Raw genomic sequence first — 72,089 nt, forward strand, 5'->3', positions numbered from 1 at the left:
AGCCTGCAAAGCCTGCAAAATAGCTGTATGTTCCGGCAGCCAGCAAGATTTGGTAAAAGTAGGTTGTATCAAAGCATACAAAGGCTTGATACGCTGGGCATATTCAGGAATGTATGTACGCCCGAAATTAAAAAATCCCAGCAAGGACTGTAACTTTTTCAGAGTTGTAAGAGCGCGCAGTTAAGCGCATTTCTCCAAAAAGTAAGGAGCCAATCCTCGTCCTTCATTGTTGAGTTCGTAGCCCAGAAACAACACTGTGTACTCTGCAATGTGAGACTTTGCAAAGTTGAATTTGTAACCAAAGTCCGCAAAGTTACAAATTATGCGGTCAACGCGACACAGATGCGCCCAAAGCTCATCGTCTGTGAGATATATGACATCCACATATGAACATGCATCCGTGTCCACTCTTTCCAAGAGAGAGACTATACGGGCAGCAAACACGCCCGGACTATTCTTATAGCCCATCGCTAGGCGTTTAAATTGGCTCTGTTTGCCGCCACAGGTAAAACTGGTCCATTGGGAACTAAGACCATCCAAATTGTGGGCAAAAAAAACGTTGGAAATGTCAAGCGTGGTTTTAAACCGTTTTTGCACAAGACCATCCACTAAAGCAGAGCCGTGGGTATTCTGTACTGCACAGGTACGACAATGCGAGTTCAAATGCCGGGAATCCAATACCAAACAGTACAAGCCGTCTGGCTTAGTCACAGTAAAAAGAGGATTATTCATCGGTGACACACAGGTTTCAATTACACCTTGATATTCCAATTGTTCACGGATTTCCGCAACGGGAGCCTTAGCTTCGCGTCAGATGGGATATTGAGATTAAGACTGTGGCATAGACCGTAAGGGAATCTCGTAGTGTGGGGAAAATGTATCCCAACCACAGTGTGTACGGTATAGAACCGGCGCAAGGGCTTTAGCCCACTCTTCTGCCAAATTCAGCGCATGCTCCTTTGAGACAGTGTGCGCGAAACTAGGGAGGATCACCTCCTCCCCTCTTGGAGCTGCGAGGACAAAAGGTGGGGGCCAGTCAGCCTCCGCTGACAAAATGTCACAGGTAGTCGTAAGATTTTCCCAAAATACCCCTTTTATGGTACGTTGTATGTCACCTTCAATTAAAAGGATAATGTTATAAAGTCTATCAGGGGGAGCTAATCTGGTATCAGCTGTCTCCACAACAACATACTGGTCAGTCGCTGTCACCTTCAGTAGTGGACGCAGGGCCTCTCGCACTATGGTAATATACGCCATGCTGTCCAACAACGTCAGCGCCCATGTCAGATTCCGAAGCTGCGTTCTCACTATCTGTGGCATATCTTGCTGTTAAAGCGTCAACCTTTTTCTTCTGAAACTGGGGTCTTTTCGGTGTCAAATCGTCCTGCTTGCCTTTACTGTCTTTTGGGCGCGGCTGGTTGCTTCCCTGCTGGCCACCCCGACCTCTGCCGCCTCCTCCCCCACCGGTCGATGAGGCCGATGAGTCCTGAAAAGAACAAGGAGAGCGTTGTTCAGAAACCTGAAAACGATCAGGAGGTTTTATCGTTGCACAATCGTGCAAGTCATAAACACGTTCTGTAGGTACAGGCACTGGTGATGCAGGAAGTGACCCCTGTTTCTGTTGCTGTTGTTTACCCTGTTTTTGTTTTTTTGGCCAATTTTGCTTCTTAGCCTTGGGCTGGTCGTCTGTTTCCGACTTCTGCCCTTGAGGTTGTTTTTTCTCTTTTGTAGAGAAAGGCTTGACACCCAAACTATTACGGCCCACGGTTTTATAAGCCGCCTTAATAATTCTTGGTAACTGGCGGGGTTTATCGGCATCGGATCAGCCTGCAAAGCATTAGACACCTGAAAGCTTCCCGCATCTCCCTTGACATTCGCAAGTACAAGATCGGAAACTTCGTCAAAACTGCTGCATAGGCGCATACCCAATTCAACCGCCGCCTCAGGACCGTGCTCATCTTGAACACGTTTAATGACCGAGGGTAGGACGGTCATTGACGGAGTGCCAAAGCACCTTGTATACACCGCCGCAAAAATCTTACCCCAAGATTCACAGTCACCTGCCTCTGGTATCAAGTCTTTAGGCAAACTAATTGTCAGAATCCTGTGTTTTTCAACAGGAGTCGTGTTAGGAAATACTGCTTTCAGCTGGTCAAATTTCTCGGCAAGCCAAAAAGGCATATCATCCTTATCCTGGGGGCGCTTGCCCATCACTGCATTTACCATAACAGGACTAAGCTTCATACCGCTCGGTCCGGCTGGAATCGCCGCAACACCTGGGGCCCCGCCCGGGAGATTGGGGGTAATGTATTGCCCTAACGACCTAATTACACTAATTGCGACTGTATGTAGCAGCCGTAAATCCACAACAGGAACCGCTCCATGTCGAGGATGCGGTGTAAATCCAGCCAAAAACAGGCCAGGTAGCGCCTGGAATGGACAAAGGACCTAACCTTGTGACTAACAAAGTGTTGGGTAGGGCGCAATTAAACCAAACTCGGTGCTGCCAAGCATTAATCGGAACTTCCTGTGTCCTATACAGAACATATTCCTGCGGCACGGCAGTAGGAGCATAAGTGTTGAACACACCAGTATTTGCGTTCACAGCAGGGAAGGTCACCCACGAATAGAACATTTTGAAAGGGTAAGCTACTTCCGCACTCACTACTATAATAACTGCCATGCCCTCTCACCCGACATTATAAGCCTGCAAATGATTGCGAACCGCAATTCGACTATGCTGTGGTATGTCAACGTCAGCCATAACGACACAGTAAGAAAGAGGTACAATAAAAACCTATGTAGCACAACTGGGTAGCAATTCAAAAGAAAACCATTTGAAAAGATTCAAGCTTGAAAAGACCTATGTAACTATAGGCAGGTTTGTCCGACACCACTGTCTTCCGGAAACAATAGTGAAGGGGGTTAAGGACTGATATAAGCACTACTCAAGCGTCATGTAATAAGACCACCAACGGTTGGTCGCCATGTCGCAGGGATTCTGCTCAAACACAGAACTGTGCATAGAGACTTGGAACCCCAGTGAATTAGGGTGTACCAAATCTCACCTTAGTATCCAAAATCCCCTACCAGATTAGCAATCAGTGTCTTATTGGTTCTTCCATACCCCCAATAATTAGACAACCCAGAACATGGACTTAGAACACCTCAGGTAATGTGGAGCACATGAACACTCTTTCGTTATACTATCATACCAGTCCAGAACGAGGAGTAATTGAAGACACATGCAAGTTTAAAATATTTATTTCTAATGCCGTGTTCTCAAGCGCAGTATCTTAGCTAATACAAGCAAACATATTATAAGCAACAAGGTTATCAGCATAATTACTATTCCATAAAATACAAAGGGAGAAAGCATGTGAAAATGCTAAAGGGAAGATGGCTAAATGGCACCTCAGTCTTACCCTCCCGTGCTAGTATATTATATTATATCTACAGAAGGTCTCTTTGGGTTTTAGAATACCTCTGGTCTTAGTAGAAAGGGATCACATCATCTTCTACACCAGCTCTCTGCATGCGAATATTCATCAAGTGTGTGTGCATGCTCTGTGCAGTGCATTATTAAACACGCCAAAACCAGAGTTGGCCACATCTGCATATATGTCTAGGACGTGCGCTGATCAGACTGAACAACAACCACTGTGTTGAAATAACCTTAAAGGCCTCGGCACTCATTGTTCAGACATAGCTTACCAAGCAAAGCTGATACAATAGGAAAACATATTATTCTCGTGTGAAGCAAAATATTCTAGTAGGCTCAAAGCATTAATAACAATATGTGCCGTGTGCAGAAGCAGCAGAAAGGAAAAATGGTGTTTAAACTTCTAATAAGCTCATGCTAACTTAACACAGTGTGAAAGCAAAGCCTATCTCCATGACACACTGTCAATGTAAATTTAACATTTCAATAACCAGTCTTCGAAAAACCTCAGGACACTTATCATAAACTCTCAAGCATACATACACATTGTCCACCAGCTACACAACAACAAGCAATGGTGGTTAGTCACCTCCTCTCATTTCATAAATACAGTCATGTGAAACATTTGTGGATAAGCTGTTGTCTCAAATCCACTCCATCATAATCATCACCACTGTCATGATTGCCCAGACCTGGATCCTCCATCAGTGGCACTTGCTGGTCTCCTTCACCCACTATCAGTGGTATGCCGTTAAGTATTGCTATGTTGTGTAGCATGCAGCCGGCCACGATTATCTGGCAAACAGGAGGGCTCATCCTGTATTAACCAGATAGCAGAATCTTGACTTGAGGAGCCCAAAATTCCACTCACTATCTACCTGGTCCAGTCATGGGCCTTATTAACACGCTCTTCTGCTGGGGTGACTGTGTTGCGTAGTGGTGTCAGTAACCATGGCTGGTTGGGGGATTCAGAATCTCCTACATTGGAGAGAGAAAAAAGTTCAGTTGTCCAACAACATATCACTAGCTGACATACAACCAACACACACTACAACATTCGTATACAACATCAGGTACCAACAAACCAGGTCCGGTCCGGTTTCAGTTGACTCATGAAATGGGGGATGATGATGTTACGCACATTCTATGCATCATGTGCATACGCAGGGAAATGGGCACAGATGTGTGAAATGCACATGTCAGGCAAACACACGACCTGGACATTGATGGGGTGGAAATGTTTCCTGTTGCGATACACTTGTTCATTGGCCAGTGGTGGTATCAACACAACATGAGTACCATCAATAGATCCAGTTGCATGGGGAATCCACCCTAATGCACAGAAATCACCCTTGATGTCAGACAGTTCTCCAGGTTTAGGAAACTTAATGTAGTTCTCCATGTAACAGGTCAATGCCTGCAACACATCCCAAAAAACATAACTGAACATGGGCTGGGACATTCCACCTGATGTTGCCACTGTGTACTGGAGTGTTCCCATAGCAAAGCAATGCAATGCTGACATCACCTTCACATTTGGGGTTAGTGCTGTTGAATAAGTGCGCTGCGGTCGCAAATGAGGTGAAAACTGTTGACCCAACTCATCAATTGTTACCCTTGTGAGACAATATTTCTTGATGATGCCTCGCTCTTCCAATGTTTGTAGGTCTGGAAAGGGCCTGTACACTGAAGGCTATCTGCAGCCTCCCCGGCGATACCTATGTGTAGAGCGTATACACAGTTGGTGTTAGTTCACAATGTACCAAGTAACATGCACTTAGAACAACAGTAAAGACAAATTAACCACACATAAAACTCCATGTCACTGAAGTGATACAGTTGAATGAAATGAAATGAGCATTTGTAAAGCGCATGGCTACCAGAAGGCCTCCCAGCGCTAGGCAGACTCATGATCAGGTGGAACAGCAAAATTCAGGGGAACAGGAAGGTTTTCAGTTGTTTCCGGAAGGCAAGATGACCAGTCTCTTTCCGGATGTGAAGGGGCAGAGCATTCCAAAGCCTGCCAGCATTAAGGGAGAAGAGTCTGCCACCACTTCTGGCTTGTTTAATTCTGGGGATGTTGACTAGGAGGAGTTCATCCGAGCGAAGTTCTTTCCTTGCTTTTTAAGGCTGAATTACATTACAAAAATAATATACACTTTTAACACATATACTAACATGCAAAACACAAAAATTTGATATTATTAAAAATTCGATATATTTTAATGCCTATATTATGTACTTCGATATTTTGCCAGTCGATATTACTTACCTGCATTTCGATATTATTAACCACTATATTATGTCCATTTGATATTATGTCCATTCTATATTTTGGATTCGATATTCTGTCTATTCTATATTTTTTTTAAATATTTGTCTAGTTACCCTCAAATCAATTGTGTGACTCATATTCCCATTAGGAGGTCTAAACTCCCTTGCATCAGATGAGACATGTCTGTTATGATATAAGGCCATCAGTAGTGAAAGACAATACATCAGCTAGTACATAGTGATGTTGAAGACATTGTGGATGCGGAACTTGAATTTGCTGCACACAATGTCGATGACATCATCATGTGTGAGGGTTTATAGGTATGCTTGCGTACTAACATGTGATATTTACGGAACAGTATCAAATATTGTACCCAAAAGTCCAATCAATGTAGTTGGGTAATCATGGAAGAGTTGTGATGAAACCTATATGTCAGGTACATATGGACGACCGATGTGATTCATTTTAATTCTTGTTCACAGCACCAGAACCGGCCAACGGATGAGACAACACCACAGATGTTGGGGAAGCAGCTAGCCATGGTGGTTTCTGTCCTGACACCAAGCAAAGGGAACCAGAGGCACGGAGGGTGTGGGGAGCTTCACTGAGGGCACGAGTAAAGTTACATCTGTCCGCTTGACGACAAGCTCAAGCTTCAGTGAGGACTGATATGTGGTGGCGGATGATCCAGGAACTGGATCCACTCCATCAGAGTGCCCCACCACCTCTACCATCTCCACCCTTCCAGTTGAACCCCAGCCCACTGTCCATGGCCGCTTCCCTAGAAGGGGAGGCGTCTCCTTCGCTAGGCACTTCACCTTCTGCCTTTGTCTCCCCTGCTGCCCTGTGTGTGGAGGCCATTGACAGCCTAAGGCAGATTTCTGTGGGGCAGACAGCAGCGCTGAATGTCCTCCAGGTGCATACTAATCACCTTACCCAGATGGTATCTTTCCTGAAGGGCATTCACTTGGGCGTGTCTGCCCTACAGAGATCCAATCAGGCTCTAGCCTCCACACTGATGTCAGCATTGTCTTAAATTCAGCTGTCCCACCCCCCTCCTGCCTCTTCCCCAGCCACAGTCCTGACTACCCTCCCCGTCCCAATCACATCCAAACTTAAACATGCATCCACCTCAACATCCACATACAGCACACATACACACAGACATAAGGGAAACACACACTCACACTGACAAGACAGACATCACACTCACTTCCACAGACATGCCAACAGACACTACACCAGCATCCACAGACATGCCACAGACCTCACAACCCTCTGCCTCCACGACCCCTACCCTTGCCTCTCCTCATACCCATGCTGCCCAGAAACTCCACCTCATTGCCCTTGACCTCTTCCCTCCCCAAATGACCAACCCCTCCCAAAAAGAAGAAAATGACCCTGCCGCCCCTGCCATTCACTTCAGACCCATCCCAGCCCGCCTCCAAAAAAGAACCTGCAAAGCTTTCACCAAAAGAAATCCCCCGATCCAAAAAGTCCTAACCCCCTACTGAAACCCTGACTTCAACATCCCACCCCAGTACCACCACACCCCAAACATCTAGCCCCAAGAAATCACCTGCCCTCCCTAATCCCTTGCAGACCCTTAAATATTATTGTATCCCTAAACTTGTGAAGCCCAGCCCATCCCCCATCTAGCCCTCCCACTACAGTTGTCCCACCCTTTTCCATCTGACCCTACCACTGCAATTGTCCCCCCTCCATCTTACCCTAGCACTGAAGTTGTCACCCCACTTCAGATTCCATCCTTCCCAAAACTCAACCCAGTCCTCCCTAGTCTTCCTCCCTTAGTGCCTGGCTGCTCTCTAGATGCCCCTCCTATGGGAAGTTACCCTTTGCAGCACCAGTGCAGGCAAGAGAAGATGGCATGATGTTTGTGGCCCATGAAAGCAAGGAACTACATTGTACTGGCCATTGGCCTTTTTCTTATTTTAATGTTCCACTTATTTTGCTAAATAAAGCATGTTCTAATTTTGTTTTCAGATTTGTGTCTCCCCAAAATGGATTTGTTGTTAATTATCATTCATGTGTAAATTGTTATGCAAGTATACAATGATGTTAGTATGGCATGGATAGCATATGGTCCATGGAGTATTAGAATGTAGTCTAGCTTTTTGTGCTTACATTGGCTGAGTGGCAATGTCAACATTAGTTTTTTCCATGAGTGTGACATGAAGTCACAATGCTTTGTTTTGGAAATCACACTTCCTCATAGTTCATGCTGACAGATGTCAACATAGTGAAAGCATGGCAAAGTACAATAGTTTAGGAGAAGCATGCTGCATATGTTTATAATGGGCTGAAAGACAACTGTCGCATCAATACACCTGGATAGATAAGGACTTTGACTACATGGTAGTGACTTTGGTCACACAAATGTACACAAAGTAATGGTACAATTGTTGTATGTGACTTGATAGTGGTGGACACATATCTGTGCCTTCTATCGAGCTGGTTGACTAGTTGCAATGACAACCTTGCCACAGGTGGCATGCCACTGTAGCCCAATAACCTTTCAAGGCTGTTGACCCATATAATACATTTCCTGTGCCTATGGTGACTGTAAGGTGGGTTTGTTTCTGACAGTGTCCCGACCCTGTTGCCTTCCAGGACTCCCCTTTCTACAGATATTCCTATTGGGCAAGGTGTCTGTGGTCTGTATTATCCAGTGCCTTTAACATTAGATGTCAGTCATTGCATCCTGATTTTGTTTGGGTACATCATGTGGCTGGTGTGTGTGTCCGGGACATGTCTCAGTATGTTACAGTGTATACTGTCCTTACAGGGACACAATTGTTGTATGTGTTAGTTACATGTGTACACAGCATATGGTACACAAATGGTTGTCACACAATTAGAATGCTAGTGATAACATGCTGTGATTGTAGAGTTGTACAGTACCTAGTGTTATAATGTACATATCAATCTGGCCTTATGCCACAGTTAGAGTGTGAGAGTCTAGGCATTTCCCAAATCGGTGAACTGGACATAGGCCACATCATTCTTTTGTGATATTACGTTGGATTCTGTATTAGGGCACAAATGGCCATGTGTTTACTCATACACCCAGAGTCATGATGCACCAGACCAAAGTATGGTAAGAAGCAGGATAGGGGATATATAGCCTATCCCAGGCTAATGTTAGTTTCAATATGTTGTCCAAGCTTTTCAATGAGTATTTGTGAGATAAGCGAAGTTGAGTGTGTCTACATGGCCATAGAGGATGTGTGTCATGCTAACTGTGACCAAGACCCAATGCCTAGTACTTCTGGCTTGTGGTTTTGTGGTTTATTCTACTTGTTTTTTGCATTGTGACAAGCTTTATGTTGTTCCTACGATGAAACCTATTGTATATTCTAGTTTGACAAGGGTTTGTTTGTGTATAGTCATAGGGATGTGTATCATGAGGATATGTCTACCTTTTCCACACAAATGAGCAACTTGCTAGTGCATTTCACATATGGGCACGAGTTCTAAATGTTGACATTTCAGGCTTGTGATGATTCTGAGATAGGATATGACACAGCTAACATTGTACCTAAGATGGCAGACAGTTTGCATTTGCCAAAAGCTGTAATAGTCATATCAGTTAGGCAGGCCTGGTTCCAGGAATTTTTATCTGGGTGAGCCAAGGGTGTGTTTGGGTGGGCCAATGCGGGCCCAATTTATTAAAATTACGAAGGTAGACCACAAGCCCTAGAGTTACACATGGACATCGATTCCCCAAAATGCCAGGGGTAGTGGAAATAAAATCACACATCCTTGACCTTAATGAATTCACAAGAGGTGACATCATTAGACCTTTGACCCTCAATCTTCCTAGATGTCACATGACCTTAACCCTTATAACATCACAATAATTGACATCGCTGAAGTTATATTAAAAGCCATAATAAAACATGACTAATACAATAACAGAGCATTGAAAAATGTCTGTTTTAGATACCACTTGTATTAGGGTGCTGACCTCTTATGAAAGGAGATCATAAATCGTTTTTCTTAGTTTTGCATGAAAAATTATGTGTTCATCTGAAGAGGATAATTCCACATTTATTCTTAGATAATGGTCGGACATTTATGATTCCCTTGTGGCAGCTTATGCAATGAGGCATGCACTGCCACTATGGGAATAATATAATGTATATAACACACAACAGAGCTGACCAGGTCTGGAAACAGTGTGTAGCTGTACTTGCGAAAGTGCAAAGAATGGATGCATGCATGGACAGATGATGTTGAGAGTCACTGACTAGATAAATCCCATCAGACCACCCATTGTGGCGGAATTTGCGTCATGTGGGATATCTACTGATCATTCCAAAACACAACCGACCCAGTAGTGTCGATGTGGAAACGGATGTCAGAAAACTAGCCGTGATATTCAACATGAAGTGATGTTTACTAAAGTGCAGTGCTCAAATAATAATAGTGAGATAAAATTGACTACAGGGGCGTTGTAAAATATTCAAAACTCAATCCTTGTGTCAAGAGTAAAAAACACGCCGAGTAATGAAATTAACCTCTGGCGTTGTGTGAATCGGTCGACATGTTTCAGCCTCAGGGGCATTGCCCCGGCTTTCTTCAGGACCATGACTAGAAATGCTACTGCAAACATGATTGACAATATTATATCAACAAGAGACAATGTACTTAACATGGGTACATATCTACCAGGAACCATCACATTTGAATGACCACTGGAAGGAAAAGGAAAACATCTTCTTCCTAAAGAAACAAAAAATTTGTTTTACAAAAACACCCGCTATCAATGATACAAACATCTAAATACACATAAGCCGCACAGGCAGAACACACTTGCATGAATGATTCGCATTCAGCATAATATGAAAAGCTTAATAGCTCAAACAACATGAGGCATTTCCTCATGGTGCTACTCACCCAGCTTTGTGTGGATGAAGACCTCACCTCACCCGGCAACCGCTCGGGAATATGAGGCCCCGCTCTATAGTGTAGAAAAAGGAAACCATGAGTACACAGCTCTATGGTATCCAAGCCAAATGCTCTACACCCAAACCCAACAAACGTGTGCTAGTTCGCCCACTATACAACCTTGCAGAACCTACATTCATGTCCATGTGACAAAAGTAAGTGCCCAGATCTATAATACCTTTAATATCCTAGGGCACGGATAAATACTCATGACCACCTATAAGTGTGTCACTAATAGGTCAAAGAAACTTATCTATTACACACTTGTCTATAAAACACAGTATATATTTCTATGTGCCCCTAAACTTAAGAATGGGGACTGTGCATACTGAAGGGCTAATTAGATAATTAGATACCCAGTGACAAGAGACCACCCAGCCTCCAGTGAGACCCCAAGTGTAATGGGTATTAGGGTCATAAGCACGAAGTGTCTAAACCGGTCTGCTTGTTAAAGGTTAACTGCAGCATACAACCTAACCCCACTGGAAACCAGCAAGAGACTAACCTGTCCGTCGGTGCCTCTGTTGAGAAAAACGAGCGGAAGTGGAGGTGTTCGGTAGAGCAACTGTTTAGTTGCGGGTCTTTTTGAGAGGTGCAACGCACTTTTGGTTGCACCCATGAAGCTCACCTAACATAATTGTGCATGTTTCCCTTCTTACAACCTGTTATAAGACCTACCATCTGTTTTAATACATGAGACCATCATTAATCTCTCATAATTCATGAGCATAAAGATCTTGTACAAGGGCTACGTTGTGCTTTCCCCTATTGAGACTCAGCACGATGTCTCAACTGTTTACTGACTGAAGTCAAAGCCTTCTGGTTGAGAGATCGTATGGGATGGATGTTTTATTTCACCCAAGAGTGACTCTGGATAGAGCTATGATTTTTATTTGTTCTGCTTCGGGGTGCAGTCTTTGTACACCACAAGTACTGCACACGAGATTTCTCAGTTAAATTTGACTCGTGTAAATCTACATTGAGTGCAGGACATGCATACCTCAGTTTGATTTGACCCTTGTAGATCTACATTGGGCGCAGGTCACACACACCCGGTCATATATATGATTCTAGGGTGGCTCTGTGACCCCATGAATCACTATACTCAGTGTATGGTGGTTAATTCAACCAATAATCTAAAATTCGGGTGTCCATGGATCTAACTTCACCCGCGAGATTGAAGCTTTAAGTGTCTGCTTCTTTCTTCTTTTTTCCTTTCTATCTCCCCTCTCCTTTAGTTGCTGGTTCGTCAATATACAAAACGAACCACTCGGCATCTCACCGCGCATGTGCGCGGGAGCAGTGTCTCTCCGTTCACGCAGACGCTTACAACCTGCCTAAAGCCATCGCGCATGCGCGCGCGAGGAGTGTCTCTCTTTACACGCCGACCTCCGGAGATTGGGATCTTCTCTGGACGTGATTGCCACTTAAATTCATTAATGGTGGCTATAAAAGTAGGGGGGTTGGTCCCTACCGAACACCTCCACTTCCGCTCGTTTTTCTCAACAGAGGCACCGACGGACAGGTTAGTCTATTGCTGGTTTCCAGTGGGGTTAGGTTGTATGCTGCAGTTAACCTTTAACAAGCAGACCGGTTTAGACACTTCGTGCTTATGACCCTAATACCCATTACACTTGGGGTCTCACTGGAGGCTGGGTGGTCTCTTGTCACTGGGTATCTAATTAGCCCTTCAGTATGCACAGTCCCCATTCTTAAGTTTAGGGGCACATAGAAATATATACTGTGTTTTATAGACAAGTGTGTAATAGATAAGTTTCTTTGACCTATTAGTGACACACTTATAGGTGGTCATGAGTATTTATCCGTGCCCTAGGATATTAAAGGTATTATAGATCTGGGCACTTACTTTTGTCACATGGACATGAATGTAGGTTCTGCAAGGTTGTATAGTGGGCGAACTAGCACACGTTTGTTGGGTTTGGGTGTAGAGCATTTGGCTTGGATACCATAGAGCTGTGTACTCATGGTTTCCTTTTTCTACACTATAGAGCGGGGCCTCATATTCCCGAGCGGTTGCCGGGTGAGGTGAGGTCTTCATCCACACAAAGCTGGGTGAGTAGCACCATGAGGAAATGCCTCATGTTGTTTGAGCTATTAAGCTTTTCATATTATGCTGAATGCGAATCATTCATGCAAGTGTGTTCTGCCTGTGCGGCTTATGTGTATTTAGATGTTTGTATCATTGATAGCGGGTGTTTTTGTAAAACAAATTTTTTGTTTCTTTAGGAAGAAGATGTTTTCCTTTTCCTTCCAGTGGTCATTCAAATGTGATGGTTCCTGGTAGATATGTACCCATGTTAAGTACATTGTCTCTTGTTGATATAATATTGTCAATCATGTTTGCAGTAGCATTTCTAGTCATGGTCCTGAAGAAAGCCGGGGCAATGCCCCTGAGGCTGAAACATGTCGACCGATTCACACAACGCCAGAGGGTAATTTCATTACTCGGCGTGTTTTTTACTCTTGACACAAGGATTGAGTTTTGAATATTTTACAACGCCCCTGTAGTCAATTTTATCTCACTATTATTATTTGAGCACTGCACTTTAGTAAACATCACTTCATGTTGAATATCACGGCTAGTTTTCTGACATCCGTTTCCACATCGACACTACTGGGTCGGTTGTGTTTTGGAATGATCAGTAGATATCCCACATGACGCAAATTCCGCCACAATGGGTGGTCTGATGGGATTTATCTAGTCAGTGACTCTCAACATCATCTGTCCATGCATGCATCCATTCTTTGCACTTTCGCAAGTACAGCTACACACTGTTTCCAGACCTGGTCAGCTCTGTTGTGTGTTATATATCGTCAATTGGGGGACGAGCAGACAGGTCATTAAATATTCCCCGTGACCCTCCACATACGTGTATTGTTTTTTAGTATTTAGAGCAACTGTTTAGTTGCGGGTCTTTTTGAGAGGTGCAACGCACTTTTGGTTGCACCCATGAAGCTCACCTAACATAATTGTGCATGTTTCCCTTCTTACAACCTGTTATAAGACCTACCATCTGTTTTAATACATGAGACCATCATTAATCTCTCATAATTCATGAGCATAAAGATCTTGTACAAGGGCTACGTTGTGCTTTCCCCTATTGAGACTCAGCACGATGTCTCAACTGTTTACTGACTGAAGTCAAAGCCTTCTGGTTGAGAGATCGTATGGGATGGATGTTTTATTTCACCCAAGAGTGACTCTGGATAGAGCTATGATTTTTATTTGTTCTGCTTCGGGGTGCAGTCTTTGTACACCACAAGTACTGCACACGAGATTTCTCAGTTAAATTTGACTCGTGTAAATCTACATTGAGTGCAGGACATGCATACCTCAGTTTGATTTGACCCTTGTAGATCTACATTGGGCGCAGGTCACACACACCCGGTCATATATATGATTCTAGGGTGGCTCTGTGACCCCATGAATCACTATACTCAGTGTATGGTGGTTAATTCAACCAATAATCTAAAATTCGGGTGTCCATGGATCTAACTTCACCCGCGAGATTGAAGCTTTAAGTGTCTGCTTCTTTCTTCTTTTTTCCTTTCTATCTCCCCTCTCCTTTAGTTGCTGGTTCGTCAATATACAAAACGAACCACTCGGCATCTCACCGCGCATGTGCGCGGGAGCAGTGTCTCTCCGTTCACGCAGACGCTTACAACCTGCCTAAAGCCATCGCGCATGCGCGCGCGAGGAGTGTCTCTCTTTACACGCCGACCTCCGGAGATTGGGATCTTCTCTGGACGTGATTGCCACTTAAATTCATTAATGGTGGCTATAAAAGTAGGGGGGTTGGTCCCTACCGAACACCTCCACTTCCGCTCGTTTTTCTCAACAGAGGCACCGACGGACAGGTTAGTCTATTGCTGGTTTCCAGTGGGGTTAGGTTGTATGCTGCAGTTAACCTTTAACAAGCAGACCGGTTTAGACACTTCGTGCTTATGACCCTAATACCCATTACACTTGGGGTCTCACTGGAGGCTGGGTGGTCTCTTGTCACTGGGTATCTAATTAGCCCTTCAGTATGCACAGTCCCCATTCTTAAGTTTAGGGGCACATAGAAATATATACTGTGTTTTATAGACAAGTGTGTAATAGATAAGTTTCTTTGACCTATTAGTGACACACTTATAGGTGGTCATGAGTATTTATCCGTGCCCTAGGATATTAAAGGTATTATAGATCTGGGCACTTACTTTTGTCACATGGACATGAATGTAGGTTCTGCAAGGTTGTATAGTGGGCGAACTAGCACACGTTTGTTGGGTTTGGGTGTAGAGCATTTGGCTTGGATACCATAGAGCTGTGTACTCATGGTTTCCTTTTTCTACACTATAGAGCGGGGCCTCATATTCCCGAGCGGTTGCCGGGTGAGGTGAGGTCTTCATCCACACAAAGCTGGGTGAGTAGCACCATGAGGAAATGCCTCATGTTGTTTGAGCTATTAAGCTTTTCATATTATGCTGAATGCGAATCATTCATGCAAGTGTGTTCTGCCTGTGCGGCTTATGTGTATTTAGATGTTTGTATCATTGATAGCGGGTGTTTTTGTAAAACAAATTTTTTGTTTCTTTAGGAAGAAGATGTTTTCCTTTTCCTTCCAGTGGTCATTCAAATGTGATGGTTCCTGGTAGATATGTACCCATGTTAAGTACATTGTCTCTTGTTGATATAATATTGTCAATCATGTTTGCAGTAGCATTTCTAGTCATGGTCCTGAAGAAAGCCGGGGCAATGCCCCTGAGGCTGAAACATGTCGACCGATTCACACAACGCCAGAGGGTAATTTCATTACTCGGCGTGTTTTTTACTCTTGACACAAGGATTGAGTTTTGAATATTTTACAACGCCCCTGTAGTCAATTTTATCTCACTATTATTATTTGAGCACTGCACTTTAGTAAACATCACTTCATGTTGAATATCACGGCTAGTTTTCTGACATCCGTTTCCACATCGACACTACTGGGTCGGTTGTGTTTTGGAATGATCAGTAGATATCCCACATGACGCAAATTCCGCCACAATGGGTGGTCTGATGGGATTTATCTAGTCAGTGACTCTCAACATCATCTGTCCATGCATGCATCCATTCTTTGCACTTTCGCAAGTACAGCTACACACTGTTTCCAGACCTGGTCAGCTCTGTTGTGTGTTATATATCGTCAATTGGGGGACGAGCAGACAGGTCATTAAATATTCCCCGTGACCCTCCACATACGTGTATTGTTTTTTAGTATTTAGAGCAACTGTTTAGTTGCGGGTCTTTTTGAGAGGTGCAACGCACTTTTGGTTGCACCCATGAAGCTCACCTAACATAATTGTGCATGTTTCCCTTCTTACAACCTGTTATAAGACCTACCATCTGTTTTAATACATGAGACCATCATTAATCTCTCATAATTCATGAGCATAAAGATCTTGTACAAGGGCTACGTTGTGCTTTCCCCTATTGAGACTCAGCACGATGTCTCAACTGTTTACTGACTGAAGTCAAAGCCTTCTGGTTGAGAGATCGTATGGGATGGATGTTTTATTTCACCCAAGAGTGACTCTGGATAGAGCTATGATTTTTATTTGTTCTGCTTCGGGGTGCAGTCTTTGTACACCACAAGTACTGCACACGAGATTTCTCAGTTAAATTTGACTCGTGTAAATCTACATTGAGTGCAGGACATGCATACCTCAGTTTGATTTGACCCTTGTAGATCTACATTGGGCGCAGGTCACACACACCCGGTCATATATATGATTCTAGGGTGGCTCTGTGACCCCATGAATCACTATACTCAGTGTATGGTGGTTAATTCAACCAATAATCTAAAATTCGGGTGTCCATGGATCTAACTTCACCCGCGAGATTGAAGCTTTAAGTGTCTGCTTCTTTCTTCTTTTTTCCTTTCTATCTCCCCTCTCCTTTAGTTGCTGGTTCGTCAATATACAAAACGAACCACTCGGCATCTCACCGCGCATGTGCGCGGGAGCAGTGTCTCTCCGTTCACGCAGACGCTTACAACCTGCCTAAAGCCATCGCGCATGCGCGCGCGAGGAGTGTCTCTCTTTACACGCCGACCTCCGGAGATTGGGATCTTCTCTGGACGTGATTGCCACTTAAATTCATTAATGGTGGCTATAAAAGTAGGGGGGTTGGTCCCTACCGAACACCTCCACTTCCGCTCGTTTTTCTCAACAGAGGCACCGACGGACAGGTTAGTCTCTTGCTGGTTTCCAGTGGGGTTAGGTTGTATGCTGCAGTTAACCTTTAACAAGCAGACCGGTTTAGACACTTCGTGCTTATGACCCTAATACCCATTACACTTGGGGTCTCACTGGAGGCTGGGTGGTCTCTTGTCACTGGGTATCTAATTAGCCCTTCAGTATGCACAGTCCCCATTCTTAAGTTTAGGGGCACATAGAAATATATACTGTGTTTTATAGACAAGTGTGTAATAGATAAGTTTCTTTGACCTATTAGTGACACACTTATAGGTGGTCATGAGTATTTATCCGTGCCCTAGGATATTAAAGGTATTATAGATCTGGGCACTTACTTTTGTCACATGGACATGAATGTAGGTTCTGCAAGGTTGTATAGTGGGCGAACTAGCACACGTTTGTTGGGTTTGGGTGTAGAGCATTTGGCTTGGATACCATAGAGCTGTGTACTCATGGTTTCCTTTTTCTACACTATAGAGCGGGGCCTCATATTCCCGAGCGGTTGCCGGGTGAGGTGAGGTCTTCATCCACACAAAGCTGGGTGAGTAGCACCATGAGGAAATGCCTCATGTTGTTTGAGCTATTAAGCTTTTCATATTATGCTGAATGCGAATCATTCATGCAAGTGTGTTCTGCCTGTGCGGCTTATGTGTATTTAGATGTTTGTATCATTGATAGCGGGTGTTTTTGTAAAACAAATTTTTTGTTTCTTTAGGAAGAAGATGTTTTCCTTTTCCTTCCAGTGGTCATTCAAATGTGATGGTTCCTGGTAGATATGTACCCATGTTAAGTACATTGTCTCTTGTTGATATAATATTGTCAATCATGTTTGCAGTAGCATTTCTAGTCATGGTCCTGAAGAAAGCCGGGGCAATGCCCCTGAGGCTGAAACATGTCGACCGATTCACACAACGCCAGAGGGTAATTTCATTACTCGGCGTGTTTTTTACTCTTGACACAAGGATTGAGTTTTGAATATTTTACAACGCCCCTGTAGTCAATTTTATCTCACTATTATTATTTGAGCACTGCACTTTAGTAAACATCACTTCATGTTGAATATCACGGCTAGTTTTCTGACATCCGTTTCCACATCGACACTACTGGGTCGGTTGTGTTTTGGAATGATCAGTAGATATCCCACATGACGCAAATTCCGCCACAATGGGTGGTCTGATGGGATTTATCTAGTCAGTGACTCTCAACATCATCTGTCCATGCATGCATCCATTCTTTGCACTTTCGCAAGTACAGCTACACACTGTTTCCAGACCTGGTCAGCTCTGTTGTGTGTTATATATCGTCAATTGGGGGACGAGCAGACAGGTCATTAAATATTCCCCGTGACCCTCCACATACGTGTATTGTTTTTTAATAATATAATGTATGCCACAACCTACAGTATATTACTGTCTGCATCATACACAGACTAAAATACATTATTTATTTATTTGTAAAGTTTTATGAAGCGCGAACAAGACCCAGATGGGTATCAGAGCGCTGTAAAAAGAAGAAAATGAATGATGACGTGAAGATACATAAAAGTACAATACAAAAGGCAGCATAGGAGAAACCTGAGTTATAAAGGAACATGTGGGTGCTCAGGGAAGATGAGGTAGCAGGTGATCAAATAGGAAAGTTCACAAAAAATCTGTAAATGTCAGATTAAAAAAACATAACCAAGGGAATGGGGATTCTGATAATTGCACGAAAAAACAAGACCCCTGTTCAAAGAAAATACAATTCTTTTCTTGAGTCCCCTCACTCACCCAGGGTTGCCCCTAGGTGACATGCTTCATCATTGGGGCCATCCCAAACAAGCCTGCTTGGGGCACGCTGCGACTTGCGGAACTACGTAGGAGCACTTGATTGTGAAGAAATGTGTAGTGAAGTGTATGTGGAGTGGTGAAAGTGATGTTAAAAATACCGAGCTAGTACGCGAATATTATATTCTCGCTCCTAGTTGGTAAGAATAAAAAGGGGTTAAATAGTAGGGAAAAGACATAACTGTTATGTGTATACAGACCCTAATATTCGGTCGACATGTTTCGAGGTATCCCCTAAACCTCTTCTTCAGGACCACACAGGGACCAGCCCCATGCATGCCACTCCTTGTGAAAACCTATAATAAAGTGAGGATGCAAACCTAATGTGTAAGCACCGAATTCAAAATATATACGGTTTAGTCTTTGACTCGTAATATCTGTACAGGGAATAAAACAGAATGAAAAGTTAGCATTATGTGCATCAATGTGCTCCTCTATAGTTGGTGCCCTTAGAGATAATAATTAATTAGTGCTTTAATCTAATGTGACATAATAAAACACATCAGACGTCTCCTTTGTGAGAAATCATAGTTAGCTTCAGGGATATAACTTTAAAAACACTTGTGAATAAACTGGACTCCACATGACATACAAGTCAAGTCAAGTCAAAATTAGGTTTATTTGATTGCGATTACATACAATCATAAAGCACATAAAAGACCACAAACAATTGCGAAGTTCAGAATACATTTTTTAAATGATAATGATCCAGTGCTACTTTAAAATTCACTAATTAGATCACAATAGATTTCCTTTGCCAAAGAACCTTCTTTAAATACATTGAGATCCTCCATACATTATGTACATTGTCCAGAAACTGCAGATTGATGAACGCTGGATGGCACTACCGAATCCCCATGGATTTTAAATTTGGAATTATCCAAATTTTCCTTAGTTCCATGTAAAATGTACAGAATAAAACTATGTGTATCGTAGATTGTTCAGAGAGGTTATCGCAGGAGCATACTTGTAATTCCCTGGCCCAATCATTCATTTTAGGGACGCTAACAAGTCTATGAAAAATCCCCAGCCTGAATCTAGTCAATAAAAACCTATTGTATCCCCCTGGTACACATTTTTCATACGGTTGGACACTGAAGGAAGTTAAGATTGGCTGGTTATGCTGGACAGACTGCTTGACAATCTCGGCCGACAATCATTGTGTGTCCAGACAACATAAGAGCCTCTTTTTTCAACTGTTTTCTCGAGATCGACTGGATGGTGCTGGGGTCAATAAGATACTTTAAGTGGCCCAAATCATTCATAACATTTCTGACATATTTAATACACAAAATCTTTAGGGCCCCCTCCAGGTTCATACTGTCCAATAGAATGTCCCTGTTTAACTTTGTCTCATCTTTGGACCATATTCTATGCCACAAGAGAATAGGCTCTGTTTTAATAAGATCGGTAATAACCGGTAACCCCAACTCCGCATGACAAACATATAAGGAGGTGCCCAAGGCACACTTAAAATATATCTTAAGAAGGAATTTTCCACCACCTGCAATGGAAGTGTGTTCGTAAAACCCCACAACCCTGCCCCATACATGGCAGTGGTGATACATTTTGCTTTGTAGATCTGCATGAGCTCTACTGGTGGTCTCCTATCCAGCTTTTTGGCAAAGCTAGCAATGGCGGAAGTTGTTCTTAAAAAAGCAAATGTTTTTGTTTTTAGTTAAAATAGTTTGGGCCCATAGTCCATTGTGAATAAAAAGTATACCAAGATAAGAAAAACTCCTGGCGACCCCCAGCTTCTGGCCATCCACAAACATGTCCCTGCACCTCTGATTACCACGCCTACACCTCATAATATAGGTCTTTGAGATATTAACTCTAAGACCTAGATTACTCATGAACATGGAAAAGCTGCAATCTGCAATCCTAATTGTGTATGTGACTTCAATACTGTGTCATCTGCGTTCAGGAGGGCTGGTATAGGGTGACCTGCTACCTGGGGGGAATTTGGTTGCCTTTAAGCAGCGCCTCACCCAGGCCATTATTATAAAGGTTAAAAAGAAAGGGGGCCAGGATACAACCTTGACTAACCCCCTTCCTTATTGGAAGGGGGTTGGGCAATCACCGGCCAGGTCAAAACGTACACACAGCCTTGCATTCCTATACCGGTGCCTGAGAAAATAAATGATGTTGAAATCAACCATTACCAGCCCTGTCAAAGATGGACTGTACCAGACCTAGAGACCCAAATGATAAAACTACACAGTCACCCGCAAGAGACTTAGTTGACTTACCTACCCAAACTATTCTTCGCACCATTTTGAACTCTGAGAAAAGCGCTTGGTTAATGCCAGTCCTTGTGCTGAACAGATGTAATGACTTGTTTTTAATGTGGACCAGTGTTTAAAGAGATTGGGTGGTAAAGATGGAACATTTGCCAGCACAACCGTGTAAGACTAAAGAGTTGCCTCTGGCGGGAAGTATAAGGTTGTGTTGGAGTTAGTAAAATCTCCCTGGTTAGGTCTTCGTTGGGTCAGCGCTTTTTTCTGTCTCTCCTCTTTGCCTTCTAGAGAGATTCCCCTGTTGGCGGAAGTCCTGTATGAGGGTATTGCATGTTGCGTACAAGCAGCAATAGGACCCTCTGAACCACCCAAAAGACCTTCTTGAGCATGTGGGGATGATAAAGCCCTTAAGTGCGAATGGCAAGACTGGACTGGATTTGTTAATGTGGTACTATGGATGCCAGAGTGCGGGGGTCATCCCGGCTGACCGGACCTACAGTTGAGTGACCAACTGCAGGTTCCTTCCCTCTCGTAGTCAGTGTCTCGGTGCTTCTGCATCGACATGTGTCGCGTTGACCTGAGAAAAGGCTGCTGACTGGTCCCTTTAAGTTAAGTAATCTGCTTTCCGAAGTGGACAGTTTTTGGAGCAGAGGACCCAGCAAGGCTGTTACCACTGTTTTTAGTCTTTCCCAGAAATACTCCACAAGGTGGCAAGGGAGTGCTCTGTCTGGAGCCGTGGGTACCTTGGGCGATGAAATTATGGTGGGCCCTCTCTACACAGTCTCTCCCCGCTTTAGTTTTGCGACTTGATGGATTTTGGATCTGCTTCTGTGGGCCCCGGCCCTTCCTCTTTTTTGGTGGGGGTTCATGACTATTGCCATGGCATTTTCTAGCCTTTTGGCCCCTAGTGATTACATTAGGCCTGCTTATATACCTATTGGTTCAGCGAAAGTGGAGGGCTCTGGATCTAGCTCTGTGGGTATGAACTTGTTACTTTGGTGGGATACGCCCCCCGAGTCAGTTAGCAGAAGAGCGTCTAAAGGTGGAACCCGACTTTGAAAGAGCTGGGGTTCCAGCGATCGACTCCGCTCTGTGAGTGCAATTTCGAGAATAAGCGCTGATTCAGCGCGCAACAGAAAGGCATCCAGTGTCCCCACAACTCCCTGTCCACTGATAGTCCTTTGCTTGCTCATTTTGCTTCCCAAGAGCTAATGTGAGCATGAAATTAGTAACACTGTAACTTTCATGTTTGGGCAGGGGCGGAGGCACCCGAGGTGCAAAGTGTCAATAATATGGCCCGGCCCAGCCTCTTACATGCTCTGACGGGCGTAGACGGGCCTACCCTTCGCTCTGGCATCGCCCGGGCACGCCCACGTGCCCCCCCGCACGGGAGCCCTGGGTTCCTTTTGTGCACCTCCTGGCGCATCTGATGACGTGGGCGGCGTGCACGCCGCTAAGGCTGCTGGGAATTGCTGGGCATTGTGGTGCCTCCCCCTCGTGGTACCGTAATCACTAAAGAGGCGATCTGCGGCAAGGCTGTGGCCCCTCCAAGCGTCGAACACCCGTACTCAGCAGTGGCAAGCAACGGGTGTCAGCAGGTAAGAATGAGCTCCCGCGCAGCGGGAGCCCTGACCTCTTTTTTTGCACCTCCTGGCACACCTGATGACGTGGGCGGCATGCATGGGCTAAGGCTGCTGGGAATTGTAGTGCCTACCCCTCGTGGCACCGTAATCACCAAAGAGGCGATCTGCGGCAAGGCTTTGGCCCCTCCAAGCGTCGAAGGCCTGTACTCAGCAGCGGCAAGCAACAGGTGTCAGCAGGTAAGAATGAGCTTCCATGACATACAACATATAAACACGTAATGTTCTCAAAACTTCTGGAACATACTTATGCTTAGGCAGTACTATGCCTCATGGTCTGCCGGGGTAGAGGGGCTTGTAGTCATACCCTAAAGAGATACAAAGCATTGTAGTTAACTGTGAGCATAGTGGAGAAAATAAGAGAACTACCAGCAAAACATATTGCTGTGTCTGCCCATAACGTGGATGGCAGATGCTCAAAGAAACAGAAAAATAGAAAAAATAGTGATTTGAAATGTCAGGAGGAACCTGTGCGAGGGTCATCCCAGCTGACCGGACCTACAGTTGAGTGACCAACTGCAGGTTCCTTCCCTCTTGTAGTCAGTGTCTCGGTGCCTCTGCATCGACATGTGTCGTGTTGACCCGAGAAAAGGCTGCTGACTTGTCCCTTTAAGTTAAGTAATCTGCTTTCCGAAGTGGACAGTTTTTGGAGCAGAGGGCCCAGCAAGGCTGTTACCACTGTTTTTAGTCTTTTCCAGAAATACTCCTCAAGGTGGCAAGGGAGTGCTCTGTCTGGAGCCGTGGGTACCTTGGGCGATGAAATTATGGTGGGCCCTCTCTACACAGTCTCTCCCCGGCTTTAGTTTTGCGACTTGACGGAGTTTGGATCTGCTTCTGTGGGCCCCGGCCCTTCCTCTTTTTTGGTGGGGGTTCATGACTATTGCCATGGCATTTTCTAGCCTTTTGGCCCTTAGTGATTACATTAGGCCTGCTTGATATACCTATTGGTTCAGCGAAAGTGGAGGGCTCTGGATCTAGCTCTGTGGGTATGAACTTGTCACTTTGGTGGGATACGCCCTCCGAGCCAATTAGCAGAAGAGGGTCTAAAGGTGGAACCCAACTTTGAAAGAGCTGGGGTTCCAGCGATAGACTCCGCTCTGTGAGTGCAATTTCGAGAATAAGCGCTGATTCTGCCCGCAACAGAAAGGCATCCAGTGTCCCCACAACTCCCTGTCCACTGATAGTCCTTTGCTTGCTCATTTTGCTTCCCAAGAGCTAATGTGAGCATGAAATTAGTAACACTGTAGCTTTCATGTTTGGGCAGGGGCGGAGGCACCCCAGGTGCAAAGTGTCAATAATATGGCCCGGCCCGGCCTCTTACATGCTCTGACGCGCGTGGACGGGCCTACCCTACGCTCTGGCTTCGCCCGGGCACGCCCACGTGCCCCCCCCCGCACGGGAGCCCTGGGTTCCTTTTGTGCACCTCCTGGCGCATCTGATGACGTGGGCGGCGTGCACGCCGCTAAGGCTGCTGGGAATTGCTGGGAATTGTGGTGCCTCCCCCTCGTGGTACCGTAATCACTAAAGAGGCGATCTGCGGCAAGGCTGTGGCCCCTCCAAGCGTCGAACACCTGTACTCCGCAGTGGCAAGCAACGGGTGTCAGCAGGTAAGAATGAGCTCCCGCGCAGCGGGAGCCCTGACCTCTTTTTTTGCACCTCCTGACACACCTGATGACGTGGGCGGCATGCACGGGCTAAGGCTGCTGGGAATTGTAGTGCCTACCCCTTGTGGCACCGTAATCACCAAAGAGGCGATCTGCGGCAAGGCTTTGGCCCCTCCAAGCATCAAAGGCCTGTACTCAGCAGCGGCAAGCAACAGGTGTCAGCAGGTAAGAATGAGCTCCTATGACATACAACATATAAACACGTACTGTTCTCAAAACTTCTGGAACATACTTATACTTTGGCAGTACTATGCCTCATGGTCTGCCGGGGTAGAGGGGCTTGTAATCATACCCTAAAGAGATACAAAGCATTGTAGTTAACTGTGAGCATAGTGGAGAAAATAAGAGAACTACCAGCAAAACATATTGCTGTGTCTGCCTATAACGTGGATGGCAAATGCTCAAAGAAACAGAAAAATAGAAAAAATAGTGATTTAAAATGTCAGGAGGAACCTGTTAAGGAAAACAAAACTTACTTCGTCAAAGCAAACCATTTCCTTGGTTAGTTTTTTTTAAATCTGACATTTACAGATTTTTTGTGAACTACATGTACATTGGAGGGTGAACCCAACTAGTACCTTCATCTTGCCCCTCTTTTTTGATTGGATCAAATAGGAAAGCCCGACTAGACGAGCCAAGCAGTTTTAGCAGCGCACTATGTCCAATGAACGCGAAAATACATTTCAAATCCATTGTAAAAAAGAAAATGATTGTCAGGTACATATTTCAAAACATAAAGATTGTCAAGCATGTACATTTCAATACACAAAGTAAAGCTGATTGTCCAGCACTAGGGGGAAGTGACATTCCCAGGACATAGAAGCTATTGGTCCTGAAGTTCTTCCAAATGTAGCCATTTAACCTGTTTCTTGAATTAAGCAGTTGAGGGGTTGGCTCTGATCTCCTTCGGTAGGGCATTTCAGATTCTTGGACCAGCCCTGAGAAGGTGCGATTGTAGGTTCTTTTTTTGTTGAATTTAGGTGGTTTCAGGAGTAAGGTATTGGAGCTTCTTAAGTTTCGACTGGAACGAGAGAGCTCAAGTTTCTTTGCCAGGTAAGCGCGACTATTAAAGTGTATAGCTTTATGTGTCAGACAGGCTATCTTGAAGCGGATCCTTGCTTCAATGGAAAGTCAGTTAAGTTGAATTAGGTCAGGTGTAATATGATCATGCTTTCTGGAGCCTGTGATTACTCTGGCAGAGGCATTCAGAGTGGCTCCTAGCAGAGCTAACGTAGACTTAGGAAGCCCAGTTAGGTTCACCAAGCCATATTCTACTTGCAAGATAACAAGGGATTGGACTGCTGACTTGATGTCCCCGGGCAGTTAGAAAGGTTTGATGTTCCTAAGAGTGTTGAGCTGGTGAGTGGCACTCTTAATGGTGGCACTGATGTGACCTTGCATGTTTAGAAATTTGTCCAGAGTGACACCTAGAGAACAAGCGGAGTCCACCATATGCAGGGTGTAGTTGAGTGCAGAGATATTTTTGATCCAGTTTTGCATTGGGGACGCTTGATTGCGGGAGGTAATCAGGAGAAATTCTGTTTTGATGGAATTTAGTAACAGGTGGTTATGAGTTAGCCATTGTTGAGTTTTTTGAAGCACTCCATTAATAGTTTTAATGTCATCTGGAGAGGAGATCTTCAAATACAGTTGAGTATCGTCCGCGTACACATGGTACTGAATGTTTGACCAGTTCAGAATAGCAGTTAGTGGTTCCATGAAAAGATTGAAGAGAGTGGGCGAGAGAGCATATCATTGAGGTACCCTAATAGTGACCGTAGTGCTGGCAGCCAAAGATTGGTTGACTTTGATTCTTTGTGTTCGGTTATGTAAGAAGGAGGAGAACCAATTTAAGACAGAGCCAGATAACCCCATCCTATATTGCAGAAGGTTAATCAAGTTATCATGTTTGATAGTGTCAAAAGCAGAGGACAAGTCCAGAAGAATTAGAAGACAAGGCGTATCTTGGTCAAGAGCTCTCAAGGCAATGTGAGTAAGCGCTGTTTCTGTACTATGCCCTGATCTAAAGCCTGACTGATGTCGGTCTAGGAGCTGAAATTTCTCGATGTGGTCGCAGAGCTGTATATGAACGCATTTCTCAGGCAACTTCACTAGAGACATGAGGTTGGTGATCGGACGGTAGTTATTGGGGTCTGTTAGGTCTGCATTGGGCTTCTTGTGGATGGGTGTGACTTGCCCCAGTTTAAGGCAGTCGGGATCCTCCCATGTAAGAGAGATTGTTGGATGATCTTGGCCCAGAGAGGCAGAATGGCCAGGTTGAGGTCTTTGAACAACTTAGCGGGGAGTGGATCACTGAAATGGTTGGATGGTTTAAGAGCTGCCAAGGAATGTGACAACTCCTCAAAGTACGGGAGTAGGAAGGTATTCTAGCAGGCATTGTTTTTGGGTGTGCACTCTGTGGTGTAAAGTGGCTCACACACTGCTGCTGGAACTGTTGAATCCTAGGAGCTCATCGACAACAGGTTAGCAGCGGCACATTGCAGCTCCCAATCAATACTCCTAGAATTTTCAGAAAAGTGCGCTGAGAAGACCTCCTCACTCGGACCAGCTGTTTTGATTGCTGGAGTAGGATAACCTGTTGTTTGATAATATCAAACTGTTTTTTGGGGTGGTTTTTAGCGCTGTTGAGCTGATCTCTGAAATGATCTGATTTAGCAATGCAAATGTGTTTGTAATAAGAGCTTCTCATCTTCCTTAACTGTTTGAGACTAGAGGTGAAGGGGGCATTTCTCCAATGTCGCTCTGAGAGCCTTAGATTCCATTGTTCATCATTAAGGGCCCCATTGAACAAAGGTTTGGATTGTTTTCAAGGAATACTTTTGAGTTGCTTTGGGCTGCAGTGTCGAGAATGTTTGACATGGCATTGAAGTAATGATCTGTCAACTCTTCCAGATTATTCATGTTAGTGGGAGGTTCTATAAGATTCTTGCTCAAGTTGGAGAGGTTAGAGATGTTGATGTCTCTCAGATTACAAGGCAGGTGCTTGTTTTTGAACGGGTGACCTTGTCTGAGCACAACCTTTTCCTGAATGTGAAAGGAGATTTGGTGGTGATCCGACCAGTTACATGGAACAATGTCACCCAGTTGAATGATATGATCTCTAGCTATGATAAGGTCAAGGATAGCACCCTTGGAGTGGGTGGGTCCATTGCAGGCCTATATATAGTTGATGTCAGAGAGGAACGTCTTCAAAGAGCAAACTAGTGGATCATTAGTGTCATTCCAGCGAAGGTGAACACCTTCAGAATCCACACACAGAAACAGCCGGGTCTGGTGGATTAATGCGTCCACTGTAGAGGCCTGTGTTTGACCTTATGGTCACAGGTTCAAATCCTGGTGGGTCCACTCAGCCTTTCATCCTTCTGAAGTATATAAAATGAGTACCATTGAGTTGGGTGACAATAAACATCAGTTATTCAGTGCCATGATACCCTTGGGTGAACATGAATTTAAAAAAATACACATGTTATGTTTGATAACTTGAGGTGCAGAAGGACTCTCACAGCTTTGGGCTCCGGTGCCACTGTACCTGCTGCATCATTGGCACGTAACACCCTAACCCCACTTCCCCATACACACCACCTAACTGTAGCTTGCCTCCTACATGAGGTACAGTTGCCACATTGCCGTTTTCTTCCGACATGAATATTTGAATGTGTCAACCAGAGTAAACATAGAGAATATCACCCAAAGTCAGCATTGTTTCCCTTTACAGTGCATACTTAGAACAGTATTTATAAAAACAATGCACTTTAATATGTGTTTTAGAGGTTCCTTAATTACACCTGACTAGGGTTGCCACCTGGCCGATTTTTTACTGGCACCACCGGTATTTTATTGTCCCAGCTGATGCAAAAATAAGCAAATCCACCTAAAGCAAGAATGTTTAGCCTGTATCTGTACCTAATTCAAACAGCAAATATTAATGGAAACCACTATTAAATTGATTCTAGAGCTGCAAAGATTCCTGACTATTAAATATAGTAAGAACAGTTACAAATGTATACATACAATTTTATTCATAGTACTATTTGTATTATGTACATGCCTGTGCACACCCTTAAAACTACAACAAATAGCCCGTAGTGTCTTTTGGAAATGTGACAACGCTATCCCAGATTGGTAATTAATGTAAACAAAGTGAAAAAGCACCACAATGTTTGTCTTTCCTCATGGCCTCTTCTGCCGACCGGGAGGGCCAAAGGTCATGTTTGGGTGGGGCTGGCCCAGCTGGCCCACTCGCTAGAACCAGGCCTGCAGTTAGGTGACACACATGCGACCTAGCTCCATAAGGATTAGGAGCTGTCACGGTACTGTCAAGAGTGGATTGTGGTTGTTGTGTTCAAGATATGTAATCTTGTTCAGGGACACTGCTGGGTGCTGCATGGTCTACGTGTGTCATCTAAGTATCATACATTTATTCAAAGTCTATTCATTTCAAAGAGTATTTGTTTTTGCACACCAAATTGCCCTGTGGGGAATGCTAGGCTGGGTCAAATCCTGTTAGTACATTATGAGTGAACAACATTTCTCTGTGTTTGGTCATCCAATGCCCCTTCTAGCCCCCTCATGTAACACAACTGAAGGTATACCTTTGCTGCAAGACAATGCACCACAACAATCTCCTTCTTTGCTCAGTTCATGCAAGCAGACTGAACTCAGTCATTAGTAACAGGAGTGGTGTAGAGTGAATTTAGTTCAGGGTGGATGCTGTGTGCCAGTCTGGGCTGACCTTGCTCGTGGACAGCTGCCGATGGCCTCACAAATGTCAATGACTAACAAAGCCCATCAACGGAGCACTGACTTTAGTGGTCTGTCACTGTTACGAGCTACAGGTGGATAGACCCCTCCCTTGGGTTTTCAGCCATGGTGCAGCAGGGTGATGCACAATCAACGCACCTCACCTGGGTCCCTTAGGAATGCACTGAGATGTCAATCTGTTTGGCACAAGCAGCCTTTCAGTTTACAGACTGAAATGAGAATGTTTAATCTGAGTTTCTTTTCATGCCACACTATCTTGCTCTCACCCCTCATTCGGTGTACACAATGATTCGTCATCATTACAGCATATAGCCACATCACTTGAGGGTGCTATCGATATGACCGCAACCTAACCCTGCCTGAATGAACATCAGGGAAACCTATGGTACGCTCACATACTTAAAGTCTGACAGCCATAATGGCATCGTAGCACAATGGGCACTGCTCAACAGGGATGAGGCAGAGGGAGAAGAGTGGAGAATGGATGTGATTTTGGATTTTTGCTCACTTTTCAACTGACAAATATTTTCTTTGTACAGGCTAGGACTATACGAATGTACCCACACATCCTTTGTAGTTGAGCATATGATATGTGTATATGTATTTATTTGAGCATTTAAAACAATGGAGTACTTTTGAGATATGCTTGATGCTGGCCAAGATCACACAGAGAAGAACTTGCAGGGTTGCTAAGGCTAGTGGATTGCCCATGCCACATTTGGTAAGCCAAGTGGACTGTGAGTGCACAGAAGTGTTGTGGGCACGTCTGCTGTGCAGGTGCTACAGGAGCCTGTGTTACACACATGCACTAAATTAACAGACGCGGGAGGAGGTGGGTGTTGGAATGTCAGGCCAAGCTGCAAATGTTGTTGGAGAGGTTACTGTTGTAGGGGCTACACTAGCTAAACAGGGGTAGAGTGAGAGTGACTTCTGTTTCCATTTTTTATATGGATTGGAGACTCAGACATAACAGAGGCAGAACAAGTAACAATTTTAATCAGAGTGGAAAGGAGAAGTTAAGGTCAAAACAGTTCTTGGATAAGATACGTGAAATATCCTTATTATTACAATGTGAATTTGTGGAAATACTGGGGGTGTGGATATAAGAGTGTGGGGCCTTTAAAAACAGGTTAAAGCCTGTGTTAGGTATGCTAGGAATAGGTAGATGTTACTGAGGTAGAACCAGCTAGACAAGGTTAGAGGCCGGCAGGAGATGAGAGCTGTAGTCTGTGGCACTACGGTGAGTGATGGCTGTGATAGAGCAGGTTCATTAAGAAAGGTAGTTGTTAATGTGGAGAAGTTAATAGAGGTATAGAGCATGAAACTGAGATGTGGATGTAACAGAGACACAGTGAGACAAGGTTAAAGTTTTTAGGTGAAAGTGGATAGGTGTATGTCAAGTGCATACACCAGTTGTGTAAGTTAGGGTACTGGATGGGAAGATGCTACGTGTTGGCCAGTAGATGGATGTTGCGTTTGAATCTGTGGATGCACTAGTTTGTCAAATGACTATTAGTAGGCCTTAAGCAGAGTAGGGTGAGTGAATGGTGATATGCGAATGAATGAGGACATATTCTTTGAGAAATGTAAGTGTGTCGATGAGAGATGTGGTGAGGTGTTAAGTGTGAATATCAGAGTTGGATATGATGGTGCACCTTGTGAAAAAAGTGCGGTCAAAGTCATTGGAAAGGGACAAAATGGGGATGAGAGGTGTACATTTAACATGATATGGTATCGGCTGCTGAGGAGGTGAGGATTACAGTACATTGTGTGTATAGCATAAATGGGAGAGGTGTTGTGTACATAGTGGTAAAGAGTGGTGCTGGGATTGTTGGTGTGAATGTAAGAGGTGCAGCACCAGAATGAGAATGCGAGAGTCTGGGTGGAAGAGTAAGAGTAGAAGGTTAGAGCTTGGTGGGCAGAAATGGTTTTAAGGATGGCAGCACCAGAGGGTAATTGTAAAGAGCTTGTGAATGAAGGACAGGTTGAGAGATGAGCATGTACTTTGAGGTGGATGTGAGAGGGGTCAGACCAGCACAAGTAGAGAGTATGCAGGCCAATAGGAATGTGGAAAGGTACACATAGAAAGGTTAGCTAGATGTATGTATGCAAAACAGTTGCCAGATGATAGATTAGGATATAGTTTGTATTAGCTGATGCCTGCTGTCTGACACTGATTGTTCATGACAGATTTTTGACATGGCCGCTTAGAGAACACTAGCATATGCAATACCTGTTGGCATCACAGGACATGTTCCATCCACCTAGCCTTCCCTTGGCTGAGTTGTGTGTGGTCATAACTGCTAAGTTTCCCATTGTAGGTTGAGTTGTCACTGATTTCTCAGCCTTCCCCTTGGATACTGCCCTGGGATGGAGGTGTCGAGGGTTCATGTTTTCTTTCATGAGGCAGAACCATCGAATGGCAGTCCATTGATTAGGGCCCATATCCCCCCTAAGTAACAACTATAGGTTGTGTGTTGGTGGCCCACACTTCCCAGTGCACTACACATACATGGGTACAGATGGCATTATGACTTTGAATGTCAAAGGTATGGGGATGACAAGAAAGAGACACGCATTGTGATGAGACATCAGGATGCGCTGGGACAAAACATTGCAAGAGACCCATGTGAGGGTCTCCTTGATGTTTTCCAAGATTATGGGGCAGTGTTTCTCTGCCGAATGTGGACAAACTGAATTTCATTCTACACCTATCCCTCATCCTCATGAGGTGTACCCATATACCCTGGCTTGAGGATAGCAATGTCAATTGTGTCCAAGAGCCACAGATTAACCGTTATCCCCCCCGGCATCCTCACCAGTGTTGGCAGCGTGCCTTACATAATGGGCTGCATACTGGTCCCTCTGACACTGTTGATTGATGCTACATCCTGAAACTCATGAGTACACCTACTACTCTGCAGTAAACAATCAGCATATTCTGAATTGAAATATTTTTTAACACCACACACTACAGCATGAGGTGCTAGATGCTGAATACCTGTGAAGAACATTCTCTCTACATAACCCAATACAATACACATTGTGTATAGTGTGCAGCGAACCCCAGTCCACACATGGTGACTACATTCTACGTTGTTATTGGCCCGCGCATTTTACTCATTACTAAGGGATTCCTTCTCCAATTATTTCACTGACAACTGGGACACAGCCACTTCTAGGTTGTTGGAGTGGGAAGAACTGAATTAGTGAAGGCATTCCATACCATGGATTGGGTATCCATTCTCCCGACCCACCAGCATGGACACTTATTAGATACTATTTTTGCCAATTGGGGAGAGCTTAGGATTGATACTCCGATTGCAGTCCCATGGACAGACCATTATATGATCCCCTTTAGTATTGTGATTCCTAAACCCCAAGCTGTGATAAAATCAGACACAGGTAGACCCCAGAGGAAATGGGCCAGTTTTTCGGAATCCAAGTTCAATCTTGCTCTACAGCAGGGGGGACCACCAGGAGGGAGTGATGTAGTAACCGCCTGCAGTGCTTTAGATCAACGTATCAGTGAGGCGCTTGACAAGGTGGCGCAGTGGACCACCAGTGCTCCAAGGAGAAAGACAGTCTAGATCCGGACCTTGGTTCAACGAGGAGCTAAGGACTGTGAAGTACTCCTGTAAACGTCTGGAATGAAGGTGGAGAGAAGATTTCTCAGGAAACAGGAAGGCCACATATAAAACCACTCTCAAGCATTATCATTCTTTAATAAGGAAGACGCAAGCTGCTTACTATAATATGAAGATTGAACAAGCCGAAAATTCCTCTAGAGAGCTATTTATGATCCCTAAAGACTTATCATCTCTTGACAGAACCTCCGCCCCTAGTAATGGCTCAGTAGAATCTTGCCACTTGATAGCAGATTATTTTTCTGATAAAGTAGAGAGGATCTACTGAACCTTCCCTGAGGCACGTAATGGGAGGTCTGATGGGATGGGAGTGTGTAACAAGGAGGAGGCTTCCTGTCGCTCCAGTTTTAACCTTCCCTCCTTGGATGACCCCAAAACCATAGCTTTGAACATCAAGTCAGGCTCTCCGAGAGATCCTATGAAACCTAGAAATATAAGGGAGATTATGGATATTCTGGTTCCCTACATTAGGCACCTCATCAGACTCTCTTTTAAGTCAGGGGTGGTTCCCCGAAGGTGGAGAGAGGCAGTGATTGTCCCCATCAAAGCGCCAGCCAGTGGTAGAATCTACAACCGATCTCTCTGCTACCCTTTGTTGCCAAAATTGCTGAAAAAACGGTCATTGCTCAATTAACAATACACATGAACCAGGCCAGTCTACTCCACCCCACGCAATCGGGCTTTCGGGCAACTTATTCCACAGAGTCGGCGCTGCTTCTGTCCACTGAAACCATCTGCAGACAGGTTGATGAAAGACAAATGGTGGCACTGATTCTGTTGGATCTCAGCGCCGCATTCGACACCATGGCCCATCCCATACTCCTTCAGCGCCTGAAGGAAGGTGGACTGACCAACCTGGCTCTGAAATGGCTAAGCTCTTTCCTACAGGACAGGAGATTTCAAGTATCCCAAGGGCCGTACTGCTCCAAAAACATCAGGCTAGATCAGGGGGTCCCCCAGGGCTCTATACTGAGCCCTACGCTTTTTAATCTGTATATTGCCCCTCTGTCAAAAATCTTTGAAAAATACAGCATTAGTGTTGTGTCATATTCGGATGACACACAACTTGTAGTATCTCTGTCCCAATCTCAGGAAGAAGCTGCCATAAACTTCTCCACATGCCTACAAGAGCTTGCAGTCTGGATGTCTAACAACTGCTTAAAGCTGAATGGCGGCAAGACCGAAAAGCTCCCTGTGGGTAAAGCTTTCTCGATATGGTCACCAAGGTGGTGGCCGCAGACCCTGGGTACCACCCCCACCCCAAATGAGCAGGTAAAGAACTTGGGGATGTGGTTAGACTCTAATCTTTCTTTTGATCACCATACCAGGACTGCGGCTGGGAAGTGCTTTGGCATAATGAAAGGCCTCTGGAACACTCTAGATGTGCTCCCAGTAGCTGCCAGGAAAACCCTAGTCCAAGCACTTGTCACCTCTCGCTTGGACTACGGGAATGCACTCTACATAGGCGCCAGTAGTAAGAGCGTTCAAAGACTGCAATACATTAAAAACGCGGCTGCCCGCCTAGTCCTAATGCTTCCTAGGAGAGCCTCGTCCAAAAATGCCCGAACTACTTTACATTGGCTCCCGGTTAGGGAAAGAATCCTATTTAAGGCCCTATGCACTAGTCAATGGATCCTGATGAGAAAAGGTCCGAACTACCTACACTACCCACTGTCCCCCTATACCTATACCAGGTCCTTACATTCTTGGAGCTCGGGGCTGGTTCAAGTCCTAGTAATAAAAAGAATGAGAATGGGGGTGGATCTTTTCGCTACCTGGCCACTAAACAGTGGAACGCGCTTCCACTAGATCTTCGGATGGAACAATCTGAAAACATTTTTCGGAAAAAACTGAAGACATGGCTCTTCCAGATATAGAACCTTTTTCTGTTTTAGCCTGCTTTTTATTGCATCTCATGTAGCATCTTCAGGCCGCAGCACGGGGACACACTAGCTAGTGTAACCAGGCGCTTTACAAGCTGTTTTATTATTATTATAATAATAATAATAATAATTATTATTATTATTATTATTATTATTATTATTATACATGTTTACCACTAAGTCCCAACTGGACATTGCAGGGCAGCTGCAACAACACATATGTCTTTTTCATACTAAGCCAACTGCCCAAGTCAAGTTTTTAAATAGACATGTCACCCTCTTTAAGACTGAGAAGAGGGACTCATCAGGGCTGTCCCCTTTTCCCCAGTGCTCTTTGCCCTGACAATGTAGCCACTATCCCAGTAAATATGTCCGTGGTGGTAAGCATAGTGAGTTCCACTAGGCGATGAGGTACATGGAGTATCCATTGATGCAGACGACATGCTGCTCTATATTCAGTCTATCTGCAGGGACATTCCAGATATTTCTGTGAGACTATCAGATGTTCAGAGTGTGTCGAGTTTGGGTGTTAACCCCTTCCATGCTCATGACGGAACGGTTCCGTCATCAGCGTCGGTGCTGATGACGGAACATTTCCGTCATGAGCCAATACGATTTTAAACCCTTCAGCACTGCAGCGAAATTCGCGCAGCACTGAAGAGGTTAACTTGGCCAAGTCTTGTGGTTTTCCCCTCTGTGTGGAGTATCCTCCACAAGAGGTGACGGCGGGTAAGTAGAGGGTGATGCGTGAGCTTCTTGTTTTTTGGTACTTAGGGATCTGTAACTGTCATGATTCAAACTATCTCATTGTGTACATCTGAGCAGGGTCATATCCTCCTTATGTCCACAGATGGATTTGGGCAGCACTCTCCCAGGTATTTCACTTTCAAAGATGTTAATGCTCCCCTGCATCTTGTATTTTTGTCATCACCTAGCGATGGTTGTGCCTCAAGTCACCTCCAGGGAGTTGGACACCATGCTGCGAGGGTTGATCTGCAAGAGTGGCATGATAAGTGTGGCTCTGCAGAGGCTGCATCTGCCTCTGAGAAGGCTGTCCAGGGTGTACATTTTTAATGAAATGTTATTTGTCAGAACCGCTGCAATGGCTGATGTGATATTAGTCTGGGAGGCAGTTGTATGAAGTGGGCATGTTCCCAACATGCAGGGCACAGGAGATGGATCAATGTTGCTCCTTGGAGCACAGCTCCCCTGCGGAGCTGACAGCCTGGTGAAAGTGGCTTTTTTTAGCTGAAAGGGCCTGTGGCTACTGAGGGACATGATCCTGTACTCTCTGTCTGTTATTCTGCACTTCCTAGCACTTTTCCATAGAAGGATTGTTGGGAAGGAGTGACGGTATTGACAGACATGGGATTGAGCTAAGTGGGGGACTTATTAACGGTCCAGGAGCACATTACCTTGTGCCAGTTGCATGAAGATCCTAACATTCCAGGGGACCATTTCTTGGCAAATGGCACAATAATACCTGACATTAGACACCTGTGGAGATTGACAGACACTGAATCGGCATATCACCCCCGAAACCATGCCCTGTACGTCATGGGTGGAGCACAGAGACTGGTGAGCTTATTTGACCCAGTGCCACCCGCTCGCTGGCTACGAGACACTGATATATTACAAGCCCTCACGACTGAGGAGTGGGAATGCACTAGGCACTACCAATGTACCGTATCTTGTGATGCCAAACTCAGGTCCGTTCAATTTGACATCGAGCACAGGGCATGTCTCACCTCAGGGTCCGACCCCGAAAGTCTGTGTCCTGCCCTCTGTACACACAATGTAATGCACCTAATGCATGTGATACAAATGTTCTGGCCATGGCTGTATGCTCCAAACCTATGGTCCAGAGGTACAGATGTACTTGACACAGCGAGGGGTTGGGTCAACCTCCTTCCATTGGATGGGATGCAGAGACGAATAGTCCTACAGATGAGGTTTTAAAAGGTATCTAATTAGAATATGGATTTGTAAATGCTCATCATACACCAGGACATTTGCATGCATTGTTAGGCCACTGCAGTCCCAACTCTGAAACCCTTGGCCAGAGCAACCCGCTAATGGGGTAGGGCTGAGGCTACTGTACAGTGCAGGGAGTGAGTTGTGTGCCTCCACAGGATTGCAAAAGCTAAGCTGTAGGACAACTGGTTTCAGAACTTACAGGATGCACAAGAAGAACCACTGGATGGGTGAAGGACTTTGAAGGGTCAGGCTCACAGCCATGTGGTCATGGACCTATCAGAGGTGGTCCGGACATGGAAAGATGAGGCAGGTGCTCTGTCATGTCTTGCATACTGGCAGCCTGACATCTCCTCCTTCATTCACATGTAAGTGGGTCTCCTAGAATTCACTACAATGTCAACTGTTCACAATGCCTATTGTATTAGAGGCCTCAGTCGTACCACCATGTCTGGACTGTGAGGTATGTGGCATGCTGACCTTCTTAATGCCCATGATCCCTCTGTGCTTGTCTATCTTGTTATGGTTATTGTGTTTTGGGAGATGTTCAATATTGTACCATATGGTCCAGTTGTTGTATACTTGACTCAATGCTGAATGTGTGTTATGACTAGCTGACCGGATCTGCATTGCCTGCTTAATGAAAGATGATTTACATCCGTCCCAATTTGTGCCCAAGACATGATGATGAGCTGATAGTACGGGATTTGTTTGGTTGTTGAAATGACTTGTGACTTGTGTGCAGGTACATGCATTGAGCCATATGCCAGCAAACACAATTCCCTGTCCCTTTCTTTTGTATGTAAGAAATTGTCTTAGTTTTGAGATGTATGTCTTGGTTTCGGATATTGAACCATCCTTTATGTGCCTGCAGATTTGAAGCCTGCTCCATTGGGACTCTTATTACTTTAGACCTTTTTGAGTACTGTAACTCCAGGTGGGACTTTTTTTTTAAACATGTTTTTTTTAATTTATTCATTTAACATATAGGCAATGACGACACATTTGCAATAATCATGCAGCATAGTTAGGCGACACATTTCCGAAAACATTACTGTTATCAAGCAAAACAATCCGTACTTCCTCCAATTTCGTCATTCGGCCGTTCAGTTCCCATCGAGCTCACCTCCCCCCCTAATCATCATCCGAGCTATCCGAGTCCAATTCTGGTATTGGGTCACAGATGTCCCCCCTATAGGTGTTCCAAGTCGCCCAGATTTTAGTCCATTTTCTTGGGCTTTTACGATTAGTATATACTGTTCTTTCCGTTACCATAGTTAGATCCATATCTCTACACCAAGTCTCTAGCGATGGTAAGTCCACTGCACCCCATTTCTGTGCAATATTTCGTTTTGCCACCATGAGCCCCAGAGTGACCCATGTTTGACCATGGCGCGTGAGATCATTGGGCTCCCATATATTAAGGAGACATCTGCGCGGCTCTGGTAGTAACAACACCTCCATCACCTGTGATATTGTTCTTAGTACCTGTCACCAGTAGTCCGCTACCGCTGAACATTCCCATATCGTATGTATGAAAGATCCCTCTTCCCCGCACCCCCTCATGCAGTATGGATGTGGTGCCCTCAGTATTTTAAACAACATGTTTCTGGTGTAGTATACCCTATGCAGGATCTTAAGCTGCACTAACCAAAGCCTTGCAGGGATTCGCACCTTCTTAGGTGACGCTAGGGCTTCCTGCCACCCGGAGTCATCCATGGCGCCCACATCTGTCACCCATTTGCCCCTTAATAGGACTGTTGGATCTGGGAGATTATTGATCAGTGTCCTGTATGTGAAGGACATGGCGTGTTTTTGCATGTGGTCAGTGAGTAGTCGGTCCTCTAATGGGGAGGCCTCAGGGATTTCAGTGTCTTGTGGGATCGCTGTTAGCAACGCGTGCCTTATTTGCGTGTAACTGTAGGTCTCAGTCGGGCCCAGTTCATATTGTTGCTGGAGTTGGGCAAATGGGACTACAGTCCCCTTATCCCATAGATCTCCCATCGTGGAAATACCAATATTGTCCCATTGTTCAAATCCCTTGCTATTCCTCAATTGTCCTAGTTTTTTGGAGTCCCACAGTTGGGTACGTTTAGTAATAACCCCTTTCCATCCCAACCGTGTCAGCGCTGTTTGCCAAAACGTGGCCGTATGTTTTGTAGGGCCCTTTAGTTTCAGTGCTAGTCCTTTGTTATATAGGATTGTGAGCATATTATTTGTTCCCAGTTGGGCTCTATCTGCCCTGTACGTCGGGTCATCCTGCGGTGCGTGTACCCACTGATTAATGACCTTGGGGTGAGCCGCCCAATAATACAACTTTATGTCCGGGAGTGCTATCCCACCATCGTACCAACTTTTGTGTAGTTTTGCCTGCGCTATGCGAGCAGGGCTGTGGCCCCAGAGAAGTAGCGACACTTGTGCAGCTATTTGCCTAAAGTACCTGGGCAGGACTTGAAATGGCATTTGTCGAGGGCATAAATGAACCGGGTTAGGGCCATCATCTTATACAGTGCCGCTTTACCCAGGAGAGTGAGGGGCAGAGACGCCCAGTGCATACCATCTCTCCGCAACCTCTCCAGAGGGGGTGCCAAATTACTGGAGAAGAATTCCTTTTCATCCTAGGTGATATGTATACCTAAGTATTTAAAAGAGTCCTTTGCCACTATCAACGGGTAGTCAGTAGGAAGTTGCGGCGCCGGGCCCCGCAGTATATAAAGGATCTACTTGGACCAGTTTATTGTATATCCTGATACCAGGTGGGACTTTTTAATACCATGTCATGACTGTACAGGTAGGTATTCTAGCTCATGCCCTCAGTGAACAGTGATGGATGAATTACACAGGTGACATTTAAACCTGGCCTGGCAAAGCATAGGGGTCCCCAAGATAGTTGTGGCCCAATGTATTTGTTGTCAGGTGTGCATACAAGCAGACCTGGGTGCATGCTAGGGATTGAATGGAAGGGATTCATATGTCTGAGTCCTGCTCTGGATATGTGCTGGATCCTTCAAATTTTGTTTTTACAGACACATTCAACAGCCCATGCTGGTTGTGACTCCCTATGAGGACCTGGCTACCTGTCCTGCGCTGAGGCTGACATAATGGAGAGCAGAGGGTTTTGGTGGATGGCTGCTCCGACACTGCCTTACTCATCAAGACACAGGATGTGGACTACCCAATTGGGCTGATGGGGGAGTGGCTGACCAGGTTGGACTGTATTAGTCAATTTGGTGTTTAGAGTTATGTATTGACCTGTCAACAATTGGTGCATCAGGTTAAGTGGGGTGTGAGATTTTAAACGAGCTAGGCATAGCTTTTCCATATGGATGTATTGTATTGCTACTTGGCAGATCAGTCCCACAGCGGGGTAAGTTTAGTAATAACCCCTCTCCATCCCAACCGTGTCAGCACTGTTTGCCAAAACGTGGCCGTATGTTTTGTAGGGCCCTTTAGTTTCAGTGCTAGTCCATTGTTATATAGGATTGTGAGCATATTATTTGTTCCCAGTTGGGCTCTATCTGCCCTGTACGTCGGGTCATCCTGCGGTGCGTGTACCCACTGATTAATGACCTTGGGGTGAGCCGCCCAATAATACAACTTTATGTCCTGGAGTGCTATCCCACCATCGTACCAACTTTTGTGTAGTTTTGCCTGCGCTATGCGAGCAGGGCTGTGGCCCCAGAGAAGTAGCGACACTTGTGCAGCTATTTGCCTAAAGTACCTGGGCGGGACTTGAAATGGCGTTTGTCGAGGGCATAAATGAACCGGGGTAGGGCCATCATCTTATACAGTGCCGCTTTACCGAGGAGAGTGGGGCGCAGAGACGCCCAGTGCATACCATCTCTCTGCAACCTCTCCAGAGGGGGTGCCAAATTACTGGAGAAGAATTCCTTTTCATCCGAGGTGATATGTATACCTAAGTATTTAAAAGAGTCCTTTGCCACTATCAACGGGTAGTCAGTAGGAAGTTTCGGCGCCGGGCCCCGCAGTATATATAGGATCGACTTGGACCAGTTTATTGTATATCCTGATACCTGGTGGGACTTTTTGATACCATGTCATGACTGTACAGGTAGGTATTCTAGCTCATGCCCTCAGTGAACAGTGATGGAGGAATTACACAGGTGGCATTTAAACCTGGCCTGGCAAAGCATAGGGGTCCCCAAGATAGTTGTGGCCCAATGTATTTGTTGTCAGGTGTGCATGCAAGCAGACCTAGGTGCATGCTAGGGATTGAATGGAAGGGATTCATATGTCTGAGTCCTGCTCTGGATATGTGCTGGATCCTTCCAATTTTGTTTTTACAGACACATTCAACAGCCCATGCTGGTTGTGACTCCCTATGATGACCTGGCTACCTGTCCTGCGCTGAGGCTGACATAATGGAGAGCAGAGGGTTTTGGTGGATGGCTGCTCCGACACTGCCTTACTCATCAAGACACAGGATGTGGACTACCCAATTGGGCTGATGGGGGAGTGGCTGACCAGGTTGGACTGTATTAGTCAATTTGGTGTTTAGAGTTATGTATTGACCTGTCAACAATTGGTGCATCAGGTTAAGTGGGGTGTGAGATTTTAAATGAGCTAGGCATAGCTTTTCCATATGGATGTATTGTATTGCTACTTTGCAGATCAGTCATATATTTTGACATCATTTTCATGTGGGTTTATAGATGTTGTTGGCCAATTTCAAAATGTACATACTAGATAAGGCGCTTCTTGCAATGGTGTTTGAAAAATGGCATGGTAAGTATGGTAAATGATGTAACTTCCTGCAATGTGACGTCCTATAACATGACATCTTGTGGTATTTATATTGTTTCAAATATTCAGGTTCTGCCTGAGGAAATGATGAATCTAGGTGCGGCCCTGGTGCCAGTGCATATGTTTCTGTGGACATACTTTTGTGAGTGCAATGATGTTCTGTTGCCATGTAATGTTTCTTTGTGTGCTGTGGTGTACTCTTCCATTAATGTAGGTATACATCCATGTATGTAGCTATGGGCATTCCTGTTCAAACGTAAAATTTGTGTTTCTCCCAGTATTTGACGGTCAGACAGTAGATACAAGAAGATAGCATTCCCTCATTCTCCATACTCAACATGCTTTAGAACACTTTCTACTATATTGACTTTCGCTTGGTAGTTACTTTAATGTGTAGGGGTAGGTGTCTTACTTACCAGTGGCGGCGTCCACGTCGGTTCAGATTGTAATGTTCATCGATGCTGTATAGTAAAGGGATGATTTGCATGATGGACTCCATAGCTGCACAGCAGAGGTTGCGGAAAGCAAGTTGTGATGAAATTCGGATTGAAATACTCCCCTTCCGCCCTGCTCTGGCCAGTTGGTTGGCCCGACAGATTTGGCACATCAGAAATACACATCGTATTTTTGGCAAGTGGCTCCGGGATCTGAAGTCGCTCCGAATGGCTCCATTTGGCGTTTCAGAGAGCTTTGCGGTCTGAATTTCCAGTGGGAATCGGAGAAACTGAGTCAGTCAGTAAGCAAAGCGTTTTGGCAATCTTAATGCAGCAGTTGTAACGACTGCATCAGATGCGAGAACGGTCAGGCCGACCACCTCCGACAGGACCGTGGAGGAATAGTGAAGTTCCGATTGTACCCTTTCATGCAGGACCTATGCTGTTTACGGATAACATATACTGTGGGCTTGGTGGCAAACTGGCTCTGTACACCCCCACCGAATATGTCAGCCTATGTTTCTGCATTAGCTAGCTTGCAGTGCCACTAGAATCTCCTGTTATCAGAGAGATTCGTTTTTGGCAAATTCAGAACATAAGAACCTCAGATGCGTAGAAACAATATACTATTTTCACCCCAGTCACTCGTACTTGCTTGTTTTGCTCTCAGAGAGATACACAGAAGAAACAGTTGAGCGTGTTTACAATAAGAATTAATTATACCATTGTTCTTCTCATGTAAAATAAGTGCCCTGCTACAACTGTAACACAGTAGCAGAGATATAGAACCAGCAGTACAGTGAAGAAAAAAGAATAGTATTGTTCTAACATTTTGCAATAGTCATGAACACATACATGAATATGAAATGCATTTATAAAATAAAGTGCGTACTCCTAAGATGCCTGTCTAGATGTACCTTAGTGTACCTAGCATGTGAATAGGTGCAAAAGAGCCTAAGACTAAGAGCCTAAATCTAAGAGCCAAGACTCCCACTAGGATTTAGTCAAACCCCCATACCTGAATAGTGAGAGTGTGGGACTTCGTCCTGGACTTGAGCTGGACACTCGCAAGTGATCGTCAGACCGCTGTCAGTTGGAGTGATGGCATTCTGGAAACGCAGTGTCTCTGGTCAGTGTGTCGGCCGTGAAGTCTCGGTTCCCTCCTGCTTACTGATAGCAAGAGGTGCTGTATTTATACAGTCTGTCTGCGTATGTTCCCCATTGTTCAGTATGAGGATGACGTTGGGGATTAAACCTTGTGCGTCAATGGGAGAGGTGAAGTGTACCTCCTGGAGAGTGTACTCATAAATTATTCATATGTGCGAAGGATGACGTCTTAGCAATATCGATTGGGAAAAACCCACCCTCAGCATGGAACTAGGTGAAAGGTTTAGTCCATAAACCTTTTGACCTTTAAGATCTTGAGAGGTATAGGCCCTGAAATCTTGTCCAGCTGTCTTTCTCTCTATGTCCCCACTCGCACCCTCCGCTCTCAAGGCCAGGCCCTTGCTGTAGTCCCTAGATTTAGACTCAGCCGCATGGGGGGTCGCTCCTTCAGAGTAAAAGCTGCATTAACCTGGAATTCTCTTCCGGTTGAAATCCGTCTATTAGAGGACCTTATGACTTTCCGGAGAGCAATAAAAACTTTTTTGTTTTAGCTGCCCCCAACATGTCTTATCTTTTCCTGTTGTGTTATGTTTCTCCTTGTCTATGCGCCGGGACGCTCCTTGGCTGGAGTAGCTGCGCGCACAATAAATTATTATAACATAACATAACATAACATAAAGGGCTACAGTCCTTATAAGGCGTTATGTCCATACAAGGCATTCTGTCCCTATTTGGAGTTATGTCCTTATAAGGCTCGTTCATATGTAATGATGGGGAGATGATGTAGGGAATGTGTATGATGTTCCCTGGATCTATATCAGGGTACCGATATGAAATATAACAGAGGCACTTTCCGTTTGACATCGTAATCAGCCCTACTGTCAGAATTCTATGCTTGTCCTGGGGTATTATGTTAGAATAGACTGCTTTCAACTGGTTGGTCTTTCAAGTAATCCAGAAGGCAATTTCATCATGCTTTACGGACATTTTGCCCACAATGGGGTTTATATCTGTGGGCTTATTGCCTGTATAGCAGCCACAGCCTGTGGTGCAGGTGCAATTGGAGTTGCCTGCAGTATGTACTGGCTAAGTTACCTCCACAGCTAATGTTTGATTAAGTATTCTTACTATATCCCCAACCTGAAAATTTGTTGGATAAGGATGTGGTGTATACCATGCCAATACAGGCCAGGTGCCCTCATAATTGCTTAGGGAACCCTGTCTAGCATTCTGGTGTGTATGTGGTAGTTGACCACCAAATCAATGTTGGTGTTCCTAGTAGGTCAAAAGGACCTCCAAATCACAATTTGCTTGGTAATGTTGAGGTACTGTGGCAGCTGTGTATGTATGAAAATGTCCAGTAGCTGCACCTACAGGATCAAACTCCACCCATGACTAAAAAAAGTTCTAAGGCTTATGCAGCATGTGCATTTATGAAAAATGTTACTGCACTCCCATCATCAAGGACGCCTCTGTCTGAGATGGCGTGTAACTGCTGCACTGTAATCTATTCCTATAGCAACTGGAGCTGCCATTTTTAATAAAAAAGAGTCAATAAACCTGGCTTTCAAAATGTAGAAACCACAGTATGGGAAATAATGTTTTAAGAGTCAAGCTTGACAAACCTACAGTAAAGTGGGGTTTTCTCTTTAACCTGAACGAGGTAACCAATATTACAACAGATATCTCTGTATATTTGTAATGATTATTTTTTGAGTGAGCCATCTACACTACTCAAAGATTTAGATAATCTAGGCCCCATGTTGGGTCCCAAAATCATATGTTCTCTGAGGGCCCCCAGATGCTTTAAAATGCTTTTTTTTAAATTCTATTCTAGTGCATTGAATATGAATGGTAACCACACAGAATGGGAATATAAATACAGCAATGCAAGTCATGGTTAGCGAGAACAGCAAGAACATGTTAAACAAGGATAACCAGTTTCTAACACCCTATCACCCTAAAGCTATTTCTAGGCGCTATACTAAATTTTAGCAAAATCAATAAATACCAAACCTATGTTTTTAGTTTCTTAAGGTGGATTACACATCATACCTGTTTTCTCTGGAAATATAGAAACACATCTATTTTCTATCCCAGTTTCCATGAAATGACAAACAGTGCTATGCTGAAGGCTATTTCCCTACACTGCTCCAGGCGTAGCCCGAGGCTGGGGGGAGGCTGATGCTGCAGAACGGTGGGCCACTTGCTAGATGTCCTGGCACAAATCCCTTTAACTTATGGTCAGGTGACTGGGTTTTTATAGTATCTGATTGCTGACCTTATCTAAATATTAATAAATCAAACTGCACTTTCAGACACTAAAGTAAGCCTAAATAATATGGCGACAAATGTGTCATTTCGATTCACATATTGATTATATTCTCCTTAACTAAAAACAATAAAAACATGTCGGCTACTACAGTGTATGTCCATGATATTAAAGCAGTGTCCATTAGTAAAACAATAAAATATGTCAGCCTAGATAGTAAGAAGACATGATGACAGCATTTGAACACGTCTAAAAACTTCACACTTTCAAAAAAGAGATAAAAGATCTTGAAAGCTGGTGCTGAATAAAAATAGAAGAGGCATAACATGGGAACTGTTACAGTTTACTTGACTTCCCTGTTGGCGATGCAGTGTGCGCAACACAATTAGTTTTATTTATTTTTATGTTTACTTACCTGTATTTGGCCGTATTCCGTAGTTTACTACCCCCACCCTTCCCCTCCTTCGCCCCACGTCACCGCCTGGCAGCACTCCCACCACCGACTGCTACTGGTTAGCACTTTGCACAAGCTGAAGCACTTTACAGAGGACTTTGGTGTTCCTGTCACCTAATTTTCAGAATTCTCTCTGCCTCAGTATTGTGCATGACACAATTTCTTGTGCACCTGCCGGAAATTTTTAAAAAAGTAGGAGGTATGGCAAGCAAAGGAGACATAGAGAACAAAGACAAATGTTCACCACACACATAGGCTACATAAAAGGGCCACTTCTACTAGGCCAGCAAAGAAGGAGGTATGAAAAACAACGAAAATAAATTGCAATCTATGGCAGCACAAAATTGCCAGTACTGTATGGACACAAAAGAAGGAGTCATGAAGAACTAAGAACATGGTTTCCCTATACTGCCTAAAGCACCTCCTCCTCCCCCCCCCAAAAAAATATTGAGTCGTGGCAGGGAAAAAGAATATTAAACTTTAAAATCTCCCCAACCACACACGTCCCAATGTAACATTAATTACCATTTTTAAACTTGTAGAAAAAGTAAAACACAATATAAACCATGTCACCCATACACAAACTTACAATAAATGGTGGGCAAGTGCATGATGAAGAAGGTAGCTGAGAACAAAGGAACATACCTACCTATCTGGGCATGGACTCCAGAAGCCATTGCAACCCTACCCACCAAAAGGCAAATGCTGACAAAAAAAGCTATATTCTGCGTTTACGAGGCCATCCACAATCCCCTACAATGATTAAAAAAACATATAGCACAGCAGTAGTAGGAATGTGAAACATAAGTTACATCACCTGTGCACTTAAAAGTCCAACGATTATCCTACGTCCTGAAGTCAGACTGCCTGATGTTATAATGGCGGCTGTGAAGCGTGCACACCAGCATTACTCGCCACTCATGTCCTGAAAGGCCTTCCATATGCCCTTTACAACAGCCCTGACTGACCTTCAGTAAGGCACTCTCTCTTCAATCCAGATGAGCCTACACAGCTGTCTACTGCAAAGAATGCAGCTTGTAAACCCCCTATTTTGCTACTCCCAGCTTGTATGTGAAAAGACTAATTTTTGGGGTCATCAGCATCAGTCCAACACCTGGGGGAATGTGACAGTGCTTAGCAACTTGGCTTTCACCCAATGAGGCACGCCATTAGTCGATATAAATGGCAACATTTTAAGTGTCTGCTGCCACAACTCCTTGAGAAACCCTGTTTAGAATACACGAGCACTGATTCTCCTCCCCCATGTAAACAATGTGACTGTGACATTCTGAACTCTCCTACACCATTTGCCTCTATGTCCTGCACGACTAAGCAGCCTTGATGTAGCCAAAGGATGTTCAGACCAACAAGGTGTCTAATTATTTCACCCCCGCGGAAACAAGTGAACCAGACTCACATTCTAGTATCGCCACAACAATGGCCCTCATTAAGGAAGACCTTTGCTCCTCCTTCCAAGAGTTCAAGAGGGAGCTTAGGAATGAGCTCAAGGCGGATATGGCCACCTCCCTGGAAGTCTTTAAGACAGACGTCAGTACCCAACTGGCTTCTCTTCAAACAGATATTGATCCAGTTGGTTCACATGCGCTTGATCCTGAGGCAAACCATCAAGACCTGGAGCAGCGACTAAGCCAGATGAAAGACACCACGAAACACCTCAGATCTCAGCTACATATTGCCCTGCTGATGTGCAAAGATTTAGAAAACCGATCCAGGAGAGAAAATCTACAAATAAGAGGCTAGGAGGAAGGAGTAGAGCATGGGTACTCAAAGTACGGCCCGCGGGCCGCCAGCGGCCCGGCAAGCCTTCCTTGGCGGCCCGCGGACCTTGCAGATGACGTACTTGTGTTTTTAAAAAAATTACATTATGTCAGCAAACACCGCCGTTTGCAGCAGCTCCGACTCTCAGAAACTCTGCCCTGTGGGGGCCCCAGGGGATATCAGTGATTGTCAGATGCAGGGGTGCTACCAGGTGAAAAGCTTAATTAACATGTTAATGGTCTTTGAAAGACCTGCGAAGTACTGGGGTGCGGCTGTGTGTGTGTGTGCTGAGACGCTGTCAGTCTCAGCCCCGGCCGAGGGCTGACGCACACACACGGGGTGAGATAACAGAGGGAGGGAGAGAGCAGAGGGAAGGAGTGGGGGAAGAGGGAGACAGAGGAAAGGAGAGGGCTCAAACGGATCAAAAGTTACCAAAAAAAGTTAGCAACACGTTTCCCCATGCATTGGAAAGGCATTCACAAAGGCTGAATAAATCATCCAATGGACCATCACACATTAAATTACCAATATTATGGATACTAGTGAATTACCTTGCTGGAACTGGGAATACAACATTTCCACAGAAATCCTCCATTCTTCAGCCTATTCACACCCAGCAATTTCACAGGCTTTCAGAGGCGATTATCGCAAATGCAGTATTCTCCTATTACTAACATTGCCAATTCGTCTAGAAACAGAATCCGGAATTACACAAGACACACGTGATGCTGATGCTCATATCTTCAGCAGGGGGCTGCCACAAAAGGATCATCAACAACATTTTCTGATCACAGTGACTGATTCACATCTAGCACGACGATTAAATATGGCGGGACGCAAATGAGACAGGAATAATAAACAATACATACAGAATAAAAGAGTTTGGCGGCCTTGAGAGATTATTTTGGTAGGAAAATATGGATGTCCATGACGCATTTTCTTTAGCAGACACTATTTAAAGAGTGTAGTCCAAGTAAGCAGCGGAGACCGTTCTTTCGACAGAGGGAGGAGACAGAGAGGGAGACAGAGAGAGGCAGTCAGGGTGAGACAGAGGGAGGGAGACAGAGGTAGGGAGAGAGACAGAAGATGACAAAGGGAGGGAGAGGGAGACAGAGGGAGAGGGAGAGGGAGAGTGAAGGGAGGGAAAAGGAGACAGAGGATGACAGAGGAAGGGAGACAGAGAGGGAGACAGAGAGAGGCAGTCAAGGGGAGACAGAGGGAGGGAGACAGAGAGGGAGACAGAGAGAGGCAGTCAGGGGGAGACAGAGAGGGAGAGAGAGGGAGAGAGACAGGAAGGGAGACAGGGAGACAGGGAGACAGGGAGGGAGACAAGGGAGGGAGACAGGGCGGGAGACAGGGAGGGAGACAGAGGAAGGGAGAGAGACAGAGGATGGGAGGGAGACAGAGGGAGGGAGAGACAGGGAGGGAGACAGAGGGAGGGAGACAGAGGGAGGGAGACAGAGGGTGGGAGAGAGGCAGGGAGGGAGACAGAGGGAGGGGGTGAGGGAGAGACAGGGAGAGAGACAGGGAGGGAGACGGAGGGAGACAGACGGAGGGAGAGGGAGTGAGACAGATGGAGACAGAGGTAGGGAGACAGAGGGAGACAGAGGGAGGGAGACAGACGGAGGGAAGTAGACAGAGGGAGGGAGACAGAGGGAGGGAGACAGAGGGAGGGAGACAGGGAGGGAGAGAGCAAGGGAGTGGGAGGGAGACAGAGAGAGAGGGAGACAGAGAGGGAGAGAGAGGGGGAGGGAGAGAGAGAGAGATGTGTGCATGCCGGGTCTGGTGGCTCAGTGGACGAAGGCGTCTGCTGCAGGGAGCAGTGTTCAACCTCATGGTCACAATTTTTTTTTTGCTTTAGCCCCGCCCCCTCCCCTTCTGACCCCGTCCTCACCGGTGCGGCCTTCAGACACAAACCACGCTGTAAATTAGGCCCCCGAGAGAAAGTTTGTGAGTACCCATGGAGTAGAGTAATCGGACCTGGAAGGCTTAATCATAGTCTTATTCTTGGAATTACTGTGTGAAGGCAGACAGGAGGTGCAGATCGACAGAGTTCACAGAGTGGTCCAGCAGGGCATGGATGGAGGAAAACGACAGAGAGATGCCCTTGCCAAATTGCATTCCTTCAAAACTAAGGAATCGATTCTACAAACAGCTCAACGAAAGGACTCCTCTATCCATGGAGTGACATGTTCACTATTACCACATGTAACTCCTACCACCCTGGCAAGATGCTTGCAATTCAAACCAGTGACCGATGTCTTGCGTCAAAATCAAATTGAATACCAATGATCTTACCCTTTTGGCATTGCCCTTGAGTTAAACAACAAGCTCCATTACTTCACAGAACTAGACGATGCTGCCTCGCTACTGGGATTGACTTTGTCTGCTTCTACGAACCCTGACAATCGTGATAGCAAAACCTATGGAGACACCACAGGTGGAATCCCTATGGATACATGGAAGTTTCAGAAGAAAGGAACGCACTGGGCCAAAAGATGACTTTTAAGTTAACCATATTGCTCTCTTTTGTTTTCTGCTCACAGCCACATCAGTAGTCATGGAACTGCTCCTGTCCCAATGTCCCAACTCACTCTATGGCTATCTAGGTGCATCTTGATTATTAATAGCTATAATGCTCGTCCATAACTACCTGAAGGAAATGACTACTCACTGTACACTCAATCGTCCCCAAGTTACGTTTAACACACCATGTTTGAGTCATATTATGCCGTCAGATTAATATGCTAATCAAAGAATTCTATAGCGTACACTAACGGGTTTGAGTCAACAACACCCAACTCACTACAGTTCTACACGACAGTTCTTTATTGTTGGGAACTTATCCTCCCTGGTTTACATTATTTAATGCTTTTCTACATATTTGCATTGCGTGGATGTGTTTATGTTTTCATTACACGGATGAGCACACAGGTGTTGCAGGGGGAGAAAAGATATTGGGGAGATTTCTGGGTGAAATGGAGAATGGCAAGGTCTCCCCACCTGGGCAAGACAGGGAAGAGATTTATGTAACCCATACTTCCTAAAACTTCTAAAGGTGCTTAACACCATATCATGGAATATCAAGGGACTAAACTCCCCTCATAAGTGCCATCAATTATGGAAATACATCCTAGACTGATACCTTGACATTGTAGCTCTTTAAGAGACACACCTTAAGCTGAGTGAAGATCATAGACTTAAACACAAATCATATCCTCTGATATACAAGTCATCGGCCTCCACAAACATGACGGAATGGCTCTCCTTCTCCACTCTTCCCTGATATTTCACACACCGGTAGCAAATCGGACATGGAGGGGAGGATATTGATGGTCTAGGGTTCTATTAATGGCCGTCTTTTCACTATTGCCACAATCTATGGTCCCAACCCAAGTCAATCTGACTTCCCCCTCTCTTTCTTCACATTGCTGGGCGGATTTTCTGAAGGCAACATCATACTAATAGGAGACTGCAAGCTCATCTGCTAACCTACCCTAGACAGCTCTCACCCCCATAGAATACAAGCCGGCACTTTCACTAAATGTATGATATTATCACTGCGACAATTATGACTACTTGACGCATGGAGGAAATTACACTCCACCCCTGAGACTACACTTTTTTCGCACTCCTGCCATTATTCTAGATTAGATTATATCTTCATTAGCCAACACACCATTTCAATGGCCATTACACACCCTGTTATTCTTTCAGGCCATGCCCCGATAGAGGTGGTCTTAGACTGGCACGGTCCGAAATCTACATTTCTTAGATGGTTCTTTCCATCCTCCCTTCAGACATGATCGTCTCTTCCGAGATGAATTGCATAAAACAATCAGAGAATACTTTCAGCAGAATCTACCTCAAGACACTTACCCCTCAACAACCTGGGATGCCTTCAATGCGGTTGTCAGGGTAAAATGCATTTCTCTATTGACTACCCTTAACCAACAGAACTCTGGGAAACAACAAGCTCTAGAAGCTGAACTCCACCAAGCTGAACAAGCCCCCAAGGCTTCACCTACCTTAAGCCTTCAAAGAAAGGTTACATCACTAAAGGGAAAAATTGAGGCTTTATATGCTAATAGGGCACAACTAAACCCACTCTGCCTTAAGAAAAACACATAAGAAGATGGTAATACGGTTGGCAAAGTGCTTGTGAAACAGCTACAGGCCAAACAAGAAAAGGCATATATCAATCGGGTTCAGGGCAACTTGGGGGAGATGCAACACACTGAAGAAGGGAAAGCTCAAGCTTTTCGAGATGTTTATAAAATATGTTATGTCGCGCTCTACTGATTAGAGGGAATTCTGCTGTTTCGCCGCTACTGGGAGGGAGTTATAGTTGTTTTGCTCATTTTTAGTAGTAGTTTACCCTTTTAAAAAAATACTTTTTGGCACTGCTGGATTTTAAGGAGACACAAGAAAGCTATCACTCCAGTTGCTCTTGAGGGGAAGTGTATCTAAATACTTCCGGTGTGCGGATGTGCTGTTTATGTCGCGCACTACTGATTAGAGGGAATTCTGCTGTTTCGTTGCTACTGGGAGGGAGAGGGAGGATTTATAGTTGTCATGCTCTTTTTTAATAGAATTTTAACTTTTAAAAAATACCTTTTTGCCACTGCAGGATTTTAAGGAAATGCAAGGATGTTAGCACTCCAGTTGTTCTTGAGTGGAAGTGTATTTAATGACTTCGGGTGCGCGGACACACTGATGGAGCAGCTAAAGCAAGACTGTCTGCATCCATCCACGGCCGAACGGGTCTAGGGACCAGGAATCCTGCTTCATTACAGGCAAGTGAGTGATTTTACTCGCCCTTACAGCTAATAGCTTTAAGAGGGAGTTCTAACGCTAGTTGCCTCCACTCTGTTGATCCAGATGCTGGAGAAAGCATCTGTAAACACTGCCTCTGGTCCCTTTCCGGGGCAGGGGCTCTTAAGGAAAACCTTAATGGTAAGTACTGTTGGCAGTTGTTTCTGAATTAACTGTCGATCACTCCTGGCCCATAAATGTGAACTTTTTGCCCTGCTTGAGGACAATAAAATAGATGCAGTATTTTTGACTGAAACCTGGCTCCATGCTTAGGCTGGGTTTGATGTGGCTCAGGCTATCCCCCCTGTTACCAGATCCTACGGAGAGACCGGGAAAACAAGAAGGAAGGCAGGATAGCTATTATTCCCAAGGAAGAATTTAGCTTGTTTCATTGAAGCCACATCCACCCCAGACTGTGAGAATCTGACGTTTGCTATCTCCATCCCCCTACTTCACGTTTTCAAGCATTCTTCTGTATAGACATCCGGGGTCAGGTGTCAAATTTCTGCACTCTGTCCCTGAAGTCACTACTAATTTGGCTAACACTAAAGCTACTTTCTCCATTTTAGGAGATTTCAATCTCCACCTGGTGGTTTCAGGGTGTGCCCAGGCTCTGTCCTGATACACGATTTGCTGGCTATTCAACTTTTACAAAAGGTGCCAGGATTACTCATGATAAAGGCCATCTATCAGACCCGTTTTTTTCTAGTAACAACCAGTTAAAGGTCTCAACATCATCTCCAGGTATTTGGTTTGATCATTTTTTGGTTGGGATTACTTTGGAATCCTCTCAGCTGCACCCAAATTCAAAATTGCTCAGTAGAATAGAACCCCATGGTCTAAATTACCTATCGAAGGCCTATAACAAACACTAGGCAATCCAGACCCATCCTAGAGCAGGATGATAGAATTTCTCATTGGATTAAATCCACACTCGATCTAGTTATCCCCCTAAAATCTTATATCCGATGAGCTACCGATAAATCTGCACAGTGGTATACTTCCTATCTCTGTAAACTTAAACAAGCACATAAAAAATCAGCAAGATACTGGAGAAGCGAATATCAGGAAATTTCAAAGGAGAAATACCTTAATACTAGTAGAATCTATCATGCCGAAATTAAGAAAGCACAAACGGTATAGTTTGAGAGCAAAATCAATTGTGCCGCCAACTCCTCTCTCCGAAATGTTTAGTATTGTGAAAGCACTTCTTGAGCCCTCTGTAACTGGTCCTATCATGGAATCCTCACCTGCGTGGTGGAATGATCTGGCCAACTTCTTTCAGAGAAAAATTCAGAACATTTATGATGTGTTTCCAACTACTTTTCAACCTGGCTCCATGCTTAGGCTGGGTTTGATGTGGCTCAGGATAATAAACCAGATGCAGTATTTTTGACTGAAACCTGGCTCCATGCTTAGGCTGGGTTTGATGTGGCTCAGGCTATCCCCCCTGTTACCAGATCCTACGGAGAGACCGGGAAAACAAGAAGGAATGTCTTTGATGTGGTTGTCACAGTGAGAACCAAGTAGCTACCAATTCAATCACGCTAAGTGCTTTTCCCACTCTGACATTAGATAGCCTCTGAGATATCCAGAGTAAAATCAAATCGGGCTCCCCAGCTGACCTGCCCCACTTCGTATTTTTGCTAAAGTAGCCAAGGTGATTCTCTCCACCTTGTATAAAATGATGAATCTCATGGCACGGAACCACTTTGTTGGCGGTGGTTGAAGAAGCCAAAAGGTTGCTAGATTAAAGTGGGCGTTGCCATTATTCTCCTCGATCTTAGCGCGTCCTTTGACACCATGAGCCATTACATTCTAGTTAATAGATTATAGAATACTGGAATTACCAGAACCACCTTGGCTTGGCTCAAGTCGTTTCTGGAAGATAGGACTTTCCAGGTCTTTGATGGTCAATGCACGTCAGATAGCTTCCCTACTCTTTTTTATTTGTATATGAGACCACTTGCAGATGTCGCACTACCTCTGGGATTTCTAGAAATTCCTATGCAGACAGCACACAATTGGACTTCTCTCTTACTCAAAGTGAGGACTTTCCCTTTCCCTCCTTACGCCCCAGCCTAGAATAAATTGCTAAGTGGATGATTTGTTCGTATTTTAAATTAAATGGAGACAAAACTGAGCTGATTGTTCTGGAAAATCATCTACATTTTTCATTAGTTCAGGGTTGGCTGAACTGTTAGGCTTCCCTCCTGTCTCTAAGCCTGCCATAAAGAGCTTGGGAATGAGGCTAGATGAAACTTTTAAGTTTGATCCTCAGGTAGTAAAGCGTGCTGCCATCTGTTTTGGCATATTGAGGATGCTTCAAAAGATTCTCCCTCTCCTTCCTGCTACTTCTAACAGGGTGATAGTCCCGGGGCTAATACTTTCTCACATGGACTATGGTGATTCTCTCTATCTGAAAGCACCCAAGGTCGCAGTAAAGAGATTTCAGGTTGTGCAGAATGCCACTGCTTGAACACTGCACAACATTCCCAGACACCAATCGGCTCGGCAGGCTCTCTGCCTTCTGCAGTCTCTCACTGTTGTAAATAGAATCAAATTCAAATCACTATGTATTGCTCATAGGGACATTCTTGAGGAAGGACACTCAATCACTCGAACACTGTTGTCCTCTCATACTACCGGGAGAGCCCCGCGCTCCTCTAATACTCATCTGGCTATGGTACCTGTTATTAAGAGGGCTAAATATGGAGGACGCTCCTTTGCATATAATGCAGCCAAACTGTGAAATAGTTTCGCGCTCTCTCTTTGCTCACTTAAAAAACCTTCCTTTTCAAAATGTATAAAAGACTTGGCTTTTCCAGGATGCGCATTTCTGTTCCCCTATAATTCTGTGCTTCACTTCCAGCGCTGGGATGCCTACTGGTAATTATGTGCTCTACAGGTGCTTCATAGAATAGAATAGAGCAGAATAAACACTTCTATACATCAGAGCCCACTAACATAGAGGAGCAGAAGGTTTACCTGGATGAGGTTGTCCTACCCCAGGTCTCTGCAACCCGTAATGAGTCCCTAGAATGCCCCAAACCAACTGAAGTCCAGTCCATAACAGACTCACTCAAGCTACACAAATAGCCTGGCCTTGATGGATTTACGGACTAATTTTATTTATAAGACCTTTAGTACTTAATTGACAGCTCTCTTTAGCCATGTTGCTAGAACCCAAACAGTAACTCCTTCAATGGGATAGGCCTTAATCGGTGTGCTCCGGAGGGCTCCGATGCTGCTCGACAGCCTCCAGGCAGAGCTCCGCCCGGAGGCTATCGAGCAGCATCGGAGCACACCGGTTTCACTAATACAAGGAAAGTGATTTTTCACTCGTATATTGACACAAACATAGTTGGAGGATATTGGAATCCCTGCTACCCGCGGATCCAAGTTGTTTTGGTGAATTTGGGCCAACATTGATCCCCTATTGATTCTTCCTACGATCCTGAGTAGCCAGGCCTGGCACCAGGAATAGGTTGCCAATTCCCGTTCTGATGAAGACTCGCAGCTGAGGTCCAAAATTCCCTCATTGCTTTAGTCGAGTCGAAACTACGACGCTCTCCACCATCTAAGACCTGTACCAGTTTCCCACCTGACATACCTTGAAAATGCTTTGATGCATGTTTGCAAACTACAGAATCAAGTGTATACTATGTTTCAATAACGGACAGGTCTACCTAAACTGGTCTGTTTACCAGTATTTATCGAACAAATCGAATTGTTTTACCTTCACTTCTATGACTTTTACTCTCACTACCCATCACTACCACTACCCCAACTCTCCTTTTCTTCCCCTCGTGCAACCTATTATCAGTATATCAACTGAAGTTGTGTTTCATTGAAGTAATAAATGTTATACAAATGATATCAGGTTTCTGTGACGCTTTCTTCTTGTGTGGTATCGCTGAAACTTTCCCTTTCAGCAAATGCGTTCATAAACAAGGAATTGACTGCATTTTTTTTTTAAAAGACCTTTATTGAGCATATAGACAAAGAATACACATTTGTACATGTCACAAAGCCTGCCGTCCGCAGGCGTCAGCATCAGAGTTAAACATTGTGATGTAGTGTTGGTAATGTGACACAGCCAATGAGCCGGCAACCCGGGGGTCCGGCGGCGTGATGTAGGATAGGCACAGGGACATGGTGCAGTGTACAGTGCTGTAACTATGAGGTCTACTGGTTTTGTAATTTTTGTTGTCGAGTTAAACATCTCATCATCTATCCAGCATCTGCACTGTGGGAGTTGCAATTCAAGTCCATTACACAAGCTAACATCAGCAGCAATTATCAGGTAGCGTGCGGACTGTGAGGAAAAGTATCAAAGTTTTTGTGCCTGTGACGCCACCATGTCGCGGGGTATCGTATAGTGGTATAGCTCACTAACGCAAAATGTCAGCCACGCATGATCAATGACGCCAGGCGATGGTCACCATAGCGGAGTCTCAAGCGGTTGCTATCTCAGTGTGAGTTGAACCCTCCTGTGTCCGTGATGCGTGAATGATTACCAGTAGCAGAGGCCCGTGTGTGGGCTCGTCCCGCCAGTGTCCCGGTGCAATTATTCCAGATACTAATCACGTGTATGTGTTGCGTTGTGGCACGTCATGACAGCAGAGATGTAACGCAACTGCAGGCGCATGTCGTTTCATGACTTAGTCACAGCGTGGTGGAGCGTCGTCAGTGCCCATAAAGGGCTCGGTCAGGGAACGTGACCATTAAAACAAACCATTATCAAATCCAACATATGAATAGAAGAACCAGGGAAGGGGGGGGGGGGGGTAAGGGATCAATTGTGTCTATAGGCACGGTATAGGGAGGGGTAGGTGTAGCCTTGATGGTGGGTCTGTGGTTCCGGGGCGGGGCGAGGGAGGGCAGCGCGGGGGGGCCGAGTGAGGGCATGTGGTCAGTTGTTTCAGTGCGCGGTTGTTGGAGGGGTCTTCCTTCGGGAGACATGATCAGGGCCTGTCAGGTAGGGGACGCTAGCTGTCGCGTAGGGCGCATCGAACCATTGCTTGTGGCGGGGTACACACATTAAGTAGGTAGGGCCGATCAGTTGTGCGTAGGTCCAGTATCTCTTGAGTGTAGTGGGGGATCAAAGGCGCCGGGGATCATTGGGGCAGCGCTTCCAGCTGTCCGTAACGCTCCCCGCCTCCATGGCGGTGTAGGGTGTTATGTGTTTAGGTTATCCCCTGTTCCCGGCAGGCTCCTTGGAAGGACGTAATAAGATTACCCTAGAGCTGTGCAATGGGGAATTTCCGGAGCCCTGCAGTTTCCTCTCAGACGAGCACCGTGCCCTCCGCCCGTGCCCAATTAATGAAGGATGTATGCCAGTGTTTGGCGTGGGGGGAGGTGTTGGCTTTCCAGTGCTTAGTCAGTAAGCGTTTAGCCGTGATTAATCCCATATCCCAGAACCTCCCTTGCACTTTGTTGAGTTTCGTGCGTTTATAAAGCCCCAAAATACAGGCTTCCCACGACTGTGGCACATGTTCGCCTGTGCATTGCGTGAGCAATGTCGTGACCTCATCCCAGTACAGCTGTATACTAGGGCAGTGCCAGAGCATGTGTAGAAGGTCCGCCCCTACTAAGGAGCACCGTTGGCATGCTGAGTCAGTGACCGAGAAGTATCTTTTTATCTTGGCAGGAGTGAGGTAGGCTCGGTGTAAAATGTAGAGTTGGATAAGTTTGAAGCGGGGGTTTCGCGGGATGTTAGTCGGACCCTTCAAGATCATTGCCCATTCCTTATCAGTCCAATCCCTTCCTCTATCAGTTGCCCACTTCTCCCTGAGCGGCAGTGTGGAAGGCTGTGTGTGTATCAGCAGGGCCTGTGCCAGCCAGTGTATGATGTGCGAGCCGTTACCCATGACATGGAGGTACTGTATAAAGGAGTGCATCGGCAACTCCTCCGATATGTCGCCCCAGGAGGTGGTTAGTGTGTGTATAAGGGATGCATGCAATAGAAATTGTCCCGCAGGAAGGTCTGTGTTAGTAGTGAGTTCCGCGAAAGTGAGTAGTGTGCCATCTGCATAGAGATCGCCTAGGGATTCTATCCCAGCACATGTCCAGCTGACCAAAAGAGCTTCCGACAATATACCCGCCGTTCTGGGAGTGCCCAGGAGAGGGATCACCGGGGCATACGGCTTCGTGGTACGGGTAAGCCGTAAGCATCGCAGAAAGCATCTGCGTGCCACCGCAAGGTGTAGCTGTGTAGGGCTGGGGGAGCGGGTCATAGGGTGGAACAGCGTGCATATCTGCGTTTGGGTCCAGACTGTAATGTCTGAAGCGGTATCTCCCAGGTTTTTCCCACAGAGCCATCCCGACACCCATTGCAACTGCGCTGCTAAATAGTATAGTTCCATGTTGGGAACCGCCAAACCTCCCGAGTCAGTGGTCATGTACAATTTAACCAGCGCTATTCGGGGCCGACCCGTGTTCCAGATAAGGCTGCGAAGTAAGACTTCCAGTTCTCAAAACACTTTGTTGGAAACAAGGTATTGACTGCATATATGGAAGTGGGTGTTCTAGGTATTGAATACCAGTGTTGTAGCTCTTAACACAACACATATTTACTGGATTGGAATTTATCTCATGCCAAATTAGTCACGGACCAATTTTGAAACCCCCACAGATAAACAATGGCACACTCTTTGGTGGGATATCCCAGGTTTAGCTCCTCAATAAGCTTGCGAGAAGCCAACTATAAGGTATAAGGTGCTGTACAATTGGTACCTATACCTGACAAAGCTCCATAAAATATTCCCAAACCCTTCATACCACTGCTGGAGGGGGTGTTGGCTTCTGGTCAACTTTAAGCACATTTGGTGTGACTGTCCAACGGTGCAACCATATTGGGCTAAACTTCTTGTGCAGATAAAAGATATTCTGAGCTATGACATTCCACACACCCTTGCCTTTCTCCTCCTAGACCTCCAAGATGAATCACTTTAACACCAAACATTGGGGGATTGATCCATACTATGGCTCTGCCTGGGAGTGGCCAAAATGGCCCTCTCAGCGGCGTGGAAAACTTCTGCAGCCCCGTCAATGTTGCAATGGCATGCTTGCCTCTGGCAGGCCATAACGATGGAGCGGATGTCTGGCATTCTTACAGACACTAAGAAGGGTTTTGACTTCATTTGGGCTCCTCTGGTTCAATTCCTCTCTTCCGGACTTCCACTTTTCTCCTGCCCTACCCACACCAGGGCGTGCCATCTCTTTCAAACTTGACGTCTCCAGACCTCATTATCAACTCACAAACCCCTGCAACATGACATAAGCCATTGCCATCCTTTTACTTATCTTGAGCCTTCCTTCAGATGATGTAAATAATTAGTATTCCTCTCACGCATGTTAAGTGTTTTCATTAATCCCTTGTTTAGGATGTTTTGGTGATATTGTTTTAATGGGCAACTGACATGTTTGAATGTTCTCTACCGGACAGATGATGGTGCATTTATTTACTGCTATGCAATTGTTTCCTATATTACTAGGTACTGAGACCGACTAACTATGAGTCTGAACCTTTCATTAGCTCTAGGTATGTACAGAGGGTCCCCATCCATTGTAACATTGTCATACTGCTTACTTGTCCTTTAAAAACTCAATAAAGAAAGTTTGAGGAAAAGTAATTTCACACAGAATGAAAGGAAATTGAGAAACTGTATTTATAACCCCAGGCCTTCAGCATCCCGAACAACAAATAAGCATTGTCCCTTAAAAAAACGTAATCCTACAAGGGCCCTCCTAACTTCAGGCCACCCAACAACAAACAAACAAATAGAGAAAAGGGACAAAAATAGCTCTGCCTGCCCTCCATCTAACAACAAGCATTTAGCAAAGTAATGCACTGAACTTTATTTTCCCCAAAAACTAAACTTTCTAAGGGCATGGATGCAGAATAGACTGCAGACAAACACAGAGTGATGGTTTCCCTCCAAAATCCAAATTCTGAATGACCAAAGACTGAACAAAGTAAATGGAGGAGTGTTCAGGACTAAAAGAAGAAGTTGCTACTGTATGTACAATAGCCTTCCAGTCACAATGACACTTGCTTCCTGTTTAATAAAAACAGAAGGAACATGTGTTTTAGGCTCAAAAATTACCTGAACAATGAGTTCAGTTAAACTTTCATCTCGAGTCCCACAGTATCAGTAGCTCCACTATCCAATTCCCACTATCATCCTGTTGCTCCTCCAAAGTCTGGGCAATTTCTCCTTCCCTATCTCCAGAAGAAACTGAAACACATAGGCATATACCAGTTACAGAGTACATTGGTCAATTACAACACTTGCATAGATCAAAGACGACCAAACATAATCCCTTTTAATATATTATTCTCAATAAATTGCATATAGAGCGACAATATAAAGGGTTTAATTTTGATTTAAAAATACATGTTGCTCTTTTACAAATGTCAAGGATTTTGTGTCTGCTTTAATAAATATCTCTTATACTATTTAACACTTGTTTAAAGGTGGGCAGGATATATGTCACTTTTGTGGCAGAGTTAGACAGCAAACTGTAAATGTGGCCAATTCTTGTTATGCCCAACACAGTACAACTTTTGCATGCTTTGATAATGATGTAAAAAGCTGTGTCTGCTTAAATGTTTTACAAGGATTCTCCTATTGGTTAAAAAGGAGCCCGGCAATTTTTTCTTTTTGGTTATTTTAGTTCTTAGACCCCTTTTAATACCCTGGTGTATACTCATCGACCATGTCAAATATATCTGTTCTCAGCTTGAGTGACTGTGGGGTAACTTAGGGTATGACAAACAGGTACTCCATCACAAACGTGATGGAGTTTCCTGTCCACCTAATTACAAGTGCATTATACCCTAAATCACTTGTAATTAGGCAGGCAGGATATCCGACACATTATTGACAGTGTGCCTATCTAGCAAACTCTAAATCGGATCAGGACCTATGTACACCTTTTCAGAAATATAAATCAAAAAATCTGTAAAGGCCTAGGCCAACTTTTTAACAGGATTTTGTTCAGCACTTGACCTGTTCCAGGATGTCTTTAACCATTTGGAGGGGAAGCAAAAGATACACAAATTATGGACAGAATGCTGAACAAATCAAAACATTCACCCCCAGTCAAGAGATCTGGGTTAAATCCATCATTCTTTTGCTCACCATGCCACCCCAGTTTAGACCGGTCCATTTGCAAATCAGCCTTGACCCTGTGCCTCATGGGAAAAGTCCAGCCCGAACTGCCAAGCCAGGTCCTCCCAGGACCGGAAACAAGCATTCTAGGACCTTTTTCGGGCTTTAAGCCCTTATCAGCCAGGATAGCTTGATTCCAGTGGCACAGTTAGCCCGGGACCAACGTCTGGGCATACCCGGCGAACTTAGGGCGAGAAAGCAAAAGACAGACCATTTGGAGGCTGAAGGTATGACCAAGGGAAATTATCCATGTAAAAAAATATACAATTAATCACAAATCTTGCAAAACATTATGGTTACATATGACTAGCTTGTCATATTCTTCTGTGGAACATATGAGTGTGAGTCTCAGGAATTGCTTGATGATAGGCCAATTTGGAGAAGTGTGGCTCACTGGTTAGAGGAGGCAGACCCTGAAGCAGAGGTCAGACCCGGGACCAGGGTTCAATTCCCGACGCGGCAGGGTCTTGAGCCCAAATATCCACGGACTCGATAATTCTCGTTTCGGTGCCTACTCGAATCACGGGATCACACTCTGCATCTCTGGGCATTAGCTTGCTTAATCTCCACTACGGCCCCCACGCGGCGGGATGCCTGGCTTTCACCTTGGGGATGCCCAGTACAGGTATCTCACAGGGAAAAAGCCAGGACGGGTTCCCAAGGCAAGCGCCGAGATGCCTACGGGTAATCGAGCGCTATATAAGAACGCATAATAATAATAATAATTTGGAACTCTTTTAGCTGGCACAATCCTTCCGTACCAGATATGACATCCGCAAAATAACAATTACAGTATTTTCATTATGAAGCATTTTTATTTTTAAACTGTGTCACAAATGTGAAAAGTATTCTGTCTGCCTAATTGAAGTAATATGCAAATTTGCATGTTATAAGGCAGATGGGACGTCTGTCATATTTGGGATGGGATAGCTGTCCTGCAGAAACAAAGGGCCAAATGTAGGTAATCTCTATTTACTGATTCTTAAATACCGAATTTTACCGATTCGGTATTTAAGAATGGGTAAATAGTAAGTAGGTAAAAATTCTGTAAATTTTACCGAATCAGTAATCGGTATTACTGATTCGGTATTTACCGATTCGGTAATTCCCATTCATTCCTATGGGCCTGGAGGCCGATAGGAATAAATGGGAAGCCATTCACTATTACCGAATCGGTAAATACCGAATACGTATTAGGGGGAACATATTCAAGGATGGCAGGGTGTCACATTGACACCCTGTTGCACCCCTGAATCGCGCATGTGTGCACATGTGGCACACATACATTCCCTAAGGGCATATATGTCTGCCACATGGCACTTTTAAAAAAGCACAAAATTGCTTTTTTAAAGGTTTTCGATATTTACCACCAACTTGTAGTAAATAACGAATCCTTAAATCAAAAATGCACTCACTTGAGTTCTCCCTACATAGGATTTAAGGATTCTGGAACTTACCGATTCGGTATTTTAAGGATTCGGTAATTTACCGATTCCTTAAATTACCATATCAGTAAATTACCGAATCCTTAAATCCAGCCACCTACATTAGAAAAAGCTAAATACTGGTCGGTAACAGCAAATTTACCAATTTTCGTCCGTTACCGACCGGTATTAAGCTACCAACATATGACCCAAAGTGCCTTCTTAATGCCTTGATTTTTAATTTTGCTAAGGATTTACTCTGTTCCAACATGACAGATATCATGTCTTCAATATTACAAGTATACAATACTTGTAATACAGTAGACTGATATCAGTCATGTTGTGACATAATAATCAACCTTCAAAACGTAAAACCAGGCCCACAATCTAGGGTAAAGAACAAGAATAAATATAATATAATTTATGTGTCTTCTATTCACAAGATTGTATGAGCTGCATTGTCCTGAATTCTATTTAGTTGGATGTACAACTCCCTCACAAACCCTCAGATGTAACATCATTCTATTTGCTACTGCATTATATCTTATGGCATTTGGAATAAGGTGGATGGCATATGCATGATGCTTGCGAGGAAGCGACCTCTGGCAAATTTCTACACCAGACCATAAATGTGAGCCCTAAATTTCTGATATATTGCAAGCTGCAAAATGTAAACAATGGTTAATAGCAACATGGAACTTTTTAAATAGGCGTACCCACTTGTTGCTGATCCCAAGCCTTCTGCTCCTCATCCAGGTCAGGGTAGGCCACCACCAGCAGGCACTGCATCATGGGGGCCAACAACAGCTGCTCTCACTTGTTTTTCTCAGAGGACCTTCTCAGTTTTGCCATGTTAATGAGGCGAGTCGTCCTGTCTTTTGTAGCAGTGCATGCTGTGGTGCTTAAAAACCCCTTATTGCAGCTCTTTCCCTGACAATGGCCCTCCATATTTTATTTTAGAAACAGTAGCTGACCTACAGAGAGTAAGACAAGAAAAAAAACTTTACACATTAGCTATAATATTTCCTCAAACCACAATACTTAACAAATATACCTATGTCTAGATATGTTTAATTTCTAGGAGCAAAGAATGTTGTTGAATGACATAATGATTTATGTAGTAGTTCATGCCTTTTGAGGCAGTTTAATCCCAACCAACTTAAAAATTAAGGCAAAGAATATATAGAGCATTTTATTTTGAAAGTCTATGTAAGTCGTCATTTGGCCATGACACAATGTAGGGTGATATTCATGCACATTTTCTAAATTTTAATTCAAAGTAAGTGCATGACAATGTTACTGATGCGCCCTACTAAACTGCAGTGCCAGTGCTCAGTTTAGCACTTTTCTTTCTAAGCATAGCCTATATGTCACATTGTGATGGTGTAGGCCTTCTCTTTCAAAGTAACTCACCATTGTTTTCACTGTGTTGGTTAACTCACTCCAACATGTATGTGAGTATACAGTCCACAAATGAATAGATGTATGGCTATTTCAACATTGACTTAACTTTTAGAAAATTAGATACCACACCAAAGATATCCCTTTGCCCTGTTAGTGCCACATCATAAAACCTATATGTCATTTAAACAATGCTCTCAGTCCATTAGGGAATTCCAGTAGAGGGGAGGGGCAAGATGGTGTTCGGCAGCCCTCATTCTGCAGCGCAATTAGAAATTAGAAAGTGGGATACTCACCTGGCCATCGTATTATGGTCACTGGGATCTCCGCTGCTTGCTCGCTGGCCTGCGGATGCTCTAGGGGGGACTTCATTTTGGAAACAGTCGTAAAACTCAAGTTGCCACAAGAAAAGTACAGGGGGCCATCAGAAAGTTGGCTAAAGTATGTAGCTCTATTGGTGAACGGCTAACGGATCTCGAAAAAAGAACGGAGGCTATAGAAACTGATATGACAAGCACCCAGGCACAGGTAGAGGCGCAAGAGTCACAGCTTACCGATAGCTAGTGGAAGCTCGAGGGCCAGGAGAACCACCAGTGGCATAACAATTTGCTGGTACTGGGAGTGCCAGAAGGTAAGGAAGGAAAGGATATTCTGATATATATGGTTGAGTTATTATGTACTGCTTTTCCAGATTTAGAAGGGTGGAATTGGTCCCAGGAGGTGCAAAGAGCCCATAGGGTACCAACTGTTTTAAAACAACCGGTCCGGGAAGTCTCAAAACCATGAGCAATCCTGATTTACTTTGGAAACTTCTTGCTGAGACAGTTACATTTCGAGAAGGCTAGGCTTGAGGCCAGGTGAGCAAGTGGCAATGTTTCTTTTTTTGTCAGACCAGACTTTTGCCATGTAACAGTGGAAAGAAGGTGGCATCTACGGGAGTTAATCAAGTAATTCCAAGATAATGGAGTGCATATCTATTGATTCCTGCACGTTTGAAGGTGATCTGGGGTAGCTAGACATGTTTTTCATCCTCAAAAATCAGAGCAATGGAATTTTTGACAGAGATACAATAAAATACTGTTTTTTTTGTATATTACAAAGCTAACCCCTGTTGTTGTCTTGTTAAACCCTTGTAGATAAGCTTAGTAATTTTTTCTCATTTGTTTTTCTGGGGAACTTGTTTTGTATATGCAGGAGAGATGACGTATAATGGTTGGTTGATAAAAAATGCAAAGGTAGTGCTATCTCCGCTGTGGGTTGAAGAGGCTGCCCTCATCTCTACACTGACGGATGTGTGGTCAGTACTCTTCTAAGGGTTGGGGGAAGGGTTAGAGGGGTAGGGAATGGGGGTCTAGGGTTAGGGAAGGTAGGGAGGAAAGGAAGGATGGTTGGAGGGGTAGGTGGTGAGAGGGAGGAGTGGAGCAAGTTCACAAAGTATAGAAAACCCCTAAGAAGGAGCAAAAGGAGACTTGTAGAATCTTCTCAAAATATGAGTAAGAGAATAAATACGTTAACTTCTTTTTTTTGGATGGATAAAATAACTATATGCTTTTTTAACTTGGGAGGGCTAAACAATGGAACTCAACTCTTAAGGATGGCTGAGATTCTGAGAGCTGTAGCCCCAGAAATAATATGCCAATAGGCGGCACATATCCCAGTGGCGCAAGAGAGAATTACTATCAATTAAAGGATATACCCTGCTGGCCTGCTCCACTCACAGCTCTAATATTAGAGGGGGTGGCCATTTTAGCAAGGACTGGAATACAGGTTATTAAGTTTAAATTGGTTGATAAATATGGTAGGAGGGCACTGGTGGAGTTGGAAATGGGACTCACAGTATATACTATCTACAGCTCAAATCAGGATGACCCGAAAGGGATTGAAGATTTGGAGGTAGCATTAGCATCTTGGCCTGATTAAAAAATTATTTGTAGGGACTTGAATATACACAGGGCGGTGGATTGGCCTCAACCGAGCAGCTACCAGGGAAAAAAGCAGCGAGTTAATAGGGCACTGATGTTGTTTATGGGTAGCCATGGTGTGGTAGATGTCTGGATTGCCACACATCCTCCGATCCTGGCTATACCTATTTTTCCTGTCCTCACAGAAAGCATGTTGAGTTGGATTACTTTTTTGGTTTCTTGTAGAATGCTGGAGAATGTAGGGATTGCCAAATTGCCTAAGCTTTTATCAGACCATAATTCCTTGGTCCTAGAAGTTACGGCCCCAGAGATGTTTAAGCACCTGTGCACATGGACTTTCAATAGAATTCTACTGGTAAAAGAGGCATTTATAGAGCATATGACAAGTTGGGTCATCAGGCATTTCGATATACAGGTATAGTGCCTCACTGGCTATTGTGTGGGATGCTTCTAAAGCAGGGCTGAGGGGAGAAGAAATCAGCTTTGTGGCACACCGTAAGAAGCAGCAAGAGCCAAGAGTTGGACCATTTCAGAAAACTATGTGCACTGGAAAAAGAACAGGTGGCACGGATTAGACAGTGATTAGATATAGCTAAAACTCAGATGGAAATACAATCTCAAAAGCAGAGATATGCAGTTATTATACCCAGAGAATCGCGGAAACATACTAGACATATAAGAACAATAGCTATGAATATGGCGAATCAGTTGGAAAAATCTTAGCACTAAGTACTAGACAGAAAGCTATTAAGAATAATATTGCTTCGATTAAAAGAAGGGCCATATTAGACTTGGCATCTTTTGGCATGTTTCCCCAGAGTTTTTGCTTTCTGACCTCCCGGTTTAGACACTGTTTTGGCATAATGTTTCTGAGTACTTTTCTCACTGCTGATCAGTGGTAAAGTGCAAGTGCTCCTGTGGTAAATTGTGTTATGGATTGGTGTTTCCATGATTGAATATTTGAATTACTTGTTAGTCCCTAGTAAAGTGCACGGAGTGTGCTGGGGTCTGTGAATCAAATGCTACTAGTGGGCCTGTAGCACTGATTGTGCCACCCTTGAGTAGCCCTGAAAAGGTGACTCAGAACGGCCATTGCGGAGTCTGCGTGCAGTTTGTAACTGCCATGTCGACTTGGCCAGTGCACACACTTGCCAGTCCCTCACCTTCCCTTTTCTTACATGTCAGCCACCCCTAAGGTAGGCCCAATATACTCCTGTGGGCCGGGTGCAGTGTATGTGAAAGGTAGGAAATGCCCTGTGTGTGTGGCATGTCCTGATAGCGAATTACGGCCAATTTAGTTTTTTGCTATTGCAAGGCTACCTGTTCTCCATAGGACAGAATAGGGAGTTTGTTTATAACATCTTATAAACATAACTGGCCCGGGGTTTAGGTAGGAAAATAAAGTTTAGTATGCCTGAACTCAGAATCTAAAGATGCATCTTTTAGTGAAGGGGATTTTTACATTCTGTGTTTGAAAATACCACTTTTAGAAAGTAGGTATTTTCTTGCTCAGTCATCCCGTGTACCTCTGTTGGAATGTGGATTGCCTGTCTGGGTTTTGGATGACAGAAGGCTGGAGACCAAGCAAGGCTCCAGATAGTCTAGGTAGGTCAGGAAAGGGCTGAATAGACCTGGGCTCCAATTGGGGAAGGGGGAGGAGATTTCCTTGTATCTCAAAGGGCCTGGTCTGCCTCTGACCATGCCGTCTCCACCTCCTGCCAGGAAGTCACACCAGGGAAGGCAGAACTGGTTCTGGCTGAGCACAGACACTCTCTGCCTAAGAGATCAAAGGATTTTGGGATATAAATATTGGGGCCCATACCCCTAAACTTTAGAACTCTTTTGGATCAAAAAGACTGCTAAGAAGAAGAGCTGGAGAAGCTGTGAGGAGGAACTTCCACTTTGCTGTGTGCTTTGCTGTGTTGGCCTGCAGTGGCTGCTTCTATCTTGGGCAGTGAAAGGACTGGACTGAACTTTCTGCAATCTACTTTTGTGAGTTTCTCCAAGGGCTTGAGGTAGAGCTTGCCCCCTGTTCAAGAAGTCTCAGGAACAGCAAAGACTTCAAGCTCTTCTGCCCTCTGCACTGGGGACTGTGTGTTTTGTGCTGCAACAGAGGAAAAAGCAACCAGATGCTGTATATGACACCTCTGCCAGCTCCCTGTCCTGACTGTGCAGAGGACACAGCTGCACCCCGACCCAGGTCTCACTGATGACGCCGCCACTGAGCCGCTGCTCACATTGTGACCTGTATAACAGACAACAAGGGTCCTCAGGAATTTTGAAATGAACAGAAAAATGAAATTACAGACCACAATCGGTACTATAATCAAGTTTCCAGACCCAGCCGGGTAAGGAAATGTTTAATTTAGGGATAAAAGGAATTTTAGTTGACCTAGAGGTGGTCAAATACAAACATTTTAGATAGGGCACAGTCCTTTACCTATCCTGCAAGAAGGAAAATTATAGTAGAAGAAATAGGTAAGAAAGGAAAGTTTTTCAGGCAAGAAGTTTGGAGCCAAATGTCGCCTGTAAATTAATAATCAATTCAAAACAAGTTTCGACATACAGTATTTACAGAATGGCATACAGTTGAATTTTCGTAATACTGTTCAAGCGTCAACGTTTCGATCCCCTGGCTCCTATTGAACCGGGATCATCATCAGGACTATTTAAATCATTTGCCTGTTTTAAGCATGCCTGTAGGAGTAAGGGAGAAAAAGTTGGAAAACATAAGGCATCCGCCCACAATAGTGAAAAATCATAAAGACATATAAAAACAGTTTACATAGCGAGGATTATTTACATTGTGCAGCCTTGAGCGGCTGGCCTATACCGTGGTACTGTTGAAAGAAGAGCCGCCCAGTGAACTGAGAACGGTTTAGAAGGATTAACCTGGTAAATACGAGTAGTCAAGCGGATCAATTAACTATATCGCGAAAACGCAGTAAACGTGGAAAACCGTGAACTAATGGGTGAAACTATTCAGGCATTAAAATGGTAGTGGAATTTTAGTGACGTCAAGGACGAGTGAGTGCATTTCATGCACGGCGGGGTGCCCGTCAATACGAGTCGTTCGTCGGATTAATTAACTTTACCGCGAACACGCAGTGAGCGTGGAGAACCGTGAGCTAGTGGGTGAAACTATTCAGGCATTAGAATGGTCCGGATGGTGGTATTTTGGTGGCGCCACAGGCGAGTAAGTGCATTTCATGCACGACGGGGTAGTCTGAAAGTGCGGGGGAGTAAGACCTGTTTGGCTCATGCATACGTCAAGATTTCTTCAAGGGCAAGACTGACCTGCCGAGCAACGTGTTAGGTCCCGGTCAGGCACCTAAGTAGGTGGTCAGGATACCGTAATTGTACCGGTACCTAGAATGGGAAAATGGATTATTATCGAGCGAGGTTGTGCCAAGTGTGACCGCTCCTTATCGGTGCCTTGGGTAATAAATACCTGGTTAGGGGCGAGGTTGAATTAGTATCCCAGTCGAGCGATCCTGACGGTCTTACTCGAGGAAGGAGATTGTGTCCTTAGATAAGGACCAAATGTAATTTCAACACCCGGTTGGCTGCAACGAAAAATTGAGGGGTGGAGGTTTTAGCAAAAACGGTTCCAACATGGGGCGCTCGGCCCGCCCTAGGGCTAGTGCTTACCTATTACGGCCTTTTGAACCGAGGCGGGTTGACGGCGAGACTCGATGGTCTCTCTCCGCGTCTATTGCAGCAATGATTCGCTGTCCGGATGTTGTGGGTCCACCGGGGCTTAAAGCTATGAGTGGACTAAGAAACAGAGGGGGGACTAATCATCCGCGTTCTCTTTGGTCGCCATTTTGGAATGGGCGCGGACCACAAACTATTGGAAGGACTAGGTGCGTGATAGATTAAGGGGCCATTTGGGAGTGTTCAAGGTGCTTTGGATTCCGTGGTAGTGGGTGTGCATTATGAATCGGCCATTTATAAGGACCACGTCGATGTGAAATTGGGGGTGGGTGTGGGGAAAAAAATTCCCAGTGGTGGCGCGGTGTGCTCCCAGAGTAACCACAGACCGCCGCAAGAAGCCTCGCCTTAAACATAGCGAATTATAAAGGTACAATGTTATTGCTGGAATTGTATTCAGTCTGCATTACAATTGCATTACATTAGTACATATTTACTGAAATGACGTCTAGATTTCATATTAGAGGTGGAGCCTCTGACAGTTCATCCATATACCAGTGTGCTTAATAAAGAGTACAGGCCATGTTTCAGAGAGGCTTAAGCAATAATCGAGTCAAAGGAGAGAGGTCCAGTCCTCTGTCCGATTTAGTCCATTGCGGATGGAGTCCAGCAATATTATGCACTTCAATTCTTCTTTATTTAGGAGACTCGTCATGCTGCCTCCTCTTGGGGGTAGTTTCAATGCCTTTAATACTGTCCAGCGGATGTCATCCTCGTCATGGTTGGCATCAGTGAAGTGCTCTACCAGCGGGGCATTCGGTGTCTTGCATCTGATGCGGCTTCTGTGCTGGCAAATACGTGTTTTAATTTTTTGTGAGGTTTGACCCACATAAATTTGGCCACCACCCTCCGCACCGTCTTGCTTCACGACGATGCCTTGGCCTCCCCTTCGACGCCGCTTCATACCAAAATCGATGCCGCTGCTTGCACCATGGTTCGAGGGCACCGCTCGTAAAGTTACACAACGCACTGCCCTCAACCCGCACCACAGCCTTGGCCTACAAATGCCTGTGCCATTGACTCCAGACGACAGCGCTCCAGCAACGACGACGCTGCTGCTTGTACCCCAACCTACCAGCACCGAATTCCAGTCTCACCGTGACCCTGGTCTCACCGATGGGGCCATCTGTTCCCACCACCAAGCCGCTGCTCGCACCACGACCTGAGGGCACCAGACGTCTGCCGACACCAGCGTCCCTGACTTCAACAGAGGGGAGTTTGATCTGCAACACATTTGACTTCGAGGGCCCCGACGACTCCTGCACTGTCCTCCGGAACCGACACCTGCAGACGCCTTGCTGTCGGAAGTTCAGCGAGAGGTCGCCCACGCCCTGCATTTCCAAAAGGTACTGTTTACGGGTCTTCCCGACACCGTAGCTGGCCCGTGATGCCGCGGTCAGCCACACTGTTTGTATTTGTTTGTTCATGATGCTGTGATAGCCCCGGACAGAGCTATTGACTTCAAGGAACTGTTTTTCAAGTTTATTTTGATAACTGAATATTTCTAAGTACTGTATTGTGGATTTTCATTATTTTTGGTCTTGTCTTAAGTATATAAAATATTGGCTATTTTTCTAAACTGGTGTGGTGTCTTTTTGTAGTGCTTATACTGTATTACTGTTGGTTATGTGCAAATGCTTTACATACTGCCTCTAAGATAAGCCTGACTGCTCGTGCCAAGCTACCAAAGGGGTGAGCAGGGGTTATTTTACGAGTGTAACTCCCTTATCCTGACTAGAGTGGTGGTTTCTGCCTGGCTTTGGCACAGGCCCTAGCCTACCAAAAATCCCATTTCTAACAGGTTGGGACAACATTTATAGAAGATGGCGATATCTTATGTGTATTTGAGGAATTTTACCGAAACCTATATGAGGATGAGAGCTGGGGAGTAGGTGCAGTACTGCGCAGGGGTTGGATGTGGGTGGGAAAATAGATCAGACTGTTGGGCAAGAACTGGAAGAAGAGATCTCGCTTGCAGAAATATTATATGCACCACATCAACTCACCTCTGGGAAAGTGGCAGGGCCTGATAAAATACAGCTGGAGCTGTATAAGGCGCTTAAAACCGAATTAGCCCCATTCCTTTTAGATTTGTTTTTAGGGATACAATGTAGCGGGTTGCCCCTGAATCTTGGGAAGGTACAGATATTATAATACAACAAAGGAGGAGGAGGGCCTAAGGGGATGTTTAGAGACCTCTCACTGCTACAGCCCCTCAATAGACAATATAACAACACAAA

This window comes from Lissotriton helveticus, chromosome 10 (genome assembly GCF_964261635.1).
Source record: "Lissotriton helveticus chromosome 10, aLisHel1.1, whole genome shotgun sequence".
Lineage (NCBI taxonomy): Eukaryota > Metazoa > Chordata > Amphibia > Caudata > Salamandridae > Lissotriton > Lissotriton helveticus.